Source organism: Vigna unguiculata, chromosome 7, assembly GCF_037176805.1.
Source record: "Vigna unguiculata cultivar grain cowpea cultivar isolate G323 ecotype 2 chromosome 7, ASM3717680v1, whole genome shotgun sequence".
NCBI lineage: Eukaryota > Viridiplantae > Streptophyta > Magnoliopsida > Fabales > Fabaceae > Vigna > Vigna unguiculata.
In genome coordinates, this window is record NC_140798.1 from 43089297 (window position 1) to 43145122 (window position 55826).

Here is a 55826-nt window from a genome sequence, read left to right on the forward strand (position 1 = left end):
TTAAAACACACACAATTAAGATTTTTAACAAATTTAAATGGAATGGATTAATTACAACATTTTGCGTTTAGCTTTATATTTATATACTTTTTTTAATCTTAAAAAATGGATATATTATAAATAAAATAACACTTGTTTTATTTGTGTTTGTATTTACACCTATATTATGTTTATATAAAATAAAAATAATAAATGATATAAAAATATGAATAATAAATCATACAAAAAATATAAAAAATACAAATATCAGATGATATAAACAAATAAAAGAAAAAAAGAATCGATATGATTAATCGATAAATAATTTGAACTTATATAATTTTATTGGTATATAAGTAGGCTCATCATAATTTCTACTTGTATATCTAATAAATAAACATTGAAAAGTTTTATTTCTTATTTATATTATTTACTATTTAATTATTTTTATTTATAAATTTAATATTATTTCCTTATTATTTGTATGGAGAGATATATATGAATATATAAGTAATGGTGGGTAAAAAATTTGACTTGCCGGATCTAATCCAATTCTGAACTAAACCGGATCCATTAAAAATCTGTTTTCTAAATTCTTCTTTCCACTTCTGAAACGTATCAGAACTGAATCCATCTCCTTCTCATTACCAATTACCAAGATCTGAAACTCAACACATTCCCCGATCCCACTTTAAATTGAATAAACCCTAAAGCTTCTTATCTCTTCTTTCTTTCTTATTGATCTCTTATTGATCCAAGGTAAATCTAATTGGTAATACGAATCGTAGTTTCTCCTTCCGTCCCTTTTTCTAGTTCTATTTTTTTTTTTTTGTTAGATTTTGTTTGAGCAGAACTTATGGTGGTTGTTGTGGCGCCGTGATTCCGAACACGCACGGTGGTGGTGCCACTGCTGCGCTTGTGGATGTGGTGGGGTTTGCTGGAGATTAAGATTGAGGTCAGGGCATTGGAAACTTTGTTGTTGTTACAAGGTATGTTTACTTCATTCACGGTTAGAGACTCTAATCTCAGGGGATTTTGCATTGTTCCTTAGTCTGTGTTCTGCAAGCTTTTTCATGAATTGTAAAAGTGTACTGTTGTTTTCTAAGACCAGGGATGAAACATTGACACTGCTATTCTCAACCAACAAAAAATAAAGGCTGAAAAGGAGACCCAAAATAGGAAAAAGTGCTCCTATTTGCTAGCGTTTCAGAGTTCTTTGGCTTCTATCTTTGGCACATTTCACTCAAGTGTGCTAACTAATTTTGTTACCGATAAGGAGGTCTTTTAGATATAATTTAGTGGCCGTTAGTAATAAAGTTGGAGCAGTTTAAGGTTATGGACAAGGCTGAATTGTCGCGGACCAGACCCCCAAAGAACCTAGTTCTATTGTTTTGCTTAATCTTGGAGGTATGGCAAATAGTAGTTGTGGAAGTTGAAGGTTTGTAGAGAGGAATGAATGAAGAAACTTAGATTGGTGGTTAGAGTGGTGTGGCTTGGTGGGTTTATATATTGGAGCACCTGCACCTTTATATGTTATGGTTTTTTAAACACTGCATATGATTATAGTGCTACAATGTTTTCATTAATCTTTAGAAAAATATTTCAAAGATATAGCTAATGAAACAAAAAAGTGATAAGAGAAAATAAGTTATTTCCATGTTTTCTAATCTGAGTAGTTTGATTGCAATCAATTACCCATCTCACAACTCATTGCTCCTCTGTTTATTTATTTTATATTTTATGTACCTCCCAGAAACATTGTAGCCGTGCTTGGAGATAAAATAGAACTCTAGTAGAACTCTTGCAATTAATGTGAATAGGAACATGTTTTGCAGAATCAGAAGAACCTACAGATTATGTGAATAGGAATATGACAAGGATAGGAAAATGTTATGTTATGCCAAATTATCTAAACTCATTTAGAAATATCCTCCTATTATAGTTCAAGATTTTTGAGTTTTGACATAATTATTAGGAGATTCGTTTATCTTTTTGGTAGCACTGATATTCAAGTTTTCGACTTCCTAAACCAAATTTAAAGTCTGGATTGCAATTTGTGGAGATGAGAAAAGTGCCAACTATCTTAAGAAGGCTATAATTAGTGAAGGCTTGATGGAGCTTAGTTTCAGCTTGCTCAATTACCTTCTAGCAGAAAAAAAAGAATATATTATTGGTATCTTGATAGATAATTGTATGCTTGATTTTCTAGACTTTTAGTTACAGGATACTTCTTATTGGATCTGGTTTTAAAACTTGATTTAAATATTTGGATATAGATTTAGAACTTGATCCAAATATTTGGATCTATATTTAAAAAGAAATCCAAACTAGTTTTACAGCAAAAGCAGATTTGGATCCATAATCTGCTCTGATTTTTTGGATTTAGATTGGATCTGGATTGGATCTTCAAAAATCCAATCCATGATCACCCTTAGGTCTTATCCACCATGTAATATATATTATGTTTATAGAAACCATTGTCAGAGGCTTATATAATTCCTCAAAATTAATTTTCAATGCCTGTTTATTTTTACTGTTTTTAATTAAGGTGGAACTTTTAATTAAAAAAACTGCTGCTGTTTGTTTTAGGATTTGACAATGTCAATGGCAAGCGAATCAAGTTGGGTGGGGAGGAAGCCAGTGAAACGCATTGGGGGAATGTCCGATGCTCTATCAATTGCTGCTGATCTTGGTTTCTCCGTGTCCACTCCCCCATCCCAGGTACCATATTGCTTTGCAAAATGTTAGCAAACACTCTAATAGTTTGAATTTATTGAAATCATAAAATTCTGTGGGTCTCTCTAATCTAATGAACCTTACTGATGCTTCTGTAGTTTTCAATAATTTTTAACCAGTAGAAGGGTGCATTGCTAGCACTTTTCTATTTTTTGTCCAATTCTCAATATTTGTTTGACAAATTGTGGCACATCATTCTTTTTCTTTCCAGGAAGGACTTCAGAGTTCATCCCCCACAACTGGGGAAAAGGGCGAGGACTTGATCAGGGTTTTGAGAGAACTAACTACTGTCCAAAGAAAAATAGCAGACTTGCAAGTTGAACTTCAAGGTCGAAAGGTTAGCCTTACACATTCTGGTTGTTTACATAGTAAAACCAATGGCTTCTTTTAATGTTTCATTCTAACTTATATATATGTATACTCATCTTGAGATTTGTAAAATTTGTAGGATGACAAAAATGTTGCACATTTGACTCATGTGAGTGAAATGGAAAAGAAGATCGAGACATTGGACAGGATTACTACTATACTCAAAGATGTTATTCAGAACAAGGTAATATAAGATTTGTCCCCTTCAGCTACCACTGCCTTAGTGTATCAGAATCATATTTTCTAGGTTTAGTCCATTATTCTTCACATTTATCAATTGAGAGGAGCAAGGGCATCAGTGACGAAATTCCATGAACTTCCCTGGAGAGGCTTACTTAGTAACATTTAGACAATAATAAGAGAATTTCTTCACAAGTCTCACTTTATGCTTTCTTATTCTCTTGTTCCCTTTCCTGATGAACAGTTAGAGTTAGGGCTTAAGTTATCTAGATATAATTAGACAACCTATTATATGCTCTCTGACATAATTTCATTATCAAAATTTGACAGGACCGCATTATAGCTCGCTTGCAGCAGCCATATTCCCTTGATTGCATTCCTGTTGAAGCAGAATATCAGGTTAAATTAATATTAAGCTAATGCACTATAAATCTGTACAAAGTTAATTTGATCAATGATTGACCATCCAACGGCATGCATAGGCATATGTCGTGTATGTCTGTTTTTTTAACCATTGTGCTAGTATACATTATCTTATTGTGTTTAATTTTTGAGTTTGCTAGATGAAGTCTAATGTGATAGTTTCACTACTTTTCTTAAATAAAGCTTGTTATAAAATGCAGCATTGTAGGAAAAACGTGATATAGTGACTTCATTTGAGGCTGTTAGATATGAAATAAAAGACTCTGGTATCCGTTATAAATTACTCATTGAGAGGCTATGTTGCTTCGCCATCCATTGTAATTGGAATATAGTTAATCTCTTTGCATGTGTCAATCCAATGTCGTTGTAATATTATACTACCTATGCAGTATGATGTACATAGGCTGAAATATTTATGTACCGTGCTTTATCAGCGACTGAGCTTACATGAGTGTGTTCAATTATTCTGGATATTTGCTCCGCTGAAGGAGACTTAAATTTATATCCGACTTCTGCTAATTTCGAATCATTACTGTCCAATGGTGCTACCATGGGATCAATTGATATGATTGATTCTTGGTTTGAATGTTTTTAGTTCTGTTCCTCACAAATATGACGAGTTTTGGTTTTATTTATTGTAAAAAAAAATGTTTGTTTTGGTTGTCCTCATAAATTTATCTTTTACAAAAAATATTATCATTTAATGACCTTGACATGCATCTAGATTCTAAACATGCCACATTAGCAACAACTTTGAGATTACACATGACGTGACATCAGTAAATTTATGGCACGTTATCAATAAATCACAGGGATCATTTTCAAGAATTTAAAAATTTATAAGCATGACAACCAAAAGAAAAACTATGGGGACTAAAACTAATTGTGATTAATTTTAGGGGCAAGGACAGATTAGTTCTAATTACCATCCTTACAACAAACTTTAGTTGAAGATTGATGTAAATGTTTAATTATTTTTAAGTGAAAATTTTAATCAATGTAAGAAAGTCATTGTAATTTTTTTCATATATTTCTCTTATTTGTGCAGAAACAATTCTCTGAACTACTGATGAAGGCAGCTAGTGATTATGGTGCTTTGACAGCTTCAGTGGCAGATTTTCAGTGGAGTCAGAATTTCAAAGAACCTCCTTCAGTGTGGGGGGTAGGCTTCTACATTCCTTTTCTTGTTATAAGCTAATCACGATTAGATGTTTGGGCATTCTGTTTCCATTTTGTCTTAATTCTTAAAACAATATGCATCCATATAAGTGTGACGTGAGTACATCAAGAATATTACTCAGTGAATAATTATAAGTCTATTTAAGTCGACTTTGACATACTAAAGTTCGAAGTCTATTTAAGTCCGATCAATTAGCCTGCTATACTATAAATGGAGGTTTGAAAAATGTACCATGATTCATTGACATGTGAAACATAAGCCTGTAGTATTTCTTATTTTGAGCATAACAAACCATTTTTCTGTTGCATGTTCGGAAGGTTATGTATTTTTATCAAATTTTGTGAGTATTTCCAAAAGCTAACATCGTGCGCACATCATGTGTAGTAATTTTGGCCATACTTTATTTTGTTTGCTGCTTGCATTTAAAATGAAATTACATTTTGCCTTTTTCCTAGGAAATGCTTCGACCCATTCCTGTAGCTTTGGCATCTTGCACTCGGTTCTTTGAAGCCATGTCTGCCACAAGAGAGTCATTTGCAACACTTCAAAAACTGAGAGTGGGCCATTTTGATTCCCCTCTACCTAGGACACCGGCGGGTGATCCTTCCCAAAGGGTACCGGGAGTTTCTGATTGTTTAACCCCACCTCCATGGAAAACTGAAGCAAATTATGACGACTTAGGAATCAGAAACCAAAGGAGGCAACACCTGGATCAGGTGGAAGATGCTAGGTAACTGAGATCCATCAGAATATTTGTACAAGCGCAAGGATCTTGTCTTTTTCTTCCCTCAGTGAAAGAAGAATGTTACGTAGATATCTAACATACTGTGTACGTATCTTGTGTGATATAATACTCAATTGCTTTTGCAAATCAATTACTCGTCATTGTTGTTTAAGAATTATATATTTTCCGGTCATGGGAAATTGTGTCACAACTAATGTGTGAAATTCTCTTATAAATTCAGTGCTTCATAGAAAAGTTAAATTCAGTTGAGTTTTTTGAGTTAATTATTACGTATGACATGTTTAAGTTCAAATACCATTTTGGAATGCAGTCTAACATGTAAACAAAAAATTACATAATTGAATTAAATAAAGTATATATATTTATTTTTTAAAATTTAAAAATCAAAGTGTACCAAAATTAAAATTTGGTGTCGACCAGATTATAAACATATTAAACCTATAAAAATATTAAATTGTAATGTCTTGCTTTATCCATGATTTAGCTTGGAATTTTAAACATGTAATGTAAAATTATGAGACGATACCAGATTATTATGATTTATGGTATCTTACAAAACTAAGATAAAACATAAAACACGGACTAAAAAAATTAAAATGGACAGCTAAAATAAAAATGGAATAATAATTTGCTAATTTTTCTGCACTCTAACCAATTCAGGCCTTAGGATGAGTTTTGTGGGCGAGAACTAGGGGTAAAAGGATGAATTGATAAGACTTTTCTGAGAAAAAAAATAATAAAGTGGAAATGAATATTTATACTTTATTTTATTTCTTTTATATATTTTTTACCTTATAGCTCATTTTTCTCCTGTTTACCAAACTGAGCTTAATGTCTACTGTGCTACATTCTTCTCAATAAGAGTGTCATGGTGGTTGGTTGGAGCTGAAGTTTTTTTGTTTTTATTTCCTCTAGTTTTAAAGCATGGTCATATCTTGCATGTTGATGTCAAGTTCAAGGAGTAGATTGCTTTGCAATTGAAGTATATCAGTGTTTAGCAATACGCACTCGAATTGAAATATTTTAATGCCAACTCTCTAGCATTCCTACATTTCAATGTGGGATTTTCGATAACAATTGCCTTATACTTGTTCTTGTATTTCTTTTATGAAAATTTAAGCTTAAAAAAGCATTCAAAACATAGCAAAGGAGCTAAAATATAACTGATCGTAGTCGTAAACATACATCAAATATAGACTGATCTATCAAAATATACACCTTAAAAATTTTATTATTTTTGTGTGTACGAGTATTCCTAAATTGAACTTACAATAAAACCTTTTAACAGTGTAAACATTTTCTCTTTCATTTTTTGTTGAAAAGTTTTTAGGAGCGATTTTAATCTGTTTAAAAGAAAATAAACGATATATTTTGGAAAAATCTCATTAGACACGTTTGCGGTGTTGTGGAACCAAACATAGCATTATTATTGTTAATAAAAAATTCATTAATTATTATTTTTCTCACATTTCCCCCCTTCCCCGCTTCTGTTATACTTCCCACTTCTTATATTAAATTTATACATATGGCCCTCTCAAATTGAAAACGTAAAAATTAGTGTGGATTTTCACGTGATAAAAAACATCATAATTTTTTATCATTTAACTTTTTTTTTTATATATTTCTTATTTTTGTTTCAATTTCAATTTGATCGTATTATCACAAATATATTTAAACATGAATAAAAAAAAAAAAGCGAACGAAAACGGCAAATAAGAGAGAGAAATAGAAACGCGGGAACGCTAACCGTTTGCGTATGCTCAAAGAATATCTCCTTCTCGTTTCGCGCCTATATATGTTGATCCCCCTCACTTCTTCAGACCTCATTCATAATTCAAAAACTCTCTCACTGTTCTTCAGCCACATTTAAATTTTCTTTCCGGAGTCACGATGCTTGCGACACTCAAGTAAGTCACGTTACCTATTCTTATTTGTTCTCATCTCAGAATTTGAAGTCTACTTCACAGTTTGATCGGCGATGACTTTTCAGATCCGAAGAATCCAGCGGCCAGTTACAGCTCGTCGAACGAGAAGACATCGAAGACGATGAAGACCTCTTCGAAGCTATCGACAAATGTATCTTCGTTCTCTGAACTTTGGTTTCTCGTTCGATCTATATATATTTAACTTCTCTTCGCTCTTCATTTAACTGCTATTTATTTCTGTTTTCGTTTTTTTCCGCTCTTTGCTGAGAGTTTTTGTCAGATTCAATTTTCCTTAGAACAATGATCTAGTTTGAAGAACTCAATTCTGCACTCGTTTGATTAGTGGAAAACTCGTTTGTATTCGATTCACATCCATACGGTTCTACGCAGTGATTGCTCAAGGCATCAATGCCGGAGATGTGAAAAAACTTCAGGACGCAGGGATATATACCTGCAATGGCTTGATGATGCACACAAAGAAGGTTTAACTTAAAACACAACTCTAATTTAAATATCTAGGACGTGGAGGAACTCTGTACTTTATTGCTAACATAATTGTTATATTTTCGTAGAACTTGACTGGAATCAAAGGTCTATCTGAGGCCAAGGTCGATAAGATCTGCGAGGCTGCTGAGAAGATTGTGGTAAGATATCGTAGCGTATGATATCTAAGTTATTCCATAATACTATTTCAGCTCTCCATAATATGACCTTTCCCGCGATGCAGAATTTTGGATATATCACCGGAAGTGACGCACTGCTCAAAGTACGTTGTTTATTAATTTTGGAAGTTTTTTGAATTTTGGATTCCATTTAGATGCATGTCTGTGATCTTTTAAGAATTACAATAGCTTCCGTTAGGCTTAAATAATCGTAATTAGTTTTCTTTGAGTGTGCATTTATTCTTCCATTGTTACCACAGAGGAAGTCAGTGATTCGAATCACTACTGGAAGCCAAGCGCTTGATGAATTGCTAGGAGGTAGCCTTACACTGAATGAATCTCGTATTGTTTTTAGAAAATTTGATTCTCTAGCCGTCCTATATGTTTCCGTCTGAAATTTTCTCTCTAAATAGGTGGGATCGAAACATTAGCCATTACAGAAGCGTTTGGAGAATTCCGGTGAGAACACAGCTCATATCAAGTTTCTGATAGATTTTATACATTTTAGTTTGAGATCTTCATTCTAAGAATATTGTTTACTGTTTCAGATCGGGGAAAACACAGCTTGCTCACACTCTCTGTGTTTCCACTCAGGTTTTTATTCTATGCTGGATGTTTGGTCATTACATGTTGGGTGTTAATAGCTATAAACGAGTATTTGTGATTGAAAAGCTGTTCTGTCGTGTTTTCTTGTAACCTATGACATTGGGATTGCGACTATTTTTTTTTTTCCTTTTTCTGAATCACTTTATTCTATCTATTGTATGCATAGAACAAATATCGTAGCTTCTTAAATACTAATTTAGTATCAGTACGTGGTAGTCATATTTCTACGCACATTGAAATATTTGCCTATTGGTGTATACTACTGATCTTTCCCGACCCCTCCAGCTGCCAACTAATATGAGGGGAGGCAACGGAAAAGTTGCTTACATTGACACAGAAGGAACCTTGTATGTTTTCTTTCTTATTTAAACAACTACTTAAGAACTTAAATAGTGACCTCTCAATCGATAATTTGTGACTGTTTTTTCAACTGAATCCAAATTTTACTAATGTTTCCCATTCATCCACAAATAACTGCAGCCGACCTGACCGAATTGTTCCCATAGCTGAGAGATTTGGCATGGATCCTGGGGCTGTACTGGACAATGTAAGTATACTCGAAACCATATTCATAATTAGGATCTGAAGGGAAATAGTTTGCTGTTGACACCTAAACATATTCTGTTTGTAATTGCACAAGATTATATATGCTCGTGCCTACACTTACGAGCATCAGTACAATCTCCTCCTTGGGTTGGCTGCTAAAATGTCCGAGGAGCCATTCAGACTTCTGGTGAGGTCTTATTAACTTAGTAACAACGTTATCTTTGCAGTTTGCAACATCAAGAATCATGCATGGGATATGGACAGTTAACGAATTTGATTTGTGACAGATTGTGGATTCAGTGATTGCTCTGTTTCGGGTAGACTTTTCAGGAAGAGGAGAGCTTGCAGAGCGCCAGGTCTGTTATTTACATGCACTTACCCGTTCCCTAAGTCAACTTTTGCTCACTTGAACAATCGTTTTCAGCAAAGACTGGCACAGATGCTTTCTCGATTAATAAAGATAGCTGAGGAATTCAATGTTGCAGTTTATATGACAAACCAAGGTAAATTCTCCGTTTCTTGATATAATAGTTTGTCTTTTGGAGGAAGGGGATTAAGTTTTCTTCATTCCCAAGTTCCAATTGGTTGTTTTCAAGCTTGTAATTTATGACAAGAAATAGTATTAGCATTCGAGTTTTAGTTGGGGCTTTAATAAAGTGTATATTTATCTACACGTTATTCTCTGTTTGGTTGCAGTCATAGCTGATCCAGGAGGCGGGGTGTTCGTAACTGATCCAAAGAAACCAGCAGGAGGGCATGTGCTGGCGCATGCAGCCACAGTAAGGTTGATGTTTAGGAAAGGGAAAGGGGAACAACGGATTTGCAAAGTGTTTGACGCCCCAAACCTACCAGAGGCTGAAGCTATATCCTTTTTTTTTCTCCTCTAAAAATAATCTACTCGTTCAGTAATTACGAAATTAATCAAATCCACCCCAAATAGTTATATGAATCTATGATTGTTAAAAGCAAAGGGACCTTTATCATAATTGTAAATAACCAAGTCATATTAGCTGGATTTTTAAGATGGGGGCAAAAACATCATTGTAACCATTGAAAACGGTTGCAATGCTTTTGAGAATGAGGCTCTTCCATCCGCGTGTATTTTCTTGACAGGGTTACGTGTTCCAGATAACACCAGGGGGCATTGCAGACGCTAAGGACTAAAAAGTCGATTCTAACTCTGGGACGAATCACAAAAGCGACAACAGTGGCTGAATATTTCTATTAACCTTAATCTTCCATATATTTGCTCACAGCTTGTATGAAAAGTGCTGTTACTTAGTATATTTCAGTGGCGAGTTTCCCTTAGTTATAAACGTTCCCTTTATATAGCAAGTAGCAAAGATATTTTGAATTTTCAATATCTCACAAACATTAACATTCTCGCTGCAATTGAGTTCATAGCTATCCTGTTTTCATATTATTATATATTAATAGTCCAAGTATGGTAGCTAAAATTCGATATAAAAAAAAGGTAGTAAATAATCATAATTTCTAGGATGAACCTGTCCACAAGTTGATATTATTACATGACCTGTGGCAAGAGAGTATGAGCTTAAATATTTGCTCCAAGCAAATTGTATAGCTTAATATGATAAGCCAAGCCTCGCTAGAGCCTCAAAGTTAAATTATGGGAACAGAACCAGAATTTTAAAATTCGGCCGAAATCGGCCATGATAAAAGCCTTAATTCAAACAGAACGGGGTGGCAATCATATATTATTTGACCAGTTAGCAGCACTCCCAACCCTTGGCATGCCAGTTGTTTCCTTCTTAGTCTCAGCATCCACCTTGAAATTGGCACCACACACCTGTCCTGAACTATCAACCCTCGGCACAGGCTTCACCTCATTAAGTGGATGCTCAAAACTGCTCAAACCTCCGGATGTTGTAAAGAAAAATCCTGAACGTGGGATGGGGATCATATATGTTACCATTGATATCCATGGAACAAACGTATTTGCAAAATAAACGATAACACAAAGGTAGTCCAGAAAGAAAAGAATCCTCTTAACTCACTTTCAAATTTTAATAAACCTTTAAAAGAGTGATACTACGGGTGATGTTCAACACTGGGTTCTTAGTTAGTTCAGATTGCCTTTTCAAAAGAAATCCTAATATTACCTTTGGGGAATGGTGCAAAGGAATTCCCACAGCTCTTAGTTACGATCTCTGCCTCATCTGAAAGAACAAGATTTCCATCGGCATCAGTTCCCCAAGCAAAGGGAACATTCCCATCAGCATCCTTTAAAAAACCAGGATATGTATCTCAAGTTAGAAAAGAAAAGCATTGGCAAATAGACAGGATGGAAATGAGCTGGATCGAGGATAACTCACCGCAGCAATGAATGCAGTGCTAGCACTACTGTCATACAGAATAAACGCAAATTTGCCCTGGAAATCTCTCACAACCTGAGCAGCAGGATAGGGACCACGATCTCTTAGAGTCCTGTATGCCTCAATGATAATGGTTACCTCAGTAGCCGTTTTATTCAATCCATATTGTTGCTTAAGATTCGCAACGTTCTCAAGGTGACCTTGAAACAAGCAGAAAATGTCATCCACAACAGCGAACAGCCTGGCAACGTAAGAAAATCACTATATTAATTCACTTTCAAAGTAATCTTTCACAACTTCATAGTATCCAGTTTCTTTCATAAAATGAGATGATAACAATTCAGGATTTTCAAAATTGTCATTTCAGCTTAACATTGAGCAGGAATGTTTAGGTAAGTATTGCTCTAAGGCTTAAGCTAAAGAACTACAACATTGTGACATGTGAACTTACTTTGATCTCATTAAAATCACTAAAGTAACATAACAAAAAGCAATAGAAAACAGTTAAGACTAAGGTGCACCAAAACTACCTTAAAATTACTTCTGCTGGTGGAAATTGGGAAGGGAAGACAAAAGGAAGGGCGAGTACTGAGAATACACAACTAATATTCTAACAAAATATATTTTAAGATATGTGAACAAGCTAAAAAGAGGTGCTATATCTTAACCAAATAACCATCAAGGAGAATCTAAAGGATTTTTATACACGGTGTTTACTACTTTATTCTTTTCTCTTGTATTTGGACTGAAGGCCATCAATAGAAGTTAGATAATCCCAGAACGGAAAAAAAAAATTGAAATACAGAATCACGCGCGTGCTAATAAACTAAGGAGATCAAATCAAATGTTCGGTCAAAGTAAGGTGTAGCCAGAACAATAATAATCAATAACGATCAAGATGATGAAAACAAACAAGAATAACTCCTGAAAAAAAAAAAAAAGAAGAATCCAACATTTTCCATTAACCAATAATCGAATTCTACAATAAAATGTCAAGCAATATAAAAGATTCAACTGCACACCGTTATCCTAAAAAGTGTGAGATTCAAACTCAGAAACATAAAAGAACATACAGGTTGAGTTTACAAACACATCGGCGAAAAATTCACTTCCAAGATCAAGAAACCTAACGGAAACCTAACGAGTTTACCAAAAAAAAAAAAATCAACTTTAATCTCCCTTCAGTTCAAACGTCTAAGCCGATGACCCGATAAGGAAAAAAAAAATTAATGAAACCAAAAGGGTAAAGGAAAACGAACATTAACAAACACACACTGAAATGAGTCCTTGTTTTGGATCCAAAATCAAGGGGAAATAAGACATCGAAAAAAGAAAAGAAAATGAGGGACCTTGGGAGGAGGGGGTTCTGTTTGTGAAGAGAATAGGCGAGGAGACCCGAAGTGCCAAGATTAACGGTGACGGAACCAGGATGAACGGAAGAGAAGTGCTGTGCCAGAAAGCCATCTTTTACGGCTGAAACGGAATTTGATTGAGGGCTCTGAAGACCCTCAGGGCTCTTTGCCACCGATTTGTCAAAAACCGCCAACATTTTTGATGGATGGTTGGTTTGGGTGTGAAGATGTGAAATAATAATACAACAGAACAAACGCAGTCAGCAGCAGAAATTGAAACCAGATCCTAAACAATGAGATGCGACGAGCTTAATATAAGCTTCTCTGCAATCCAACATCACTTCAGTTTTTACCCATTATGCCCCTTCTCTTTTTGGATAATTTTTAGCATTTTTCTATGGCCAATGCCCATCGTACACCACTCTGTTGCAAGTTCCAACGACCTTTCTTGGCGTTTAGCCGTTTACTTTTTGTCTTCCTTTTTTCTATGATTCTTTTGTGTTTTCTATTCTCGGAAATTCATTTTTGGAGAAAAAAACACTGCAATTCATGTTTAATTTTCTCTCTGCATATAATAAAACAAATACAAATTAGAATATGTAATGTAACCTAGATTATGTACTCAATTTCCCAATTGAAATATTTTACTTATAGTATGTCCAATAAATTGAAACAAGTCTCCCTGAGCAATTTTGGATGTTTAATTTAAAAAACAAAATTAATAAATTTGTTAGTCCAATATATATTATGGTTTTACAATGTTTATATGCAATTAATTGATAAATATAAAAATATACAATTCAAAAATAGATATAATTTATAAGAATAGTATTAAAAGAATTATGTGACAATTTTTAAAAAGAGAATTGTTTAGTAATTTTTAAATATAGAGAAATTATTTAATTACTTATCTTACTAAATAAACAAATAAATTTTTATTTTTAAAAATTAACTGTCTAATTAAAAGATGATAGAAAAGAAGTAAATGATGCGTAATGCGATAGACAACACGATAACATTATTATGAAAAAAAAATTAATATTGAGAGAGAAAAATATTCCTTTTATAAATATCAAAATAAAAACTTATGTATTTTATGATAAGCTAAGTCACAATTAATCAACAGGATATGAGATGATAACTAAACTTTTGAATTGCTTATTTATCATGAGATAGATTAAAAGGAAACTTTTTTGTATTATTTAAAAACTACAAGACAAGTAAACCGACATTTGAGCAGTAGCATGACAGAATTCCGTTTTATAATAGAGATGCATCAAAATCGAAGTCAATGTCCAAATGCAACTCATCTTTGACTAAATTTATCGTGTACCAACACTCCAATAATAAAACCCTTTCTTAATTAAAAATCATATAAAAACAAAGGGTATGCTTAGGTGTATCAGTAATATTTAAATAAAAACTTCAATTTATTATCCTTAATTAATGCGCATAACATAGCACCGAGTAACATTTGTGCACACTACCTGTTAAGTTTACGTTTTATTGTCCGACATGCTAGTATTGATTTCTACGCAATTGACGGTTCACACATCCCAAATACAAGTTTGAATAATCAAAAAATCATTGTGTCAGAAATATGCAAGGGGCACAATTAGGACTAGGAAACCAATAACGAATTTTTTACTTCAAAGTTTAGACCTTATGAAATAATAAAAAAGAGACTTATACAGGGACATTTTGGCTGAAAGCCTGAACCGATGAGTAACACTAAATTATGTACTATGATGCAGTTGGTTCGTCTGATATGGGGGATCATTCATATGTACAAAGAAAGATAAGGAAAACGATGAAGTATATTTAACAACAGATTCTCAGATAACCATCTTCGGTTCCAATGAGAAACAATCGAGAGAATGGAAGTATACTAATACTTGATAACGCTGACAAGCTTCTCTGACCGTTATCAGAAACGTAGAGTCTCTGGGGGATAATGTGGTGCTGCCCATCCTGTGTCATGGAATCATATAATCAGGAAATAAATTTCAAAATCTGAGCACAAAACTAGATCTATGTTGTTATCGGGCTTTCCTTCATGATGAGCACCAAAAGAAATTAACATTAAGCTAGGGGAGAAACCTCAAATGAATCAAATAGATGGAAAGCAAACATCAAAGAATTCAGGGCAATATGGCTGAGCAACTCAAGCCGCGGAATATAGACACTGTTAGGCTGAAGGACACAACATATCAAGCATATGAATTGCACTCTCTTAAATCTGTGAAGAAGAGATGAGTGGCTGGAAGTTGGGTTTTAAGCAAATGTAAAGCATATTCATATTTTATCAAGAAGCTGAAACCTATGAATCAGCGAGAAGGATCACACATCAAGCAACAAGATGCAACTAAAGCAACAATGAACCATGATTTTAATATCTAAATTAAATGCTAGACAACGATATTAGAAGATCCTTCTTAATTCCTATTCCTGTCATGTTGAGGGTCCTTAAAATAGAAGCTTACTGTTTCATTGGCAGATTTAGACAAGGAGAGAAGCCCAATCCTACTCCGGGAAATTGAAATAACATCATGGCCCCAAATGGAGAAGCTGGATATACCATCTGAATGACCTCTGAAAATAACGGGCTGCAACGGCAAATTCCTGCAAGGGTAGTACAAATGAGCTTCAAGATATATCCTTCTGGAAATGAGGAAGAAAGCTGATCACTTTCATTTACGTTCTTGAGGTAATACATCTTCAAATAAAAACATGCAATATATGAAGCACAGTCTGCACAGACTCATATTATGAACGTGAAACAACCGACCCATGATGAAAGTACAACACTCCAATACGGACATACAATGAAGAAAGAAACAGAAGAGTAGAGGCCCAGTTAGTTTTTTTTTTTTTTTTTTGGCTAATCTTGAATGTTGATGAATTCTTTAATTCCTATGCGAAACTATATGCACCAGGTCACCTGCACCTTAAAAAAATATTCTTACCATTATTACCAAATAGTTTGTTAACTACAATCAGCAATATATGCAATAAGGGGTAATAATCATTCAAACCTCAATCAACCACTTTCATGTGTCCAAATGCACAAAATTTAATCTCTCAATTTAAGAGACAGTTCTAAATGGTCATAAACTCCTAACGAATTTGAAGTTCAGTAGAGTGATAGCTCATACATTCTTAAGTCCCAGACTCGTAAAGTTCTGTCCAGAGAGCTGGAAATGAGCAGATGTTCCTCAGGTGCTGCCAACTGTAGACAAAGACATGGATGAAGCTGTGTGTAAAATCAAATTACGTAAACCTAATATTTTCAACAGAATACCTTTGTCACATATCCATCGTGAGCTCGCCAAGAGGTAATGACATTTCCACTCTTAGCATCAAATAATTTACAGTGACCAGAACTTAGCCCAGCTGCAATAAAAGACGGCAAAGAGGAAATTCCACCCGCTTGCATTTTGTCAGAGCCAGTAGAACAGATGGCAGAAATAAGTGAAGGAAAAGTAGATTCAGTAGATTCGCCTCTCCAGATATGAAGCTTTTGGCCTCGAGAAACATCAATGAACCTGTACAAGATTCAAAAGTCGGTAGGCATCAACATATTTTTTTAAATATCTTATTAAAATGACATTCATTATGAAGAGTTAATTTTACCTCAGAGAACCATTTCCAGTGCCAACTACAAGAGTTTCAGTGGAGTATAATTGATGCATACAAGTATAAAGACTTGAATCGAAAGCACTAGACAATATTCCATTTGATAGTGTATTCAAATTTAGCACATTTGCCTGGTCACTGTTAATCTTTGATGCAGAGGATGGATGGCTTGTAGGATGGCTAGATTCTGTTTGCGACTCAGCAAATACTAATATTTGCTTCCCTGTTTGGCTGTTCCAAATGTGAATTGTTCCATCACAAGATGCCACTCTTCCACTTGATGATAAGATGCAAATATCATTCACAACCTGAAATTGGAGAAGTAATGAGTAGTTCATAGATCAACTAAGCTAATTAACTGTATTTTATTGGACTAGTTCCTCATATATTAAGTCACATTGTAATCTGTTTTGTTTTAAATAGTCATCCATCGTGCTCCACTTTGTACTATGCAATTTGGATATTGATAATTTGAAACCAGAGTTGATACATGAGACAGTACCGTTCAGTTCTCTGCTGTAGAAATACACAAACACACACACACTACAGGGATCTATTCCATGCAGCAGTTTTCCATGGTTGAAGAATGCCATTTTCAGCAAAGAATAACAAAACAAACCTCCTCATGGCCATGATAGCCGGACAAACAATTAGTTCGGCTCAATTCCCATTTCTGAACAGTTCCCTTGTATCCTTGACCAATTCCAGCAGTAAAAACAGTGCATTCATCTTGGTTAACAGCCAGAGACCTTAGTGCTCCATGATGTGCACGTATAGAGTGTATAACAGATGCTCTGATCTTCCATGGAAGATCATCTTTCTGAATCCCCACCCTCCCAAGAAATTCAGGCCCATCCCAGACGGTGGCTGGACTAGGGAACCAAAACCAGGGTTCTTGGTTCGTTTGGTATGACATTCCTTCATGCACTACTACTGGAGTTTGATGAACTTTAAATGGTCGTCTTTGAGGAATCAAATTTTTGGCACTTCTACTTCCTTGGGATTGTGGAATTGACCATCCAACTCCATTAAGCAACAGCTTTGCAGGATTGTATTCAGATGTAAATCCTTGGGATATTACAGGTCTTCTAGCAAGAATAATTTCTGAACCATTTTTTGATGATTCTCCTGCATATTCCCACTGAATCACAACAGGTTTAGAAATAAGCAAACAAGAAATTTTCACACCAATAAAACCATGTAATTTTTCCATTCATATAGGGGAAAAGAATAGAAAAATGTACAGCATCATACCTTCCAATTATGATGACGTAGAAGATACTGTTCAAGAATCAACCAAGTAGCACAGCATTGACGAAGTTTCTCTATCCCAAGAAGAGATGCAAAGGAAGGATAGAGTACCAACCTGCATATGACCAAGAAGAAATAAACAAGGCCATTTGAAGTGGCTTGTCATAAAATAAAATAAACTAGAAAGTGACTCTAGGAGGACAAGATACAACCTATTTACAGTAGGGAATCAATGCAATTTGATGACAAACTTGATTTAATGATCCAATTGCATTTTCCCATAATAGTACAAAAGCACGTTTAAACCTGATTCAGTAACGATTTGCAATGCCCAACATCATGTCCAAATTAACTCCCATGGATTCAGTAGAATGTGCAGAGCATGGGACATTTTTGGATTGAAAGAAAAGACTATAAGCTAATGTCTCCTAGAAATGATGATTTAAAGGAAATAATTTATCTTTCAAATCTATAGTCAAGTGCTTTGCTTATGTGTCTCAAATTATGATAGTTAACTCCGAATACTGATGATTGGTGGGACACTACAAGATGCAATATTTTAAATCAGGTAGAAATTTGCATAACTTTTGCAAATCAGGAAACTGCAACCGGGTTGAAAAACTAGATTAGTAAGGATCTTTAGGAATGCAATCATGGAATTTATTATTATACATTTATTTAGTTAAGCATATTACATGATGCACTTAATTTTTATTTTGTGTTAGAAATATGGATTTGCCTTATTAGAATCGGAAGAAAGATATGAAGCCAAAGGTGAAAAATGGAATTGTTGTCTTCCGATACTATGCTCTGAATCTTATCAAAGCAATAGAGCTTGTTTTACAAGCTTTTACAGCTGTAAACAATCATATGAATAATAACGTGAAGCTGAAGATACAGAACTAAAACAATATTAGAAACAAAAACATCCCCACACAGTTAACGATGAGGATTGCCTAGCCAAAGATATTGGTTCTATCAAAGTGATCCGGCATTACTTGTGGGGGAAATTTCCAAATCACATATTGTCATATCACCTTAAATTATTAAGAGGTTTAGCACAGTATTTTTAGAATTGACATAAACCACTAATATGACTCAATTTATTCACTCTATTTAGTCTTGCATGATTCCTTCTCCGTCACTTTTCTTATTTACTATTTCCACTTCTCTACCAAGAGTTCTTATAATTTTGCACTGAATAGCAGGAGAGTAATTTGCCCCAGTATAACACCTAGCCTAGAAAGCATAACTGAAACTCACACTAGATCCACACGACTTTCAATATGCAAGTCCCCTCCAAATTTTATTTTGCTAGCCTTCAAGTTTTTGCCAAGAGTAGTTGAACCTTTAGAAACTTCCTGGGAGAAAGCCAGCTCATCAAATAGTTCTTTAAGTTTTGGAACAATATGCAATGCTGTCAAATCTGCTCCAATCCGTTGACAAATTCCAAAAAGAGTAGAGGCAGCAATCTGAAAAGGGGGAAGGCAACTAGCATTATTTAACAATTTAAGTGATTATCAATAGAATGAGATGCATTATGATGATGAAAAGGAGCAAACATCACCACACTAGCAGGGTACAGGTCAAATAAAGGGCCGGAGCAATCAATCTAAAGAGTTTGAACTACAACTTTGGGGAATTGTGAAAAAACAGTTTAGAAGGAGTGTCAAATTTTGTTTTAAGCACAATGGTAAGTTTAATGGCCATGAACTAATGCACAAAATCATTGACGATCGTAACATTTTATTTTTGTCATTCCAATTAAAACAAGTCATAAAAAGATCCTGATGTTTTCACTTATAACTGTCTCATTACCCAGTGACTTGTGACTAAAATGTTAGAGTCCCTGGCAAGGGTTTAAGCTAAGATGCCAATTAGAGCCAACAGAATCAAGGAATGAGTGATGGATCCAAAACAAACCAATGGATAATTTGAAGAACCTGAAGCACTGCAATGTCCATATGTTTCTGCATAAGAACCCCTATGTGTATGCAACTTAGATCCTGTGTATTATTCAGTAAATTGAACAATAAGCTGTTACACAGTATTTATTGGCAATTAAAGCATTTTGAAACCCAAAAAGAATAAGAACCATACTTCAAGAAGCTGCTTTACAATGACCTCTTCTGTCAGGAAAGCTACAAGGCCATCTAAAGTCATCATGCAATCAATAAGTGCCAAAGCAGTCCAACTCTGGACAGGATCAGGCTTATTCATGCATGAAACATCAATGAAGGAACGAACAACATTTTTGAGTAAAGGTACCATCTGTTTGACAATAAACAATTCCCCAAAAATGCCACCTGAGAAGTCAAAAAATTGAAGGCAATTATAAATTGAAGGTCCAAGTGAAGGAAAGATGGAAAAATACAAAAGTCAATAAACTAAGAATACCAATTCTGACCAGCACATCAATGCCATCCGCACATAGTCCTTTCCCAAAGCAATGTACAAGAGGCAAGATAGTCTGATTCAAGAATGAGAAAAACAATAATGATTACACATAAATAGGATTGAAAAATGTGGATGAAGGAAAACATAGTATGGAAGGTTGTTGCAAAACCAAAAAACCTGATGGATGGTAATAGGTACTCCAAGCTCCTCGCTAGAACTGATTAGAAGCACTGAAGCAGAGGCAGCTGAACTTTTATCTGGAGAATTGTACAAGTTTGACAAGACCAATGGATGAATAGTTTCCAGGTATGCTTGTTTACCAACTTGATTCCATATTTCCCTCACAAATGAATCTTGTAGAAGAGCAACCTTTAAACGTAAATAACCTGTCGTCTGTAAAAAGATGTCTTCTAAGATTTCTTTTTCTTTTTAGAAAAAGAAAAAAGGAAAGAAAACAAAAATATTTCTAAAATCCGCAGACTAAACAAAATCAAGTGAGCCACTTGCCTGTAAAATTTTCTGTATTGTTGGCAGGATTAATGTTTTCACTGCTTGCACAGTTAAGCATTTCATGAATTCCTTCAGAAGCATATATGCCCATTCAGCTTCAACATCACTCACAGCATTCACTATAAGCGGTAAGGAATAAGTGGTGCACATTTCAGTTGCGAAAGCACCCATTTCCCTGAGGGCTCCATGCTTTGCAAGATTTGCAGCATAACGAAGACGAGTTTCGTCTTTAGCTACAAGCTGAAGTGGAGCAAGAAACAAGTAGGAGGACTTGACACTCTTTGGAAAATAAGGTGATTCCAGAAGAAATTTGGTAGATGGCCGCCTATGTAGAAAAAATCAATACTTAAATAACATGATAGACGAAAAAAAAACCACAAAAATTCAGTTGTATGTGTGCAAACACAATGATACCTCGTCCAATCCTTTTGGATGCATGCTTCAACAAGCAATCTAATATTAGGAGGTAGATCCTGCAGAAATCCTGGAAAGGTTCCATCTTCCAAGTATATCGACAATGAGACTGGATCAAAGAGTGGCCTGGAAAGATGAATTTCAGCCAAGAGACAACCAATAGAAAATATGTCCCCAGCAACATCTTCAGAGCAAAGTCTTGAAGAAGATAATTTCTGCTTCCAGAGTAGCAAGTCTGGATACCCTAAGGAGCCTTCATCTTCTTCTTTCATATGTTGAAGAAAAGAAATTAGATTCATTTTATAAGGTACCTGGTAATTTCTGTCAATCATAGATAGTTTGCTTATATTTTCACTAAATGTCTTCGTTGATGGATCTCCCAGAGATGAGATGTTCTGCCCCGTCATTTGATTTGAGGGATAATGGTAACAGGCATTCAAATGCCTAGCATGTTCAGAAAATTTAGATGCTTGCTCTAGTTCTTGTAGATAAGCAGTTCCAGCTAGAAGAGATGTCTCTTGGTGCATTTCATATGCCTGACTCCAAACTTTGGCATATTTATTGGAACCATGACGTTTTGTTTTGGTAGTGGCATGACGTATGGGGTGTGGTTGTGTAAAGAGCTGACGACGTCCTGTTGATCTTGGCATTAAGGGTTCTGATAGAGGAAGCATTACATTCTTAGCAGCGATAGCTTCCTGGCCAGACATTTTGTAACCAAAGGTTATATCTATCCAATGATGGAGTTGAAATGACACCCTATCACTTTCTAATGCATCAAAATGTAATTTAATGAAATCCTCAGGACTCTCTGCCCAGGAGGGTACAGCCAAATCAGTCATACCATCATGTATTGATTTAAAAATTTGAGCATCACAGTAAAACTCTGGAATGCATTCATCGGGAGTCCATTGATAGAGCCTCTGCATTGTGGAAGGATACTCATTAGGTTCATACACAGAACGAACAGCCATTCTCAGAACACTCAAAGGCAGTCTTCTTGCTTTATAACTGCAGACAGCCAATTCAGACAGACATTCATCTGAAACATGATGAGGGATTTCAGATGTTGAATATGTGAAATCCAATTGTTCATCACCTTTTGCCAAGCGCCATTTACTCTTGCTCAAGTCTCTCCACCCTACATCACAATTATCATCAGGTTTTGAGCTAAAATCAATTACCCAAGGCATTACTGGATGAAATGTATGGTCGCCCCACCTTCTTCCTGCTAATCTGTTTAAGATGAGTAAATATTCAAAATTACTTATTTCTCCTCTCCACCACTGCTGAAAGCAAGCATTCCAATCTATTGTTGGAGAAAGCTTTAGATCAGCATAAAGGCCATAAGAATGACAACCAACATTACAACAACCAATTCTTGCTGGTTCAGAATTAACGCTTTCAGTCTCCTGCGAAGTTAAATTAGATTCCAATACGGGCTCACTCCATAATCTCAGCCAACACCATAACGAATCAGTCAACATGATATTGGATGGGCATATATTACCATGAGAAACCCCTAAACCATGTACGTACGATAAGGCTGAGAGTAGTTGATATATAAGAAATCTTCTATTCCAATCAGATTTTAAGGCATTGGGGTTAAAATGAAGAATACTTTCCAAGTTGTATGGAGTCTTTGGAAGCACCACATTAACATGATCGGATGTTTTAAAAATCGCAAGGACTGGAGCTATGTTAGGATGCCTCAAAGATCCTGGAAAAGCATCCTCTTCAAATGATGGCAACCCAATTAAACCCAGGAAATTTATACTGTCCCGTCCAGATCCTTTTTCTTCAACGAAGAGATCAAGTGAATTTAAGACATGGTCTTCGATCAACCCAGACAAGAAATCAGAGGACACCTTTTGAAACGTAGAATTGGAAGAGATTCCCACATGAGCAATCGGCAAGAGTGAGGTGATTGTCCTCAAGCAAGAAAACCTTCCAGAATGGCTACAATTTGTGTTTCCTGAAAAAGCTTTCCCAGAGTCACAATCATCTGATGAAGTAATTCTACCCTTGATAACATTATTTTTACTTCCACCAATATCAGGATCACCACTCCTAGTAGTAATTTCACCACTGTCCAAACTATATTCATTTCTGCATAAAGAACAAGAGTTTATCACTCCCAATTTCTACCATCCAACCAAAGACTAAAACAACAATACATTTTCTTTTCCAGATTTTGATTAAAAGAATGCAACAAAAGCACAAACAGACCATGTCAAAACATGTCACAGAGAATCATCATTAAAATTAAAAAAGAAAAGTAATCAGCCCCGAAAATGCAGAACACAAATCTTACACATAATTGATAAAACAATTCTTATCACGACTCGGCATGTATTGCAATATGAACTGACCGCCCGAAGCTTCGCCATCAGTTGTACCAGAAATCTATTTTTCCAAAAAGAAGAAAAGGAAATTAAAATGGAATATATTAAGTTAAAAAAAAAAAATTGATCCAGAAATTGAATGAGAGAGAGATAGACATTGACGATAGCTGAGGATCCGAAAGGAAAAGCGGAATTGGAGATGGCATAATTGAAGAAGACTTCCTCCGAGAAATCCGACTTTATTCGAAGTTGGAGGCACTCGAAGCATTCGCTCTCTTCCTCCATCGATTCGCTCTACTGAGTCAACTCACCCATCTCTCGTGCCCTCTCTCTGATTCACTGCGTGCTTCTCCCACCGTCGACGCTCTCTTCTCCGGTGTTAAATATGAAGGTCAATTCAGTCATTTCATACCACAAGTAAATATAACTAGTAAACTCCCAATCCAACTTAATCATTTTAATTAACTAAGACTGTAAGAATATTTACACTACTAGTAAATAACCATTAAATCCATCCATTTTTTTTTTCACAAAGATTAACTTAATACCAAGAAATTCCACCTCAAGTATTGTAAATAGTTTGATTTGTTACACTTTTTGAAATTCTTTCATTTTAAATTATATTTATTTAAATATTTTATTTAAATAAATAATTCAAATTTGTTATATTTTAATTTTATTATTCTGATAGAGTATTTCATTTATCATTAAATAGAAAATTTTCTATCAAATAATATAAGGTCCTAGAAAATGGCGTTTTAAAAGTGATAGTGGTTTAAAAATAGTGAGACTCGATTATTTTAATATTAAAAGATTTTAGTATAAATAGAATTGTTATAAACGAGTTTCATTATTTTAAAACACACCATCTCTCTAGAAACCACTTTTCTAGAGTTCTCTGACTTCTCTCTAGAGGTTCTGTCTCTCTGGTCGTCTGATTGAAGAACCGAGACCGTAGGATTGATCCTCTCGGCGAGTTCTTCAAATTGGACCGATCAGTTTCTCCGTTCGCGTAAGTTGAGTTTTCGCTCTTTATTTTAGTCTTTTTCTGTTTTATGTTGCATGCAGGCCCTCTTCCGCTTGCATGCGACGTTTTAATCATCAGTATGAGTCTCTGCTGATCAGTGATTATAACGGTATGTCCTGATCGTTCTTATGATGTTTCTATGTGTAGATAGAGCATCCTGTGGAGTTAGAGGTGTTGACGTTTTTAAGGCGTTGACGTTTATAAAGTTGTCTAAACAGGATAACAGGTAAGGGAAACTAACTGTTTTACTTGAATTTCATCTAGAAATCATTCTAATGACTTTGAATTGCATGATTGATTATTGTATGAGTGCTTGAATTGTGTAATTGAGTGTATGCTAAGATTGTGCTAGATTTCTTTACTATTGCATGTGAGAACAGATTGGGAATCTGGTACTTTCGCCTAAGCGAGCAGCTCTCGCCTGAGCGAAAACACCAGAAACTCATCCCTTGTTTCTGCGCGAGATCTCGCTTGAGCGAGAGTCACTCTCGTCTCAGCGAGACAACTTAGCCTGAGCGAGAATTCGCCCAGAGTTTGGGTTGTTCTCTGTTTTGAGCCTCGCTCAGGCGAGAATGACTCGCCTAAGCGAGAGAGCCTTTTTGCCTAGGCGAGACCTTCTAGCTTGGGCGAGAAACCTTGCAGTTGAGTGTCATTTCTTTGTTTCTAATGGATGAAGCTATGTTTGAATGTTAAAATATGAACTTAGTTATGATATGCATGAATTGTTATGACTGGTAATATGTGCGGTGAAATTGCATGAAGTTGGAATATGAGAAGAAGTGGTTGAACTAGGATTTCAAGGGAAATTCTAAGAGGAATGTTTTAGTGTATGTAAGGACATAAGGACTCAGTTTTGGTTGGTATCCTGACGCTCCTAGTAACCATTAAGACTCATGTAGAGTATGATGGATTACGTCGGGGGGGAGTAGCAGGAGGTCCTGGTCTATGGACCCGATCCGCCATAGAGGTGATGGGACTTACCCTGGGAGTGGTTGGGTGATAACCCCTTGTGTCCAAACTCTGCAGAGTTTGGGAACCATCGCAGGTGCAAGCCACTAAGAGATCCGATGTCGCTTACATATTCCGGATATTGAGTCTAGAGTCATGTAAATGTGCTGTGGTGGTCTATATGATTCTGGTGATAATGAGAAAGATTGTGTGGTTTCTGTTTATAATTGAACTGCATGATTCCTTAATCAGATTAGCTTACCCTTGCTTTTTGTGTTCCTGTCTTGTGTTGTATGTTTCCTTTTGCGATGATCACCTATTCGGTGGGAGCAGATGTGGTTGCAGTGTCAAAGGCACTTCTGGAGGATGAAGAGCCATCGTGTTAGTGTTGAAGAGGAGGTTTCCAGTGGGAGCTTTAGCAGTGGTCAGTAGTACAGAGTTTATTAGTTTAGTTTAAGTGTATAAGTGATATATTTTTATAGTCATACCTTTTGTAAGACTGTATTAATATATTGGGTACACTGGATTATCTGTTTTGGAACTATGATGAAACTTCCTATTTTTATTAGTTTTAAGCTGCTGAAATTGGGATGTTACAAATAACACATTCATATAAAAATAATCTTTATAAACATCAATAAGGTAATTATTATATTATTGCAAACTTTACTAGAAAAAGTTTAATTAACATACGTCAATATTAATCAGAAAATAACTCATCAATATTAAATTAAAAAAATCTTGACTTACATCATGGAAAAATAGTTTTATTAGTGTCAATAAGAAATTTGCCATTAGTTGAAAAAAAGATATTAAAAGTTTGGAAAAATAAAATCTTATTAAAACTAATTTAAATATAATTATAGTGTATATAGAATTAAAAATGGTTTTAATTTTTAAATTTTGACGTAAAATTAAAATTTATTTATCTCAAATTTTAATATAATTTTTAATTTAAATTTTAAAAAAAATCAAATCTATTTAAGTAATTTTTTTCTTTTGTAACTTTTTTAAATGATATTTCAGTTTCGCCTTTAAACTATTTATTTCATTTAACATGTTTTAATTTCAGTTTAAATGTTAACTTAAAATACAAATTAATACGGTCAAAACATATAAAAATTATCACGGTTAAAATAAAATGACTACATTTTTATTTTTTGAGTTAAAAATGAATTCTAACTTGAAGTTAAGTTTATAGAATAAAATGATATTTAACTATATATATTCATCAGCGTTATTTAAATACCAAGTAATCTTAATTTATATTAATACAACAAATCATAGTTGAACTTTGTTGGAAACACTATTAATATTAAAAAAAAAAACTACAATTGATAGATAAGACTTGTTTATAGGAAAAATGAATAATATTGTGCTATAATCAAAATTAATCAAGGTTAATTTTTGTTTGAAAGAAACTTCATCGTACATGAATCGAAGAACAACATAAAATCAACGATGACTAGTAGATGATGTTCCAACTAAAATCAAACCATGATGTTTCAATCACAACTGAGCTAAAGAAAAACTAAGAAAATAGTTATTAAGCAAATTCATATTCTCACCTTTTATTTCAACTAAAATTTAAAAGTATATTATTTTAAGTAATCAAATTATTCTTCTTAAATCTTAAATTTAATTTCTTTAAAATTTTATATTTAAACAACACATGTCATGACAAATTAATTTTATTTTTTATAAACATTATTACCCAAACAAATATTTTCCCGGAGATTATTTGTTTTTAGCTTAGCTTTTGGTTGGATTAAGATGAAGTGATGAAAGCATGGGTTGGTTATTTTTTCATGATTTACAGATAAAAACTCGGATTTTTTAGGATGTCGAAAGACAATATTGGTACATATATGTGATAATAGTTAGTCTAAGGTGATGTTGTATTTTGATTAGTAGTAATTTAATATAAATGTGTTGTAACTCAAGTTAAAATGTCCTTAAAATCAATTTAACTATAGCATAACTCATTAAGGGTAGTTATGATGCGAAATAAGTCAATTTTAAATGCATAACTCTCAAAACTATGGTAATAAATATTATGTTGATAACATAGTCGATTAGGTCAAATCTAGGAAAAAAACACATTGTTCCCATAATCATTTTAGTTAATTAAGAACATAATATAATCGACTAAACCAATGATTTTTTGAAAAAATAATTTATTATGTGTTGATCGATTAAATAACTAACATAATCAATTAATTATGTTTTCTTAATTTTGAATATTATTATTAATTAATTGATTAGGTTACTAATATAATTGATTAAAGGAATAAGTTATTGTTTATTGGAATTCAAGTATAAACATTTTCAATTGATTAACCAACTTACTTGATTGATTAAAATAATGAAAAAATCATTTTTTTTCTTTAAAAGCTTTATTTTTGTCATGCAAGTTTTTCAAATTAAAATATAATAGATAGAAATTAGAGAGACTTTCTAAATAAAATCAACTAAAATTTACGTGTTCTTTAAGATTTAATGAATATCGAATTGTTTGAATGATTTATTATTTGGCATTGATTTGATCTGTAAAATTTACACATTAGGTGATGTCTTTTTCATCTCTTTTCTTTATATGTTCATTCATTTTGTGTCGTAAATCATCTACTAAATTTTGTATAGTATCACTCAAATTTGTAGTTTTTTAAGTGTTTATTTAAAAAATTGTCTACATCTTAGTTTTAGGATTAGTTAGGTGTCCTTGTAATTATGAAAATTATTGATCTTGGTGAAACTTATTACCTAATGTTGCTAGAAAGAAACTGGATGTATATTTTTATGTATATTTTAATGAATTGAACTAGTGTAAAATTTGTCATATATTTTTTTTTTTGCTTTACATTTCTTTCTTTATTTTTTTAATTGATTTTAATCTTGTTAAGGTTTTTCATAAAAATTTTGTTAATTGATTAAAAAGATTACTAGAAACTGTTTTGAAAGTTGAAAATTGTCAAAATCCAAACCCCTTCTCTTGATTGAAAGGTAATATTTAAAAAAAAGAAAAAAGAATGTCATTCAAGACACAAATTATCATATCTAATAAATTTGTTAATTTTTTACAATAAATATTTTTAAATATATATTGAAAATGCATAAAATTAAGATTAAAAATTATTAAACTTCGATAACACCCAATGAGATATAGAATTATAATTTAAATGAATTTATACCAGCCGATAAATATTAATAAAAAACAATCTAATCAATTAATTCATAATAATTATAAATATCTCTAAAAGTAATTAGAGAAATAAAGTATTTAAAAATAAAATTTAATCAAATTAATTGATAATAATTAAAAATATTACAGAAATAAATTAGAAAAATAAATATTTAAAAAAGTTGTGGAATAAATAAATTTTGCTTAAAAAAATTCAACGACCAAATCTACAGAAGAACCATATATTCCAACATATTTATAAGAAAAAAAAAGTCCTTGTACAAACAATCATCAACAAAAGATGCTAGACATGAGTTTATTGGGAAACAAATCAACGAAATGAAAGAAAAATAATTCAAAAGAAGAAATCGTGCAACGATATCAGATTTGTTAATATCACCATCAATCACTTATTATTTGCATAAGCAATTTCTTCCAACAAAAAAAGTTAAAACAATTACCCCAAATTTTGCTTATTTGATTCGTGAAAAAACATAATGGAATATGAAGAATTCACCATAATATATCTAAAATGGTTTTATTGTAATTCAATCACAAATTAATTATTTATAAGTTCATCGGCTTTTACAATAATAATTTTAGGAATCATTCGAAGTATGTTATATAATTAAATAACTGTAAAATAATGTCTTCTGTTATCAATCTATAGATATTAAACTCTAATCATACTAAATTGTTAATTGTTCACTTGGCCAGAAGACGTGTAAGAAAGAAATAGGGTAAAAAAATTACTGGATTTACACTATCACTAAGAGAAGAAAAATAAAACAAGCAAATTTTATTCATGAAAGCCAACAAAAAGGATTCCCAACTAATGAAATTAAAGAAAACTGATTATGATTTTTACTCTATTTTAGCTATAATATATTTTTAAAATAATAAATAAATTTATGCTAAGAAAAATATCATATTAAAATATATTGTTTAACCATAATAAAATAATTTTAATTTAATTCATTTTTTATTTCTAAATTCTAATTTTTTTGTTCATCCAAACAGGTAGAGAGAAGTTCTTTTGCTTTGTTCCATCCCATTTTTATCCAATCAAATAAAATATCTTTTCTATTCTATTTCTCTGTATTTCTATCATTCCTATTATGTTATTCTCTTTCTTTTCTCTATATTTCACCACTCATCCAAACACTAAATCCTTAAACGCCTCAAAATAAGCAGTATAGGTTTTGAGTTACAAAAATTGTCTTACTAGGATTGTACTTCATGTTTGCAGCAAACGTTTGAGAACTTATAGATTACCATTTTACAAACTTAGTATTGATTCTCACATGGTTTAATTTCTGTCAATCCATTGATATTCAAACTAAGGAATTTAAAAATCTTGTTGGGTATCAAAATACAGGTCGTGTTTCTGTAAAAAAAGTGTTCACCAAGAAATCATACTTTTAAATAGAGAGCACATGTGAACCTAATACTGATGCTAACGAAGGAAAGCATAAGGTTAATAATGAAGGGAACTCAAACACGGTTGTATGCCACCGACTTGCTGAAAAGGCGCCTGATGTATAGGACTTGCAGAGCACTAACAGCGGCCAAGAGAAAATACTCTCCTACTGTGTAGAATACAACACGCTTCCGCGTGCTCTCGTTCGCTACAAACAAAGAGGGCTGAGTCAGTGGAAGTTGGTATTATGTTCGTAACTATTTTTTCTTAATAGGACACAAAGGAGATAAGATATATCCACGAGTGACAACACCAGGATATACAAGCATCAGATATAACATTAGTGTTTTAAGCCAATAACATACAACAATATGCTGTTCAAACAAGCTGGTTCTTATATCCATCAATGTTTGAACTGTTTTTATCCTCACAGAAAATGTTCAGATTGTTTATAAAATATGAAAAAAAACACCAAGAATATAACGCTACATCTTACCAGAACTGTAATAGACAGGAATAACCCTAAAAATATCCCTTTCTAGCAGAAGTCTGAATGGCAGCTTGTTACTACGCTACTTAGGTATGGTTTGTCATACTTTCAGAATATGAAAACACAATCTGAACATTTCATTGGTCAAAAAGTTTTAGAAACTTCACAAACACGCCAATAGGATCTGGCACAAGTAGGCTTCATTTTGGCTGAAACCTCTAGCACTTTACAATTAAAATGACTGAATGAGTACCAGGATAACTTAAATAGAGATGGTCTTCATTAGCAGCAATTGCCGCTAATCTCAAAATCAATAAAAGGTAAAGATACTGAACGTCTGGGAATCATCCCTGCTATGAAGAGGCTTAGGAAAATAATGTTTCCACACTGCATAAGTTCTACAAATGCCCATATATATTGCAAATATAATATCACAACTACTAGATCAAAATTCCCAAACTAGAACAGTGGCTTGCATCATGCCAGCTCATAAAAAAAAAAAAAAAAAAAACTTACTATGACGATGCCTTGCATCACGAGCTTTCAAGTACTTTTGTTCAGCAGTAACAGACTCTAGTGCTTCTCTGAGTTCAGCAATTTTAACATTAATTGGGTCCAAATGCTCTGCAAACCATAAAAGTTAAATGAAAGTTTGATAATCAACAAATAGAACAAATAAAGGAACACTTGGACCATTCTTCATAAACATCAAGAAGTACCTCATGTATATACTACATATTAAAAGTTGTATGATTAACACATAAACTTATAATTTATGAAGTGGGATAGTAGAATCTACTAAGAAAACCCTCTTACACAGTACGTACCATCTTTGGCAAGGTCATGCTCAGAGGGAATGTGACCAACATGGATGTAGAAAGAGACTGTCTCAGGTGTTGAGTATGGGTTATGGAAACAAAATTTATACATTCCATGTGTTGGGGCCTTAAAATCAAACTTGTCACCAGAGGTTCCCTTTATACTTTTGACAGTATTCCCACCGGGGGATGTCACCTGCATGATAACAACAAAATTAGGATATCTACTAAACTAAAGTTACAAAAAAATTTACGATTTCTGGATAGGTGATCTGACGAGTAATTACAGCAAAGCCACAACTAAATCATATACTTCACATCAGCACAGAGAGATTTTATGCAATACTGCTCCATCATGCAGAGCTTACCAACCAGAGTGTTCCACAACTTATAACGATGTACTCATTCAAACATCAAAGGGCCTCAAGGTCCCAAACTCCAGTGTAAACAAAACGTGTACAATACCTGAGCTTAAATCTAATTATGTGTAGAAAATAAAGGTAATCCCTTCCCCCAGTCACCATTTTCGGCCTTTCAATTTGCAACCCGACTTCGGCATAAGCACATCAAGAAGGGAATGGAGAATGATTTTCAGATTCCAAGTCAGGACCTGTTTCTTTTAAAGTTTTGCAAAATTTAATTTGTGCCTCAACAGATATCAGTCATAAACTTTCAGTGAAGTGAAATGAGTGATTTTTATTGAAAAAAAACAGAAGAGAAAATTGACTTTCTGAAGCCTGGACAAAAAGGAACATATACCCCATGTAAAATTTATATACAATTTCATAGGTGGTTTTAGAGCTATTTTCTCAATAGAATGGGTGTTTGACCTCGATAATAGATGAAGGCCTACATTAAAGTTCCACAATTTTATCATAAAACTCCAATTCCTAGTGGACAAAAGTAGAAAAAGCAAGAGCAAAACTACCACTGAATGTTGTCCATATCTCCTGCAAGCATGCTGATTTAACTAGGATTATTAATTATGTACATACATGCATCATAATCGATCTTCTTAATAAAGATATAACAAAATCCCTCTAGAAAATAAAAATGTCAACTATCACCAAGCCCCAAAAATTAAAACCTGACGACAAAAATTGAAGCAATTGGCAAGCAATTAGGGCAATTGAAACAATTGGCACTGACCTCGAGATCAATGCCGGGGTGATCGGAACTCCAGAAAATGTCGTGGTCGACGACAACAAAATTCCCGGAAACGGTGTCGCCCTCGTAAAGCACGTACTCGTAGACGCACTCGACGTCGTTCACCGTCACAGACAGCGATTCAGTGCGAGTGAATAAGCTCATAATCAAACACATCAAAACCGTCCACATCTTTGCGCTTCTCATTGTGTTTGCACCCCTCTCTTAGGGTTTTATTATTTTGAAAGCAAAGAATTGAAAGTAAATGAATTTTTGGTTGCGGGGAAGTAAGAGGCGCTTTCAGATCTTAAAGATAGACTGTGACACCCTCTGGCGAAGCTTGCTTCTTTCTCCTTTCTTCCTCGGCGAATGCAACACCACAAAACGGCGCCCTATGGTTGATGGAGCCGTCGTTTAAAGAGCTGACGTGTAAACTGCGTACGTGCACTAGCCAATCAGAGAACGGAGCAGGTGCTATATGGCACACATCCAACCAAAAAAATATATATACTGTACATGTTCCGTTTTTTTAGTTTAAATAATATTTTAAAATTCCAATTATTATTTTTTATATTAGTCAAAATATATATTAATTAATTTTTTAATAAAAAAATATATATTAATAGTAAAATAAAAAATTAAATAGTTCAGAAAACTTCCTTATGATAAAAAAATTAATCGCGATACTTTTAAATTTAAGGAAAATATGAATCACCTCTAAAATGTTACATTTTAATTCGACTAAAAACATGAAGATAAATTTCTTACTAATCAGTGTCAACAAGCAAAAATTGTATAAATCAATTCAAAATTGGCAGTTTAATTCATTGGAATATACATAATAAATATGTTTATATGTATTATACAATTTAAAATTTAATTTCTTACTATTTATAATGAAACTAATTAATATAAAATATTATATAATAAATACAATATATATATATATATATATATATATATGTCATTATCTTAAGTTACTCTTAATTTATAAATTAAAATACGTATTTTAGTAATAAAAGAACGATAATATATATTTTGAAAAATGATACTGTAATCCTTTCTCTTTTAAAGTTTATCTTAGAATCCACCTTTCAATTAGTAAAAAGATTTTTTTTAATCATAAGCGATATATTAAATAAAACACAAATCAACATTAAACACCAAAAATGACAAAAAAAAGCCAATGGTCAATCATACACGTTTCTTTCTTTTAATTTATAACTTAATATCATTTTATTTAATTTATATATTTTCTAAATTAAATATACTTTGAGTCTCTAAATTTTTATATAAAATAGTATAAACATAGACATAATTTTCTTAAGTACCCCAAAAATATATATTTTATTTTCTTATTATATGTTACTTGTGATTTTTATATTTCCAATGACAAATTTTAAAATACTAATAACTATAAAGAGTTATATACTTACCTTTTTACCAAAATTATAATGTAATCTATGCATTCAAATTACAAACTTTAATTATATTGAAACTGAGTTTAAATCTGGCCGAATGAAGAGAGAGAAAAAATCTTTAAAAACTAAAAATAAAAAATAAAAACATAAATGTAAAATTTGGACTTTGAAATTATTGTTTTCGTTTTCTTGTATAGTTTGAAAATATAAATCGCTTAACACAACACAAGTAATGATTTTGTAATAGGTTATATGATGTTTTAATATTTAAATTATTTTAAAAATTACATTAAAAAGTTTAAAGTTCTTAAAAAATGTTGAAGATTGAATGCATGTTCTTTTAAATATCTTTTAATTATTGCTTCTCTTGTAAATGTTTATAACTGCATGAATACGTGGATATGAAATCATGTTTTATTTATGTTACTTTTTACAGAAATATAAGCTTTTTCTCTTTAATTTTGGTGTTTGTACTTAAAGTATATTGAACTATGATTTCAATATTGATCATTTAAATTAGATTATATTCTGAAGAACCTAAGATTGGAACAGATTTGTATTTTTTTTCATGTCTATAAAGATGTTTGTTCTTATATAGAGCTGAGATGATTCCACTATCAATTTTCTTACTTTTTGCCTATTCTTTTGTCTTACACTGTGATTGTTTCCAGACTATAAATTCTGAGTCTACTTGCTTACTTCTTTTTTTCAAATAATTAATAAATAATCTTGGAGAAACAACTCCTCAATGCTAAAAGCAAGCTCACATATGCTATCAAATAATTAATTTATACTTTGGTGCGGTGGGAACATGTTTAGGAGATTTTTAAACAAAAAAAAAGTTTGGGTTGGTAGTGATATGTACAGAGATGGAACACTTTACCAACTAATGGAAAATTTTCGACATTACAGCATGCACTATATTTCTTCTTTTGTTGAACATTATTCTGTTTCAAAGTCTTAACTTTGCATTCAAAGGCATTGAGAAAATGGAGAAAGCACAGATGCAAGTCCAAAGAGTTAAACTGGGTAGCCAGGGCTTAGAGGTAAATACTTGTACTGTTATTAACTGTTGCGTTCATCATCAGAAGTAGTTCTTATGATGAATTGAATTAACTCATGATCATCAATTCTACGATGATCATACATTCTGCCATTTTTAGTACCTTCTATTCTCATCATATGCTTGTTTTTGTCGATCTCTGCAGAATTGTCTGTTTTCATGATCATCAATTCAAGGGATTATTTTGAAAGAAAACAAATGACATCATTCCAATGCGTGATTTGTGGAAAATATTATTTAAATGAATTATCAAATCTCCTCTTATGCTGTAGCTGCTTATCGATACTATTGTCATAAATTCATCTGCTCTTACTCAACTGTGGCATCATAATTTTATTTTCTGTTGGGAGGTGTTCTTGGCATTTTGGTAACTTTTCCTGCTTCTTCATAGAAATGCAGTTGGTTGGTATACCTTAAACAGGGTTTTTAACTGCAGCCGTTGCTGCAGTTTTGTTACAATCCTTGATATTGATAAATTACAGATAAATGAGATTGATGAGACAGTAACTACGATTTCAATATGATTAGGGTTTCAATACTATTGAAAAGAGTCCAAAAACCTTGGTGCTGTGACCGAAATCTTAGTCACATGCTGTTTTTCAAAACTTTGCCCCTTGGTATAGATTATCTTCCAGAGTAAGAGTCTTGATAGTGTTTCATCTCGGGCCAACATATGCTTGGAATAAAGAATCATGATAGCGGTAATGTTGATTGACTATAGCGATTTAGATTATTTTAGAGTTAACAGATTAGAGAGTTAGTACTATGTTAGTTTGTAGAACATAAGTTTTGATAGAAATTTAGGGATGCACACATTTAACATTTCAGGTCCTTTTTCTCACGTTTCAGCAGACCTGGTCCTTGATTCAATAGTTGTGCTAAAAGCAGAACCTGCTATGTATATTCATTTGTTGAATGCAGGTTTCTAGGCTGGGATTTGGATGTGGAGGATTATCTGGAATTTATAATGCTCCCCTCTCACATGAAGAAGGGTGTTCAATCATTAAAGAAATATTCAATAAGGGTGTCACATTCTTCGATACATCGGATCTTTATGGAGATAATCATGATAACGAAATCATGGTTGGCAAGGTAATACATTATCCAACTAATTAGTTCCTTTTATTTTCAATACAGTAGTTTAGTTTCCATTTTGTAGGCAAATTTCATACATTAAAATATTGTAAATTTGCTAAGCTGTGTATGTAAGGCGATGGATCATTCTTATCTAGTAGAATTTGATCATAATATAATTAAAAGTGTCTTTAATACTGTAAGCAGGCTTTGAAACAACTTCCCCGAGAAGAAGTCCAGTTGGCTACAAAATTTGGTGTTACTGTATCTGAAGGGTTGGTTTTCGGGGTAAAGGGTACCCCTGAATATGTGCGACAATGCTGTGAAGCCAGTCTCAAGCGGCTTGATGTGGACCATATTGATTTATACTATCAACACAGAGTTGATACTTCTGTGCCAATTGAAGACACTGTAAGCTTTGAATGCTTTTCCTCTCCTGTTAGTTATGTATACCATTCCAATTTTCAACACTTTTAAATTGTGGATGATTAAGTATGTGTTTTAACATTGAACTCTGCATGGAAGATGGGAGAGCTGAAACAGCTGGTAAATGAAGGAAAGATAAAATATATTGGGTTGTCCGAGGCTAATGCTGACACTATAAGGAGAGCTCATGCTGTTCATCCTATCACTGCTTTGCAAATGGAGTATTCCTTGTGGTCCCGTGACATTGAAGAAGAAATAATCCCACTCTGCAGGTATTAAAATAGGAATTTTCTGACTACAAATTATACAATTTTCTTGAGTTTTAATGTGATGTGTTTCCTATCTAGCTCTTTCAGTTCTGCTTTTAACTATGATGCATTTTGGTTGTTGTCTAATGTCTAACTATGATGCATTTTGTATTTGCAGAGAACTTGGGATAGGAATTGTAGCATATAGCCCTCTTGGCCGTGGCTTTTTTGCAGGAAAGGCAGTGGTGGAGACCTTGCCTAGTCAGAGCCTGCTGGTATGCAGCTAATGACTAAGTAGTAATTTTCATGTTTGCATGAAGTTGAAGCTTTTTCGTGTTGTGATGGTTAAGAAAATAACACCAAGGAAAGTTTAATCTACTTGAGTTATTTCTATTTCTGCTGTCACTGTCTATTGAAAGTTGCTATATTTTTCTGTGACAGACTATGCATCCCAGGTTCACTGGAGAAAATTTGGAGAAGAACAAGCTTTTCTATAAGCGCCTTGATGACTTGGCTTCTAAGCATGCATGCACTCCTTCACAATTAGCCTTAGCATGGCTTCTCCATCAGGGAAATGACTTAATCCCTATACCTGGTATGTCTTTATTACATTTAGAAACACTTTCATTTCCACATGTTTGATGAGTTCCTTACTATCTAATTTTACTCTCCATTTTCTTACTTTTCTTTTGTCATACGTGCTTAACAAATTATGCCACTGAAAAAATTACCGCTCCTGAAGAAGGAGAAAAATAACATGATATCTAGATCTTGTTCATGAAATATGTAGCTATTGTAAGCATGAGAATTTGTAGATTAATTCCAATGACCAAGTGCTTTTATCGTGTATTCTTTGATGCTATCAGGGACTACTAAACTGAAGAACTTTGAAAACAACGTTGGATCTCTGAATGTTAAGCTTACAGATGAGGATCTGAGGGAAATTTCTGAAGCAGTTCCTGATTATGAAGTTGCTGGGACACGAGAGTATGGTATGTTAAGCAACTACACTTGGAAGTTTGCAACTACACCACCCAAGTAATTGTGCTGAGAGGAACCGTGAAATTCTGTCATGATATAATGTTGTATTTGTATTCATCAATTATGCTTATCACAATAAAATTCTGACATGAGAGAATTGATGATTTTTTTCTCTTCCCCTTAAACAAAGTAATTTGTGCAAGTTTATCGATTATTCTGGACTTAGATATAATTTCATATTTACACGTGGATTCCGGAACATTTTCAGATGGTGTGTTCTGGAACTCAAAATGAAAAGAAAGTAAATTTGGAACTTTTGAGTGTATGGAGATGCAGAAAAAAATTATGGAGGTGTAGAAAGAAACTGCCTGTGACTGAATGAAAATTTTACTACCGTCAAACCAATTTACTACATCGAGATTTAAATATAAAAAACTATTTTATTTAAATATATGTAGGCGTAATCGGGATTAAATCCTGTAAACTAATCTTACACTTCATCCACAACTTCAAAGTGTTAGGTCCAATCAAATTCTTAGAAGGCATGTCATCTTAATTGCATCAAACTTCAATCAATTACGCTTACGTTCCTCCCTCAACACTGCTTAATCTCACATCTCATTATTTCATCACTATTATTTTTTAAATTTACCATTAAATTATTTTACATAGTTTATCATTCTATTTTATAATTTTGTAAAACTCTATTATATATATATATATATATATATATATATATATATATATATATTCAGCGTGTTGTTGTATCACAGAAAAAAATTAAAATACCTTTAACATTATATTATTAAAAAAACATATGTTATTTTATTTTATTTTTTCGTGACACATCACATTTAACGTGTCCACACTATACAAAATTGAATAAAATGATAATAGCTACACGATAAAATATGTAATTACATAAAACATTTGGTAAGAGCAATAACAGTGTATTATTATGTTAAATATTTTTGGATAAATGGAAATGAAATTGTTTAAATTTAATTAATGATTATGAATTACATGGTGTAAGATAATTGGTGTAGTAAAAAAGTCTCATCCCACAAGAAAAGAAAAACATGTTTTGAAGGAATTAGTAACCGGTTATTTGGACATGGTTTTGGGTTAAATTTATTACGTAGATGTGTGTAGAATGTTCTAGGTCTCACCAAACAAGAAGCGGTAACAAAAACTGAAGTGTTGGAGCATCAAAAAGCGGAAAAACCTGATATTGACCTAGTGTTTCTTTGTGGTTGTAGTGAGAGCCACGTCTCCAACTTGAGCCATGTGTGGACAATTGAACCCACGTGAACCAATGACCTTTAGGACCTAGATACACATGACGTGGAACCCAAATATCCACCACAATACTTGCCCTCTAATTCTATTTAAACACCCTTCTTCTTCACTTCTTCTCCAGTGAAGTGTAGTTCATCAAGTTATCCTCTTTAATTCTAAGTGTTTAGGTGACAACAATAGCTTCTTTATTATCAGTCCTCGGGTCTAGCATTTGTGACATTGTGTGTACATTGAAACTTTGTCACTAAACCGGTTCATCTATGGCTGCCTCATCTTATGCCATGCAATCAATCCTTGCAAACCCTATGATGGGCATGTCCACCAGATCTAGGGTGAACCATTTTGGTATTCCTGCGATGTATTTGAGAAGGAATGTTAGCCTGAGAGTCAGGTCCATGGCTGAGGTAGTGGATTTCACACAGTTTCAGATATCATAGTATAGATGATGTTTTTTTTTTTTTTTCATGTTGTAATGTTATTTGAACTGTTCCCTAACATTAAGGAACTACAACATGTTATTAACTATTATTTTTCTTTTGTTATGAATGCAGGAAGAACAACAGAGTGAGCCAGCAGAACCTATGAAACAACCAGCCACTACTGCCTCACCAAAGGTGAGCACGAAGTTCTCAGATGTGTTGGCATTCAGTGGGCCAGCACCAGAGAGGATCAATGGAAGGCTTGCCATGATTGGGTTTGTAGCTGCAATGGCAGTGGAAGTAGCCAAAGGGCAGGGTGTGTTCGAACAAATATCGAACGGTGGCATTCCATGGTTCCTGGGGACAAGTGTGGTCCTTACACTTGCTTCATTGGTTCCACTGTTCCAAGGGGTGAGTGTGGAGTCAAAATCAAAAGGGTTTATGTCCTCTGATGCAGAACTGTGGAATGGGAGGTTTGCTATGTTGGGTTTGATTGCGCTGGCTTTTACCGAGTATGTCAAGGGAGGTACCCTGGTGTAAATATTATTACAGTAACTCACAGAAATGGTCTAATAATCGTTCATGGTTAGAGAGACCAATCTATGTGTAATTGTGTCTTCTTAATCTATATATCATTAATCATAAACAAATTTCATGTCCTCGAATTGTTCTTAGGAACCTGTAATCATCGAGTTAACTATCGCGTTTAAAGCTTAAACGAAGCCTCTTCACTGAGCAGAGTTAATTATGCAGGATAGACGCAGTGTTTCAGTTTTTCAATAATCAAAATTGAAGTATGAGAAAAGGCGTTCTTGCTCTATATTCTTATCCGTTAACTATATTGCAGTTCGTATTGGAAAACAAATAGCTAGGTGGTGAATGGTATAATAGAAGTAAAGAAATTTGTTCTAAAGTTTAAAGTAAAGTCAGTAATAACGACAGTGACTATGAATTAACAACAATATTATCATCAAAATTAAAATACAAGTATTTTAGAACACGATTTTTCTGATCTAACATATATCTTGGAAAGATTCTGAACCTTTGAACACCTTTTCAAAAAAGAAAAAGCATTATATAAATAGAGTAATAGAACTGAAGAGTAGTTTAAGTGTATATTATACGGTTCAAATGTCTATTGATTCCCACACCATAGAACTACCGCAACCCTAAATTACTAGCCACATGAAACAACGGAGAATATGAAAACACGACACACAAGCCCAGCTAGTTGGTATGGTGCTAATAGTGTTTTGTTTAAGTCTTTCTTCAATAAAATAATTTAATAAATTTATAAACCGGAAAAAAAAAAGTTTGATGGCAAACTTACCTCGTGCAGTGACAAGTTGAATAACTATGCCAAAATGTTGGAATAAAGAGAAAGTGCAGTATTGCGAGTGGTTTTCCGTATTTCAAAAACTGATTTAAAGAAAAGCAAACATATTTTCCGACATAGGACAATAAAAGTAAAGAAGTTTATTTATACAATTGTTTCAAGTTAATGTCTATCACAATTGTAGAAAGTACTGGTAATTTATATTTTCCTTTTGAATTCTTTCACAGGTTTCTATTTTAAAGGTAGAATGTGGTAAACATCATCATTACATTGCAAGGATTCCAATAAACAAATCTCACTCGAGAGTACCCCAATGTACATTACATTAATTAAACCAGCATCCGTTTGTTCAAGTATAAAAAATATTTTCAAAGAAATATATTACAACTTAAAAAATGCTACAATAATTATTATAATAACTGCTCTATTCAGAATATATAACAATATTAGAAAAAGGCATAATTGAAAAACAAACATATCATAATTATTACGCAAAATTTCATTATTATTCAATTAAAACAATGTTTATGAATGATACAGACCTGGTTATTATGCTGACACATAAAGTAAAGAGGCAATACAAAACGAGAGTTCCAAGATGAAAAATGGAGTTAGGTACCGAAGCACAAGGAAGTGAGCACAGCCCAAAAAACTTATGATATGACATGGATATATTAGTGTCACCCCCTTATTAATTACACGATATCTGAACTTCATCTACGGGAATGAATCTCTACACTCAAATTTATGAACAGAAAAGAATGAGAACAATACACATCTCGGTAGTTTTCTTCTTTTTTCAGAAATTGTATCTATTGCGTATGTACAAATATTCACCAATAGAAACTGTATCTTCGGCCACGTTTGTAAACCCCCCCGTTATGGATCAAGCTGATATTCAGGCTTGTCAAAATCACCATTTTGCAGGGTGCTTCCCACCACCCCATTCTCAAATCCCTGCAAATCATTACAAGTCAAAGACCAAAACAATTGAAGAAAGAAGTGTCGCATCCAATAAATGAAATTAAGTCCATACTACAATAAACTGATGTTGACCTAACACTACATTACACAGGAAAATGCTATAAGACAGAAGGTGGGAAGCAGATCTATCGCCCTTTAATTACGTGTTTCATACGTCAAATATAACGGTATGATTCAACTTGTGTCCGCCGGGTACTACCTTGGTTTTGTACTAAATAAATAAATGTGTCTCCCACTGTGCTCTACACAGATGGGATGTAAGAATGACAATGATGGTAGCCATTAATCCATCATAAAAAAAAAAGCAACATAATAAACAAAAGCTAAAGTAAGGTTGCCACCTATGAAAGAAAGAAAATGTAATGTTTGATGTTGTATGTACGCATAGACAATAACAAAAAAAGCAGAGAGGTTCAGATACATACTTCCGTTTGTAGATCAACTGGAAACAAATTTATGGCTCCTGTATTGAATGAGAATCCACTGAAGAGGACACATCGTTTGCATTAGTGCATGCACAATGGGAAAAAGAACATGGGAGAAAACGATTGACAAAAAAGTTAAGATAAAAAATAAAATAGATAATACAATTAATTCGAGGAGCTAGCGTTTTTTCAAGTCTCAATGCATAATGATTACCTAGATACTACAGCAATTCCTGGAGCTAGTGTTTTTCAAGTCTCAATGCATAAAGATTATCAAGGTTTGCTACTTAATGAGCAAGCACATGCAAATTAAAAGCAGGACGAAATGAAACTAAACCAACAAAATAACTGAGTAAAATAATAATGAATAGCCTTCAGACAACGTGAATAAAATGCTTCAAGAGTCATACCAATGGGATAGCACTAGCTGCCAGACATACGGAATAAAAAACTCCTCTGGATGACTCTCTTGTTCATATGTGAAGCGCAGTTGAGTAAACATCTGCCAAAAAAAGATACAACCTCAGAAAAGTAAGACAATAATCCACCTAATGATATTTCCTCACAGAAAGCAAATCACAAATCACAAATCCATATTCCATCTTACCTTCATTCCATCACCCCTCCAAGAACGACAATTGACAGTTATGACTTGAAGCACTTCATTGACAGACCAGTCACCGTTCTCTCTTTGAGCATCCATATGACTATTGAAAAAATCTAATACCTGTAAATATTTAATAGATACATTTTTCAAACACCTGAGAAACATGATTTACTATACAAAGACATTCTTCATTTATGTGACTAAAGATATAACAAAACTTGCTCCTTCAAGAGTTACAAGATTTCAAAAGGGTGGATGATTCTTGTAACTTTCATTTAGGTATAACAAATAACACGTACAGTATAAATGTTATCAATCAGTTCATTGAAGCGTGGATGATTCTTGAATGGCAGAAAGACTTCCTGCCTGTGCATTATTGCATATACTACCTGTCCCGGTCACGTAAGAAATCAGTAAGATGGAAATATAAGGTTATAATCTAAATTACAGATACTGCAAACTAGATCAAAAATAGACATTATATGTCTTCTCAGTCAATCAAATAAAAATAATCTACCTCAGGATTCCGAGGCAGGGCATAAGTCAGGATTGCATTTATTATTTCTAGTACAAGCCTCAAGAAGTCAGTGTAAATGTGCAATTCAGTTGACTGCACAAACAGATTAGATAATTTAGAAAAAGGAATAATCTAAGTTTGTAATCAGTAGAATCACAAAAACACGAAGGCAGTACATACCATATCTTCCACAAGGTTGTTTCCTTCAAATGAGTTACCTTTTGTTGTATGCAGTTTATTATCTTTGTGTTCAGCTAATTTGTTATACCTGTTAAGAAGCAAATATTTGATCTCATTTTAAACCACACCTTACAATGTTCCAAAATTGAGAATGGAAGATTATCAAGGCCAACAAAAGAGTGACATACTTGCGTGAAAGCATGTCAAAAAGGCTGACTAGTCTCTGAGATGCATATGCACTCAAACGATGAACATGAGGTGCCATGTTTGCCAAGGTTGCCAAACATGTTGTTTGGAGATAGACATCCTATCGTAATTCAACATAAAACAGAATGATCGGAGGAGATATATATATAAATAAAACAAACAATTTTATTAGTTTTATGAACGTAAACTACATAGGAAGACAAGGATAAAAAGCACTTCCTAGATGGAAATATACAAACGCTACCGATGTATGTCCTCATGGCCTTCAATAGACATTAGCTAAAATATTTCAATGATTTTGGAGTCTCAATCCCAGGCCTGTACAGTTGTAAACTTAATGTCTGTCCTCAAAAATACTGGTTTTATTCACGAATACTACTTTTAATACACAATGTCCAAATATGCTATTTTCTCAGACTAACTAAAGATAATAGTGCCAATTCAACAAATGCAACTTATAATTCACGTACTTGAGTGGAAATTATATAACCGGGATAGAGACTTTCAGGTGTAATATTTGTTGAATATGAGTTCACAATGATAGTAAAGGAAAATATCAATGGATGCCCTCCCCAAATATACATTAGAATTTCAAAGGGGTTGTTCTAATTTCTTTGGGTGAATGGTATAAATACATGTCCAAGTCCAGTGCAATTCCTCAGCAGAAACAAATCCCGTTATCAACATGAGGTAAAGTATCCATAATTCAACTATGATGGAATGAAGTATTTCACATAAAAGAGAAACATTACAATTAATAGCATCAATCACTTTACATATTCAACTAATAAAGACATAATCATACAAACTCAGAACAGTGACAAATATCTCGGTAATAACCATATTAATTGGCCAATATATTAGGTATTTTTTTCATACAATATATGCATGTCTGAATTAAATAATCATGAAATAAATTGACAGTATATCTGTGTTTAAGATGTATACCCGGAGTTTTGACAAATTATACTGTACAGTTCTGATAAGAATTATGACCATGAAAGAACCAAGAGATGTCTGATGGAGAAGGCGTTCTTTGTACCATGGGACACCAGTCAATATCTGTCCATTCATATACCACGTTAGCAAGTAGCACAGTCCACACATTTTTAGAACAAAATCTAATGCCAAACAACTTTTACCAGCTTATGAATGCTCGCATTAAAAGAAGAATCTTGACTGAGTATGAGAAGAATAATTAGCAACATGTAAATTTGATTAGCCGTCCTTGTAGAAGCATTGTACAAAGCTTCCAGAATTGGCATTAACTGTTAATTTCATAAGATAAACAGGTATTAGAATAAGGCTCTTCTTCTGTCATTCTACAGTATTAGCAGGTTGTTAATATATCAGACGATAATCAAGTAAATACACGTTTTAAAAAGCAATAATCCTCAACAATGCTTTATCAGAAGTTCTTCCTGACTTTTACATATATAAATAATTAATTCTTTCCCAATTGCTTCACAGGAGAAACTTAAATTTGCTGCTTCATACCAATGTATCCAGATCTGTCCGCACCAATACATACTCCAAAAAGGCAGAATTCCCTTGCAACAACGAGTAAAGCAGTAGGACAGCTGCCTCATCAGCTAAGCATCTGTGGAGGAATAAACAATGAAAAGTTTCAAAAATAAACTAATGGAAAAAATCCAAAAATAATAAATTGCAACTACTATGAATGTATGACACTATATATGTACAACTAGTACATTTAATAAAGTGTCCAGAGTGACAACTCTGAGAAACCTTGCAATATCTAGAAGCAAGGATTGTAAATGACCAACGTTAAAAAACTGAACATCATACCACAAGGCACAAGAGCCTCAGACAACGAATTATTAGGTACGCAAAGTAGTGTTAGAAATCCTACATTGACTAGAGATTCGACACTTGGAAGAGCAATTAACAAAATGTTGGGGTCAGATCTAATGCATAAGAAAAATATAAAGTTATGGTCTTAGCCACTTGTAAACTTATTTGGCTTAAACAATTACTTAAATAGTTATAATTTGGAGATGTCACTCAAATGACACTTATATGTGACAATCAGGCTACTCCTCATATTAGTTCTAATCTCATCTTTCATGAAAGGACCATATATTAAAATTGATTGTCATTTCATTCGAGAAAAGATTATATTTGGAGAGATCAAGATTGAGTTTGTCAACTCAAATCATCAATTAGTAGATATTTTTATTAAGTCTTTACAAGAACCTAGAATTGATTATATTTGTAACAAGCTTGGTACGTATGATTTATATGTATCAACTTGAAGGGGAGTGTTAGATATTATTAAGATATCTTTAGATATTTTCAGTTATAATATCATTTGTATGTGAACTTAAGCCATATTTTTTGTATGATTCTTTATTATAAATGCATTGCTCTATGTGTATATTATACACATATGCTAGAAACATGCAAGACAAAAAAATTAGTAGCTAATTGAAGACCAAACATGATGGCGGGTGAGGGGAATATGGATTTAATTCTTATTTCTAGTTTATTTTAGCTTTTCCTTCTCTTTCTTCGATGTAAGAACCAATTGGTGAATAGAGTGTAAGAAAGAAGTTCTCTAAATGTCATAATAAGAGTTATGGACGGCACACATTCTAATTATATGACACTTGAGATGCAGAAGTTTTGACTTATCATGATAAGAAACAGTTTACAAACATGCAGATTGTACTACCATACTTTGCAGAGATGGACTCGATTAAAATCATAGCTAAGCATGAAATGAATGTAGTATGTTAATTGTCAAAAACTACCAGAGCAAGAAACTCACATCCCAAGTGTATCAAACAACAAAGCAAAGGGAAGCTTTATGTTTTGAGCACTATGCGCATTGCCCTCAATGTCTAGTCGATCCACTGCATTTAAAGGTCTGATAAAAAAATTGCTAGCATCCTTAATAATTAAAATAACATGAATAGATATGAAAAATACATTACATTCACAATCAATTGCATGTTCCAATGCCTTGCAGTAAGGATTTTCAGAGAAGTGAGAATTTTCTTTGAGTAAAAAATCTGACGTCGAAGATTTGTTATTTGCATAGTCGTCACTCATGACACATTTGTGATAATGAACGAGAACAAGCAGCACGTGAATACTGATATCTGCAATAGGACCTTTCGATCCTTCACCACTCGAACTGACCAAATAACTAAATGGAAATAAAACAATATTTGCTGCAAGGTAAAAGTACAAAAAACAACATATCAGTAAGTTTCAAAACTTCACAAAATAATCTTTGAGCCATTATATTAATTATATTCAAAATGCTTATTTGACTTCAAAGAATCCATAAATACTAAAAAGAAAAGTATCTACAGTCATCATACCAGCTGCAGAACCAACTCTCTGTAGCACGCTACTCTGACTTCCATCAGATAAGATGGAATAAGTTGCCCTATTAAATGGAACATCAGAACGCATCATGAAGTTTAGAAGCAATCTGCGAACAACTGAACCAATCAGAGAGCTGTCCTGCAAAAACCACAAGCATAGATGTTTACAATCTATCTGCTAATACACAATAACTCAACAACTGAAGTTTGATGTTAAAATATCAAGTTTTAACCTGAGCCATTGCTGCATCAAGAAAGGGGTTCACATCATTGGGCCCAGGGGATGACCCGCAGAGAAGCTGAGTTGACATTGCAATAATCATGAAATTAAGCAGCTCTAGGTGTAGGAGAAATGTGTCTGGACTATAATTGTAATATTAAATTGTCAGGACAAATAGCTTTTACTCAATAACTCAACAAGAATTAGCACGTTAAATTATTCATGGGTAATGATATACCTCACTTCTACTGATGCTATAAAGTTCAGCACATTCCGCATAACAAAATTTTCAATTGTTTGATCTGTATTAAAATAAAAATTTAAAAACAATTAAGAGATTTGAATAATACTGGAAATACACACATAAAAACCAAAAAAGTCTTGAAAGGGGTTATATCTATGACATAATTCAGAAATCCAATAAAAGTAAGGAAGTTCCGATTAAAACCCATGTTTATGTCACATCAAACATAATAAGTGGACATTGAACCCAATATTTCTCACTCAGTAGGAATCAAAATTAAGTCAGCTTACTAACGAATCTTGAGTTCAATATAATTTCAATGCTACGTTGCACGGTTTAATTGTATATCTGAAACAAAGAGTCGTATCGTACATACCTCTCAAAACATCCTTCGGTACAGCCTCATCATCTTCAAGAGACAGGTATAACTGGATATCCCCTTGGACACTTTCAATCAAGTACTTTAAAAATATTGAACTGAAGTACACTGCATTAACAGCTTTTTCATAGACCAAGGGCGATACACCAGAAGAAGACACGGACTCTTGCAAGCAGCGAGCTAGATGGAACAAAATCTTAGCGAGATGTCTGGTGTGACAATTGTTTTTGGCTGCAAAACAATTAGGAGAAAACTGATAACCAAGTGTTCAAAACAAGATCTTGCCACGGGGAAAAAATCACTCTCCTAAACAGTCGATACATCAATTAACAAATCATAACATAAACTAAAATTTAAAACAGAGTCAAACTATAAATCATTAAGAATTACTTCAATTAAAAACCCAATTTCTTTAGAAAATATAATCGCCATTATGAAGTTCTTGACATTGTCATAATTTCGAGATAGGAAAGCCGTACCCCTTCAACATTCTGAGCCATTAACCAATAGTACGTACCACGAATTAAACAATTGAAACCTCTCCTTCAAAGCATTACCATTCTAAGCCTAAAAACGACGACCAAAGAAAGTAATTAGAATATGGCAAACCTAATAGCTCGCAAGCTTGTTGGACACGTTGAGCCGGCCATTGGACATTGAGAGGAAGCTCCAGCAATTTCTGCCAGAACTCTGACGAGAGAGGGAAGGGCTGGCTACCGACTAAAGTTCCGATCAGATACTCCGCCGTCTCCGGAGAGAATGTGCCACTCTTGCGCGGCGTTGACGGCACCGACCCCATTCGAAGAAATAAGGGTTTTTCTCGCGATGCGGTCGTCGCTACTTTGTGAAATCTTGTGGACTTTAATTTGGTGTCAGATTCAGGGCAACGGCATTGCGCGAAAACAAGCGGATAGATCAAAAGGATTTGATCCGAAGGCAACAACAGAGATAGGCTTTTAAAATCTCGAGTGCTAGTGAAGGGAACACAGGGAGTGTAGAAGGGTCAAGAACCGCAACAACGACAAGGAGCTTCGGAATGAAGGTTTTGCAGAGAAATTAAGGTCTTGTTTGGATGTTTACGCGTTTTGCCGTTTTTATTTGGCCAAATCGCACTTTTAAATTGTTAAAACCCAAACAGGATACATTTCATTTTCGTCAAAATACAAATTTACTTTTCTTCTTTTAATTTTATAAATATCGATGCTAATAAAACAAAAAATAGTAATTAAGTATCGTATTCAAATTTTTCGTTCCCATTTTGTCGAAACAAAAAATTAATATGAAGATGTTATGTTTGATACGAAAATGTGAAAGATCTGAAATCTCGTTAAAGCTTAAATTAACTTAATCACGTATTATATCAAATGATAAAACTTAATAATAATAATAATAGAAAATAAAACATTACGGGGATTATTTTCATGATGCAAATGCAATGTGCATTTTGCCTAATGCTTGACTATAATCCAATGCGGTTCTCTGCCTGATTGTGCGCCAAACATGTGAGTGGAACACTGATAGTAAAATAAACACTTCTTTTAATGTGATGTATTATGGTGTACACACACAAAAATATTAAAAATATAAAAAATATATATATTTAGTGCATAAATATGTATTAGACTCGTATTTCGAATATGCTCAATAAAAAACATCATTAATTAAAAAACTAGGCTTCTTTTAATATCATGTACTTTTGTTCTGTATAATTAGAAAATTGTGATACTGAAAAGGCTAAAGTTTAATATCTGTAGTCCCGTTTAAGTGTTACAATAATGATGGTTGAACATTTACTAATTATAATATTTTATTATGGCTTCTTTTTCATTTTGAAGAATTTAATGTTGTTCACGCTATAAATTATGTTTATATTGTATTGTTTTATCATTTAAAGGATTTTGATAGACCAATGCATAACTTAACTCAGTTTCTATTTTATATAAAAATGTTTAAATAAATTGAATCTTAATTCACCACTAGTATGGTTTATACATTAATAAAATCACTGGGATTCAAGGTCACGTTTTTGTAGAATAATCATTTATATTAATGTGTTTGTTTCCTAAATTCTTACAACGAGCAGCATATCTAAATCCATGCAACATATGGTGTGATAATGTCTTAAATAATCAACCATATAACAGAAGTTATTTTTGTAATACTATTGAAATTCGGAGCTGTTTGGAAAATAATGAATTTCAAAGTAAACAGTTTTTTTTTTCTAAGTAAACGGTGAAGTAGAAACCCAAAACGGATGAATGGCATTAAAAAATATTGATGAAGAATTAATAAAGAAAGAAAATAAAGTTGTATTTTAAAAGATGTCAAAGAATGACAAGTGACTGGGTCCATTTATACTATTCCATTATTAGTTATAATCTGCCACGCGTACAATAATAAATATATAATTTATTTTAACCTTTTCATTTGATTTCCGTCACCGCCATAATAATAATAATAATTATTATTATTATTAAGATAGTAAACGTTACAAGAACATAAGAAAATAATTGTTTATACTTGAGAAATATTTTCATTGAATTTTGACATTAGAAATCTTAAATCAATATTTTTTTTCTTCTTAATTTTGTACTGACCTATTTGTAGACATTACTTAGAATTCTAAAACAATTTGTTGAATTTTTTTTATAAATAGTAGTCATTGTTAAAGTATATATAAAGTTTGAATAAAGCGTGGGCTATTGGGTGTTGGTGAATCCGATGATGGATGGAAGTGTCACCAAATGCGGAAATCAATGTTGCCTTCGCTTCAACTTGCTCGGCATTCTCGTAACATATTCATTATTTCATCACCGTTTACTTTCTCGATTTCCCTTTACGTGTGATTTAGATTTTTCAAATGACTTAAATTAATTATTATCAATTTTTTAATAAAATAATCTCAATTCACACCAATCTAAATTGCTTTTATTTCATATTAATGGGCCAGTTTATTTAAAAAGGTAAAACTCAGTCAATTTGTCTTTTTTCAGAAAACCTCTTCAGTTTTTTCTCTTCTCACTAGAAATGGCAAATAAACTCGTCCTCGTGGATATTGTCCAAACTCGTTCCCGTTTTGACGGTAATCCCCGCATTGACTGGGTATGGATATGGGTATAGGGAATCCCCGACTTTTTCAGTTGGGTATGGGGATGGATATGGGGATGTACATATCCCCGTCATAATACCCGTCCCCGCCATATCTTTGTTCTCGTTTAAATTATTAAAATATTCACAATTAATTAAGTAACATATATATATATATATATATATACTTTCTATTTTTTATTTCTTTTAATTATTTGGTTTGTCAAGAAACTCATTGCATCTCTAGTATATTTTTTATCTTATCATAACCTTTATATAATTATGTTAAAATGATGTATGTTAATTAAAAAAAATTTATGCCTCACATTTGAATATTTCTATTATTTTTTAATATTTTTATTTATTATATATTTTCCTTTCACATGAGAATGTTTATACTCTCAATTTGAGGTAATTTAAAAAAATTCTTTACTTATTATTATTAATTTTTGTTTAATTTGTATAACTCTTTTATTTCATTAAAACAATTTTTATTATGTTTCAACTATTGAGTATATATGTTGATATTTGAAAAGTTTTCTTAGTTTTCTAAGGTATTTTTCATCTTATCATACGTTAATTATACATTTGATTTCTTTTGTGCGATTTCTTTCGATAATCTCTCAAATTATTTTTAAAACACACATTTGTTAATTTTTTAATATTTTTATTTATTGTTTATTTTTATCATGTAGAATAATATTTCGATATATTCTATTTAATTGTTTTTTATTTTATAACTCATTAATAATCATACTGTAATTTTTTCACCTTAAATTATGTTTGAAGTGGTTACACACACACACACACACACACACACATATATATATATATATATATATATATATAATGATATTTAGGAATAGTATATGATAATTCACTACAAGAAAAACATGAAATAGTGACTGATTTAGTCATTAACCCATATCAATCACTATTTTTCGTCATTGGTGATAGTAGTTGATTTATTGTCTGAATCAGTGATTTTATTAGTGATCGATTTAATGATCGAATCGGTACTTGATTTAGTGACCAATTTAATTACTAATTTATTTGTAATTTAGTGACAAATTTTTTGATCACTAATGATATTTCTATTTAATTTTAACCACTTCAAACATTCTCTGAGGTATTTTTCATCTTATCATACCTTAATTATACATTTGATTTTCCTTGTGCGATTTCTTTCGATAGTCTCTCAAATTATTTCTAAAACATACATTTGTTAGTTTTTTATTATTTTTATTTATTGTTTATTTTCATCATGTAGAATAATATTTCGATATATTTTATTTAATTATTTTTTATTTTATAACTCATTATTAATCATACTGTAATTTTTTTCACTTTAATTGTATCAATAACTTTTATTTACTACAATATAAAAATTCAATGTAATTGCTATGAATATTTTTTTGTTACTATCCAACATATATTGAAGTTCAAAAGATACAAAATCTATGTCAAAATTTTATTATTATGTTTATTATTTGTTTTTTGTGTCATTTTGATCATGTGATGTATTATAACTTTTATTAGTGTATAAAAAAGAGATTTATTAGAATTTAAAAAATTGAAGTAAACAAACATTTAAAATATATTTTAATTTGAATATTTGTTTTTCTTTTATATTTTTTTGAAATAATTTTTAATTTTATCAACTAAGTTTCATCAATGTTGTAGTTTGCAAATTTAATAAATATTTTGGTTCTCATGAAATTTTATTTGGTATTCTAATATAAAATGTAGACAATTATAATTTATTTCAAAGTATTTGATATGGAAGAAATAATCATCCTCCTAATATTGAATATTTGATAATATCATGTTTTATTTACCGTAATTTTGTTCTCTTATAAAAATTAATATTGAAGTAATTAGAACACGGGTACGGGTATGGGTACGAGATTATACCCTATACCTGTTACCCGGTGGGGATGGGGATGGGACAAAAGTTTGATACCCGTTGGATTTGGGTATGGGGATGGGGATGAATTTTTTCTGCGGGGATGGGTATGGGATAGCGAAATCCGTCCCCGCCCCGCCCCGTTGCCATCCCTACTTCTCTATCATTTTCTCTCATCCACCTCCAAAAGACAACTCACCTTCTTCTCTTTCTAAAACAGAAGTTGAGTTAGGGCTATTGCGGAGTCCCCCACAAAGCTAAGTGGACATCTCCTTTTTTGTTGAACTCCAAACCTATGTTTCCTTTTCCTTTTCAGTTTTGAAGTTTCTAATCTAATTCGATTTTTGGTCATGAATCTCACTATCTTCTCCCTTTGTTATTTTTGACTGCTCCTTAAGTTGTAGTCGTGTTGTAGTATTCTTTTGTTAGAACTTATTTTTGCTAGGTTAACATCTGTCAAGGTAAGGGAAGCTAGGTTTTTTAAAGCTTTTTCAGTGTCTAGCTTGTTTTTGGTTCTGAATCATGTTTAAAAATGTTGGTTTTGTTGTTTGTGATCATATGGAAATGATTTGTATGTTGTATGGTTTGGGTTTCTGATATTGTATGTAGGAGTAGGTGAGAAGTTGCTATCTAGCCTAGGCAAGAAACCTATAGCCTAAATGAGAATAGCAAAGAACTGCCCTTGCTTCTGCGCGAGTTATCGTTCAAGCGAGAGCAGTATCGCCTAAGCGATAAAGTATAAGTTAAGTGACAATGTGGTATATTGGTTTTAATCCTCTAATTTCATCTATGGTTGGCTGAATTACTTTTAAAAGCATGAAGTATGTGACTATGCATGTATTATGGGATCTTGTGAACTGTATTTTATGTGTTTAACATGAGAGATTGATTATTATGAGATAACGAATGGAGTATGCAAGGGTTTCATGAATAAATCCCTTATAAAGTAGTGTATGTAATGATTAAGGATTCAAGTAAGATTGCATTATAATACTCTAGTGAATCAGTTAGACTCACATAAAGCATACTAGTTCATGTGGTAAGAGTAGCAAGAGGTCCTAGTTTCTGGTAGGATAATAGTTTTAGATGATCAGGATTAACCTTATGCGTAGGGTGAAACCCATTGGCAATGGCTCTGTAGAGCAGTAGAGGCCACCACAAGTGCAAACAACTAGTGAATCTGATTTCATTACATGTATCCGAATAATCGAGTTAGAGGGTCTGTTATGGTTTGCTATCACATGTTGCATGTGCTTAATGACTTACTTGTTTATTATCTGTTAAAAAGAAAACTATTTTTCACTAGCTTACCATTTTCCTGTTTGTGTTTTGTTTTTTTATAGCGTTTTCTTTTTGTAATGATAATCAATTTTTGTGTCAGCAAATGAGGGAGCCCTTGGTGATTGTTAAGTTGGTGAAAATGTTATTATTTAGTTAAGGCATATTAGATCTTGCTCTTTGTTGAACATATTTTAAAGAACTATTTTTCTTTATATTTTGTGCTATGTTGATACTATAATTGTTCTGTGTTATGTTGATTCTAGTATATCTTGGATGATTGTAATAATTATTTCTAGTATACTTTTTTGCCTGGTGTTCTATTTTATTATAATTATGTGATATTTAATTTATTAAATTTTTTTTATTAAATACGATGTCACGTGTATTATATTATCATCATGGTGGAAGTCATTAAATGTGTAAAAACAAGAATCGCTAAAATCACAATAAAAAATAAATGAACTAATTGAAAAGTATTTTTTTTAAATAATTGGAAAAAATTGCCCTAATTCTTTTTTATAATAGAAAAAAAGTACAACAACAATAAAAATACATGTAAGTAAAAGTAAAATTTAAGAATGCACAATTTTTTTTATCCTAATTCAATCATTTGTTGATTTTTTTTATTTCAATATTAAATTCAACAACAATAAAGTACATAAGTAAAAATACATAAGTAAAAATAAAATTCAAATAAAGAAAATATCACACAACATAATCAACTTTTCTTTATGAAGCTTGAGTAGTGTTTCTTTCAAAAACAAATGAAATATGCTCAGCAAAATTTTTAAATTACAATAGTTTGATTGAATGGATTTGAAATTATGTTTGAAAGAGGGAGTTTTTCTTTTAAAAAGTTTTGAAGTAACTTTACATAATAATTGATCATTATTAACGATCAATAATTTGTTTGTTCATCAATTAAAAAAAAAAAAACACTTTAATGCACTTTTAACCATTAATGTTTTAACTTGATCGATTGTTTTTTGAAGGGTTTAGCTTTCCAAAAGGTTTTACATAATGGACTATTCTGTGCTCATAACTAATTATTTGTAAAAGCAAAGATTTATATTTATTTAACATAATTAATTTTCACTATTTATAATTAATTACATAAGAAACTAAGTAAAAGATAAATTTGATTTAGTTTGAGATAATTGATTATGATCCATTGTTATATTCAGAAAGATATAAAATAAATTTTAAATGAAAAAAATATTCAAAATTAATTTTAAGATTTATTCATATTTTATATTTAGGTCATAAGAAAATAATAAGCCGTGGAGAGAAAAACCCCGATAAAATAATCAAGTATCATCAAATCAACACTTCATGTTTTGCTGAAAACATAAAAAAATATTTTGGAGCCAACATGTTTTTCATGTGGACTGTGAAGAAAAGCAAAAGCAGAAGATGAAAAAGAATGATACATCACTAGAACTTTAATACTATTAGTTTTTTTTTTTTTCTGAAAACATTTTAGATTCTTTTGTAAAATATAGAAATAAAATTGATAAAGAATTTAAAATATATAAAATATAATT

The 55826-nt window shown here is 32.6% G+C and overlaps 8 protein-coding genes and 1 long non-coding RNA gene across 11 annotated transcripts; 5 read left to right on the top strand and 4 right to left on the bottom strand.

Moving 5' to 3' along the window:
• Positions 1 to 522: 522 nt before the first annotated feature.
• LOC114192226 (AUGMIN subunit 2-like) lies at positions 523 to 5875 on the top strand. Of its 2 annotated transcripts, XM_028081870.2 has the most exons (8): positions 523 to 738; positions 816 to 968; positions 2569 to 2700; positions 2927 to 3052; positions 3164 to 3268; positions 3595 to 3663; positions 4736 to 4849; positions 5323 to 5875. In XM_028081870.2, exons 3-8 carry the CDS (start codon positions 2578 to 2580, stop codon positions 5599 to 5601), a joined length of 816 nt encoding a protein of 271 aa, XP_027937671.1. In that variant the 5' UTR covers positions 523 to 738; positions 816 to 968; positions 2569 to 2577; the 3' UTR covers positions 5602 to 5875. The 2 variants fall into 2 exon arrangements, with proteins under 2 accessions (XP_027937671.1, XP_027937672.1); XM_028081871.2 differs by having other exon boundaries at positions 729 to 968.
• Positions 5876 to 7380: 1505 nt separating this feature from the next.
• DMC1 (DNA repair (Rad51) family protein) lies at positions 7381 to 10685 on the top strand. Its single transcript, XM_085665193.1, has 15 exons — positions 7381 to 7519; positions 7603 to 7688; positions 7928 to 8019; positions 8110 to 8181; positions 8265 to 8303; positions 8460 to 8517; positions 8613 to 8658; positions 8748 to 8793; positions 9091 to 9152; positions 9286 to 9352; positions 9446 to 9538; positions 9639 to 9707; positions 9776 to 9854; positions 10048 to 10214; positions 10471 to 10685. Exons 1-15 carry the CDS (start codon positions 7503 to 7505, stop codon positions 10513 to 10515), a joined length of 1038 nt encoding a protein of 345 aa, XP_085521319.1. The 5' UTR covers positions 7381 to 7502; the 3' UTR covers positions 10516 to 10685.
• A 130-nt stretch (positions 10686 to 10815) lies between these two features.
• On the bottom strand, positions 10816 to 13389 carry LOC114192599 (aluminum induced protein with YGL and LRDR motifs). Its single transcript, XM_028082376.2, has 4 exons — positions 13037 to 13389; positions 11688 to 11928; positions 11475 to 11595; positions 10816 to 11253 (listed from the first exon to the last, which is right to left on the bottom strand). Exons 1-4 carry the CDS (start codon positions 13234 to 13236, stop codon positions 11063 to 11065), a joined length of 753 nt encoding a protein of 250 aa, XP_027938177.1. The 5' UTR covers positions 13237 to 13389; the 3' UTR covers positions 10816 to 11062.
• Positions 13390 to 14654: 1265 nt separating this feature from the next.
• Positions 14655 to 23977, bottom strand: LOC114190321 (protein serine/threonine kinase). 2 transcript variants are annotated; one of them, XM_028079154.2, is made up of 16 exons: positions 23749 to 23972; positions 23562 to 23653; positions 21248 to 23356; positions 20831 to 21158; positions 20501 to 20716; positions 20324 to 20396; positions 20027 to 20232; positions 19870 to 19932; positions 19190 to 19398; positions 17930 to 18041; positions 17295 to 17816; positions 16673 to 16983; positions 16341 to 16584; positions 16195 to 16268; positions 15523 to 15661; positions 14655 to 15010 (listed from the first exon to the last, which is right to left on the bottom strand). In XM_028079154.2, exons 1-16 carry the CDS (start codon positions 23875 to 23877, stop codon positions 14861 to 14863), a joined length of 4977 nt encoding a protein of 1658 aa, XP_027934955.1. In that variant the 5' UTR covers positions 23878 to 23972; the 3' UTR covers positions 14655 to 14860. The 2 variants fall into 2 exon arrangements, 1 of the variants encoding a protein (XP_027934955.1); XR_003605787.2 differs by lacking the exons at positions 14655 to 15010; positions 15523 to 15661; positions 16195 to 16268; positions 16341 to 16584 and having other exon boundaries at positions 16720 to 16983; positions 17178 to 17816; positions 23749 to 23977.
• Positions 23978 to 24356: 379 nt separating this feature from the next.
• On the top strand, positions 24357 to 26119 carry LOC146884883 (uncharacterized). Its single transcript, XR_014996533.1, has 2 exons — positions 24357 to 24845; positions 25901 to 26119. It is a non-coding gene; the product is annotated as an uncharacterized LOC146884883 (long non-coding RNA).
• A 3934-nt stretch (positions 26120 to 30053) lies between these two features.
• LOC114189814 (emp24/gp25L/p24 family/GOLD family protein) lies at positions 30054 to 33036 on the bottom strand. Its single transcript, XM_028078514.2, has 4 exons — positions 32626 to 33036; positions 31486 to 31672; positions 31175 to 31282; positions 30054 to 30376 (listed from the first exon to the last, which is right to left on the bottom strand). The coding sequence occupies exons 1-4, from the start codon at positions 32827 to 32829 to the stop codon at positions 30243 to 30245; spliced, it is 633 nt and encodes a 210-aa protein (XP_027934315.1). The 5' UTR covers positions 32830 to 33036; the 3' UTR covers positions 30054 to 30242.
• A 1863-nt stretch (positions 33037 to 34899) lies between these two features.
• On the top strand, positions 34900 to 38049 carry LOC114190568 (perakine reductase-like). Its single transcript, XM_028079509.1, has 7 exons — positions 34900 to 35089; positions 36028 to 36198; positions 36388 to 36591; positions 36706 to 36878; positions 37033 to 37129; positions 37296 to 37449; positions 37721 to 38049. The coding sequence occupies exons 1-7, from the start codon at positions 35033 to 35035 to the stop codon at positions 37894 to 37896; spliced, it is 1032 nt and encodes a 343-aa protein (XP_027935310.1). The 5' UTR covers positions 34900 to 35032; the 3' UTR covers positions 37897 to 38049.
• A 1183-nt stretch (positions 38050 to 39232) lies between these two features.
• ELIP1 (Chlorophyll A-B binding family protein) lies at positions 39233 to 40212 on the top strand. The gene is made up of 2 exons (XM_028078411.2): positions 39233 to 39538; positions 39686 to 40212. Exons 1-2 carry the CDS (start codon positions 39395 to 39397, stop codon positions 40091 to 40093), a joined length of 552 nt encoding a protein of 183 aa, XP_027934212.1. The 5' UTR covers positions 39233 to 39394; the 3' UTR covers positions 40094 to 40212.
• A 1268-nt stretch (positions 40213 to 41480) lies between these two features.
• Positions 41481 to 49092, bottom strand: LOC114191984 (dyggve-melchior-clausen syndrome protein). Its single transcript, XM_028081473.2, has 18 exons — positions 48618 to 49092; positions 48006 to 48239; positions 47624 to 47687; positions 47399 to 47528; positions 47160 to 47304; positions 46767 to 47006; positions 46601 to 46685; positions 45307 to 45409; positions 44952 to 45077; positions 44758 to 44871; positions 43791 to 43909; positions 43603 to 43690; positions 43423 to 43515; positions 43205 to 43294; positions 42906 to 43025; positions 42709 to 42800; positions 42299 to 42356; positions 41481 to 41846 (listed from the first exon to the last, which is right to left on the bottom strand). Exons 1-18 carry the CDS (start codon positions 48805 to 48807, stop codon positions 41769 to 41771), a joined length of 2169 nt encoding a protein of 722 aa, XP_027937274.1. The 5' UTR covers positions 48808 to 49092; the 3' UTR covers positions 41481 to 41768.
• Between the last annotated feature and the right edge of the window lie 6734 nt (positions 49093 to 55826).

What these genes read in the sequence shown, in the direction of transcription:
- LOC114192226 (XM_028081870.2), top strand. Translation starts at nt 2,578, where the DNA reads ATGTCAATGGCAAGCGAATCAAGTTGGGTGGGGAGGAAGCCAGTGAAA. An exon ending in TGTCCACTCCCCCATCCCAG is followed by an intron (nt 2,701 to 2,926) that starts GTACCATATTGC and finishes TTTTCTTTCCAG; the next exon opens with GAAGGACTTCAGAGTTCATC. An exon ending in TTGAACTTCAAGGTCGAAAG is followed by an intron (nt 3,053 to 3,163) that starts GTTAGCCTTACA and finishes TAAAATTTGTAG; the next exon opens with GATGACAAAAATGTTGCACA.
- DMC1 (XM_085665193.1), top strand. An exon ending in GAAGTGACGCACTGCTCAAA is followed by an intron (nt 8,304 to 8,459) that starts GTACGTTGTTTA and finishes TTGTTACCACAG; the next exon opens with AGGAAGTCAGTGATTCGAAT. An exon ending in ACCTACCAGAGGCTGAAGCT is followed by an intron (nt 10,215 to 10,470) that starts ATATCCTTTTTT and finishes TGACAGGGTTAC; the next exon opens with GTGTTCCAGATAACACCAGG.
- LOC114192599 (XM_028082376.2), bottom strand. Translation starts at nt 13,236, where the DNA reads ATGTTGGCGGTTTTTGACAAATCGGTGGCAAAGAGCCCTGAGGGTCTT. An exon ending in GCACTGCATTCATTGCTGCG is followed by an intron (nt 11,596 to 11,687) that starts GTGAGTTATCCT and finishes GGTTTTTTAAAG; the next exon opens with GATGCTGATGGGAATGTTCC. An exon ending in CTTTGCACCATTCCCCAAAG is followed by an intron (nt 11,254 to 11,474) that starts GTAATATTAGGA and finishes TCCCACGTTCAG; the next exon opens with GATTTTTCTTTACAACATCC.
- LOC114190321 (XM_028079154.2), bottom strand. Translation starts at nt 23,877, where the DNA reads ATGGAGGAAGAGAGCGAATGCTTCGAGTGCCTCCAACTTCGAATAAAG. An exon ending in TTGTAAAGCAGCTTCTTGAA is followed by an intron (nt 19,933 to 20,026) that starts GTATGGTTCTTA and finishes AATAATACACAG; the next exon opens with GATCTAAGTTGCATACACAT. An exon ending in GCTATCATGGCCATGAGGAG is followed by an intron (nt 16,984 to 17,294) that starts GTTTGTTTTGTT and finishes CTCCAATTTCAG; the next exon opens with GTTGTGAATGATATTTGCAT.
- LOC114189814 (XM_028078514.2), bottom strand. Translation starts at nt 32,829, where the DNA reads ATGAGAAGCGCAAAGATGTGGACGGTTTTGATGTGTTTGATTATGAGC. An exon ending in ACCCCGGCATTGATCTCGAG is followed by an intron (nt 31,673 to 32,625) that starts GTCAGTGCCAAT and finishes GTTATCATGCAG; the next exon opens with GTGACATCCCCCGGTGGGAA. An exon ending in TGATGCAAGGCATCGTCATA is followed by an intron (nt 30,377 to 31,174) that starts GTAAGTTTTTTT and finishes CTTTGTTTGTAG; the next exon opens with CGAACGAGAGCACGCGGAAG.
- LOC114190568 (XM_028079509.1), top strand. Translation starts at nt 35,033, where the DNA reads ATGGAGAAAGCACAGATGCAAGTCCAAAGAGTTAAACTGGGTAGCCAG. An exon ending in TGGGTAGCCAGGGCTTAGAG is followed by an intron (nt 35,090 to 36,027) that starts GTAAATACTTGT and finishes TGTTGAATGCAG; the next exon opens with GTTTCTAGGCTGGGATTTGG. An exon ending in TGCCTAGTCAGAGCCTGCTG is followed by an intron (nt 37,130 to 37,295) that starts GTATGCAGCTAA and finishes TTTCTGTGACAG; the next exon opens with ACTATGCATCCCAGGTTCAC.
- ELIP1 (XM_028078411.2), top strand. Translation starts at nt 39,395, where the DNA reads ATGGCTGCCTCATCTTATGCCATGCAATCAATCCTTGCAAACCCTATG. An exon ending in GAGTCAGGTCCATGGCTGAG is followed by an intron (nt 39,539 to 39,685) that starts GTAGTGGATTTC and finishes TTATGAATGCAG; the next exon opens with GAAGAACAACAGAGTGAGCC.
- LOC114191984 (XM_028081473.2), bottom strand. Translation starts at nt 48,807, where the DNA reads ATGGGGTCGGTGCCGTCAACGCCGCGCAAGAGTGGCACATTCTCTCCG. An exon ending in ACAACCTTGTGGAAGATATG is followed by an intron (nt 43,516 to 43,602) that starts GTATGTACTGCC and finishes CTGTTTGTGCAG; the next exon opens with TCAACTGAATTGCACATTTA. An exon ending in CCCTGCCTCGGAATCCTGAG is followed by an intron (nt 43,295 to 43,422) that starts GTAGATTATTTT and finishes TGACCGGGACAG; the next exon opens with GTAGTATATGCAATAATGCA.